The sequence below is a fragment of the Artemia sp. Qi Xiang Cuo genome, chromosome 7 (genome assembly GCF_049724085.1).
Source record: "Artemia sp. Qi Xiang Cuo chromosome 7, ASM4972408v1, whole genome shotgun sequence".
Lineage (NCBI taxonomy): Eukaryota > Metazoa > Arthropoda > Branchiopoda > Anostraca > Artemiidae > Artemia > Artemia sp. Qi Xiang Cuo.
In genome coordinates, this window is record NC_142800.1 from 36,455,171 (window position 1) to 36,507,285 (window position 52,115).

At 34.4% G+C, this 52,115-nt stretch overlaps 1 long non-coding RNA gene across 1 annotated transcript; it reads right to left on the bottom strand.

The window, feature by feature from the left end:
• Nucleotides 1–16,586: 16,586 nt before the first annotated feature.
• On the bottom strand, nucleotides 16,587–46,252 carry LOC148950220 (uncharacterized; the record flags this gene model as incomplete). Its single annotated transcript, XR_016141980.1, has 3 exons — nucleotides 16,587–16,720; nucleotides 22,020–22,100; nucleotides 46,195–46,252. It is a non-coding gene; the product is annotated as an uncharacterized LOC148950220 (long non-coding RNA).
• Between the last annotated feature and the right edge of the window lie 5,863 nt (nucleotides 46,253–52,115).

Sequence of the window (52,115 nt, forward strand, 5' to 3'; positions counted from 1 at the left end):
TAATTTCATATGCATAAAATTTTTCACAAATCCCTCGCACAAATATTAGAAATTGTTCCTTATCCCACACATCCGTACTTTCGTCTATCGCAAGAGAGAAGTGCGTAAAAGACTGCGTTTTGTCCTTAAGTTGTTCACACAAGTTAGCAACCAAGTCTTTGGTGCGGCGGGTGCAAGTTCTAGTAGAGATTAATGTTTTCAGAAATATTTTTCTGTTCTGGGCATACTTCCACCACAATAGCTAAGACACACTCTATGACAAGTTCGCTGTCTTTGTAGCTGGCACGTAGATGCAATTAGATGTCTAACAAAACCCGAAACAAAGAAATCCAACATGTCGTTTTTAAGCTTTACTTCAAGACCTCTAACAGCGACAGTTTTCACTGACGCGTTGTCAAAAGCAACACCTACGATATTCTTTTTTTATATCCTTTCTTTTTACAGGTTATTTTCGGTCATCGCTTTTAATCCGCGGCTCCAAGGCGTCCTCTACTTCTAGTAGGCCAACAAATTCCTCATGAGCTTTTTCAGTAGAGTAGTTCCATCATTTAAAAATCAAAACAAGAAACTTTGCTTTTTTTTATTCTAACACTGCCAAATTTATTTTCTGGAAGTAAAAATATTATTCACAATAATAAAAAATTTTTATTATAAAATTTTTTTTTTTTTAATATTTAAAAAAAAATACTTTGAAATAAACGACAGATGCTACTACTAATTACTGCATCATATTTATACACTTATAGGTTTATACATCAAATATATCAACAAAATTGAAAATATCCGTCCAAAACTGGTATTAGTTGTGCTAAAAGATGTTAATAAAATGATTTTGAACCTTTTTCTTTGCAAAAGAGATTTTATAAAAATTTCTTCATATACGAAGTCTAACAAGTCGTTTGAGATTGAGGCGTATTCTGTTATTCTGATTCAAGCAAAGCCAACGCGCCTGTGCTCTTGCAAAAACTGTGTGGGGGAGTGGGATAAATTTGACTTTTTTGGACGAAATTCTGATAGGATTTTTCCATCTTGCTCCAAATGTTAATATTCAAGATGAACAAACACGATTTTTTGGGGTTTTGTAGCTCTCCGTCAACTAGAAGTTATCCTCAATATAAAAGTACTGTATACACTAATACTAGCCAACGTCCTTCAAAAAAGAAACATTTAAAAATCAAAGATACATTAATCAGCAAAAAGAAAAGACAGTAGTTTACAATCTACAACAAGCAGAAATTAACCCCTTTAGGCTATCAAACTTAAAATGATCGGAAACTACTTTAAATGAAGAAATCGAGGGAAATAACTTGAAATGATCACAACTACGATTCTCCAATAAAGTTCACATATCAGATCCAAGGTTTTTTTCAGGGATAAATTACAGATTTTGAAAAAAATAACTCATCAAAAATTTTTTTATATGCATTTTTTACGTTTTACGAGTCCAACAGTTTTTTTTTTTGGGGGGGGGGGGTCATTGTCTCTTTAATAAAGACAAAATATTTTGATCTGAAAATATCACTTTGACAATTCATTTTTCTGTATGAACAATATTTATATATATATAATATTATATATATATATATATATATATATATATATATAAAATAAATATTTGAAATATTGGATGATTTTATAATTATACTTCTATTATTTAAATAGCACAGACCAATAGCCGCATAGATGCAATACTGCGACAAATCTTAATTCCAGGATTTGGACTCGTCGAACAGGAACATCACCTTTCCAACTGACTCAATCTTTTGAGGGTCTCTCAGTTATTTTTAAGTGAATTTATATAGAAAATTCAGCGAAATTCCCAGCATATACTGAACTAAATGTTAAAATGGCGTAACTTCAATATTTCAGAAATTCTTACATTCGATTGAAACTACCCATAAAATGGTCAGGAGGGGGCCAAACGAAATCAATACACTCGTGCATATGAAGGTCAGAGAAAAGTGCATTTGCGTTATCTCAGGAACGGGTGAGGTTATTAAGTTGATATTTTCAGACAATATGAAGGTGATAATTATACCAAATTGAAATGTACAAGGTCCGTCAAAATTATCCTGACATAACACAGGAAGAGATTAAGACATAACACCAAATTTCAGTGGAAACTTTGAATCTTTTAAAAGTATGATTTTCTTTACTTTGAGGGACAGTTGATGAGAATTTTGAAGGAAGTCGTAAATCAATCTGTGCAAACAGGTTGTCAAAAGGGCAAAAACTCAATAGATAATTCGAAAAACATATACGTCAAACAGAAGTAGTTTCTTGTTCAGTTCCGTTTACCCTTTTTTAAATCTTTCACCAAGGCCGTACCTAGGAATTTTTATCTGAGGGGGTTTTACTCAAAGAATTTTTTCGGGGGGGTTTTACACACAAAAAAAACTCAAAAAACGTATAAAAAATTTGTTTATATCCATGCTTTGTTACGTTTTTACAAGTCAAAACAACATTTCGGGAGGGGTTCACACCCCCTAACCCCCCCGCGGGGTACGGCCTTGTCTTTCACAATTCATTTTAGTAGCATAATTTTAGTACAAATAATACTTTTTTCTGCAGAATTTTCATTAGTTTAAAATAATTCTATATTTGACAGATATAACTTATCTGTTCCCATATGTTTCGCATATAAACCTTGATGTGTGACAATTCCCTACAGCAATAAGGGTTAGCATCTTTTTTTCGGAGGGGGTTTTACTCAAAGAATTTTTTCGGGGGGGTTTTACACACAAAAAAAACTCAAAAAACGTATAAAAAATTTGTTTATATCCATGCTTTGTTACGTTTTTACAAGTCAAAACAACATTTCGGGAGGGGTTCAAACCCCCTAACCCCCCCTCTGGGTACGGCCTTGTCTTTCACAATTCATTTTAGTAGCATAATTTTAGTACAAATAATACTTTTTTCTGCAGAATTTTCATTAGTTTAAAATAATTCTATATTTGACAGATATAACTTATCTGTTCCCATATGTTTCGCATATAAACCTTGATGTGTGACAATTCCCTACAGCAATAAGGGTTAGCATCTGTCAGCTACTTTGAATGTTTTTATAGGTGACAGAAAAATACCGAGCGAAACATTTCTTTGTACATGAAAATCTTTTTTTTTCCGAAATGAAGCGATTGACGATGATATCAGAAAAGATTTTAAACTTTAGAAATGTTATACTTGTATGAGAAGGTAAAATAAGACAGTGAATTGAGGTTCCCAAGAACCTCAGTGAGGTTCCAAAGGTGTCCCCGTTCCCCACCGCCTCTCACCAGTGCATTTAAATCTAAAAAAATTACACATTTATTTTGGCTATAAAGGTGTTGATGGCATGAAGTTCAACTCCAGAGAGGGGGGGATCCAAGATACAATAATGCTAAAATTGAAATAGTTACACCGCCACCTCCTAACACAATTCATCGCTAGTCCGAACTTTCAACTTCGAACATGTGTCATTACTGGCTGATGGCGTAAAACCATGTTACCAATTTCCATAATATTCCCATAAATGATATTTCATATCTTTACTACTATTTGGCAAAGCTAATTATTTATATATTAATTGTTTGTTTGACTTTATTTTTTTATTAAATTGTCTTAGTCCATTGATGCCAAAATTTTAATATTCGAAAAGTTTTTTAAACATATAACTTATTCAACGATTGGTCTATTTTATAATTATTATTCTATTAATTTTACAGTATAGATTAATGAGCGTAAACATACGGTACTTCTTTTTCTAGCAGAAAAAAAATTCTACGATTCCAGAACTATGATTTTGAGCAAGATCACCTTCCCAACTGACTCAACCTTTTTATCAGGGCTCCTTAAGTAATTCCTGACTCTAGCAACAGTAAGTAGTGAGTATATGATAAGCTATAAGAATACGAAATTATAAAGTTTTACTTAAACAAGCTTTTCAATATTTATTTAGATAAAGAGTAAATAAAATTTTGAATTTATTTTCTTGTTTACTTGTTTGTTGACTCAGGATGCGATTTCTTGGCTGAGTAGCAGAAGAGCTTGAATGAGCAGTAAATTCGTTTAGTGAGGGATGAGCAAAAAATAAAATTTATTGAAAAAAGGTAAAGGGTTCTATTTCTTTTAAAGTGTAAAAAAGGGGAGAAAGAACAAGAGACATAAACAACAATTTTACAGAGAATAAAACTAACTTAAGGTTGAGAACCCTTGATTTTTATTTTAACTTTACAATTACAAGAAGGCTGATCTGTTGCAACGACTTTTTATGTAAAAATAAATGCCATTACACAAAAAGACGGCAACAGATACAGGCTTACACAGATGTTTTCGAAATTTACTGCTCTGTTTTTTCTTCAGCTCTTTTTTCGACCTAGAAAAGAAAAAGGGCGTTAATTGATTGTAGATAAAATACATGTAAAGAAGTGATAAAAAAAATAAATAAACAAAGAACAGGGCTAAAACACATAACTGACCGTAAAACAGGAAAGAACCAAATTAATATTCAGTCCTCATTGAAGTTTGAGCATTAAAATGCCCAAATGGTCAACTGCTTCCCTCGAACGTGAAAGATTATTACGAAAAGCAGAAGAACAAGCTTGGAGAAACACAAAGGGACACTTTACTAATAATTATGACAAGGCGTCAGTCTATGAGTTTATAAAGTAAACAATAGGTTAAAAATATTATATTTGTTCGATAATTAGGGTTAGAGGCTTCTAAGGGGTGCTTAGCAGAATCATAAAACAAATGTGCATCCAATAATCGTTAGCGTTGACTATCAATGCTCTTTTCCCCTTCCATTTGTTTAGAAAACTAGAATAGACAGAATTTACTGGAGTCACTATGTATATTTTGATGAATTATGTTTTTTTTACTATTGAAAGCCATGTCTATTGCAACGACTTTTTATGTTAAACTGAACGCCATTACACAAAAAGACGACAACAGTATACAAGCTAACACGAACTTAGTTGCAAAATTTACTGCTCAGCTCATTAATTTCTTAGCCTAGAAAAGAAAAAGGACGTTAATCGATTGAGATAAAAGACATATAAAGAAGTGATTAAAAATAATAATAATAAACAAGAAATATATATTTATGCATATTTCGAAATACCTAGAAATATATATTAAATGTATCAGAAGAAATATGTATTCTCTTGAAATATGTATCAGAAGAAATATGTATTCATTTTTAAGGAGGTATTGGGAAAACAGTATACAGAATAGAGCTAACTGGGGGAAAATTTAAGCCAAACACAGTTGATGATAATTTTTTTCTTGTCTTTCTGCCCTTTGAAGAAGATTTCTCCTCAAAGTTTAAAGTTTTATCTCATTGTATTTATTCAACTAATATGTAATGAATGTGTTGTCTTAGAACTAAAAAATAAAATAAAAAAAAAAATAATATGAAAACAATACTGTTCTAAAGTTACCAATTAAAATACCTGAAAAGTAGTTTTTGACAGTAATAATATTTAGGTGGCGACCCTCACACCAATAGAACTATTCTAGGGTAACTATTATTTCCTGGCTTCCTTTACTACTCTAATCAAAAACAAACATTCTCTCAGAGAGAGAGAGAGAGAGAGAGAGAGAGAGAGAGAGAGAGAGAGAGAGAGAGAGAGAGAGAGAGAGAGAGAGAGAGAGAGAGAGAGAGAGAGAGAGAGAGAGAGAGAGAGAGAGAGAGAGAGAGAGAGAGAGAGAGAGAGAGAGAGAGAGAGAGAGAGAGAGAGAGAGAGAGAGAGAGAGAGAGAGAGAGAGAGAGAGAGAGAGAGAGAGAGAGAGAGAGAGAGAGAGAGAGAGAGAGAGAGAGAGAGAGAGAGAGAGAGAGAGAGAGAGAGAGAGAGAGAGAGAGAGAGAGAGAGAGAGAGAGAGAGAGAGAGAGAGAGAGAGAGAGAGAGAGAGAGAGAGAGAGAGAGAGAGAGAGAGAGAGAGAGAGAGAGAGAGAGAGAGAGAGAGAGAGAGAGAGAGAGAGAGAGAGAGAGAGAGAGAGAGAGAGAGAGAGAGAGAGAGAGAGAGAGAGAGAGAGAGAGAGAGAGAGAGAGAGAGAGAGAGAGAGAGAGATAGATAGAGAGAGATAGAGAGAGAGAGAGAGACAGAGAGAGACAGAGAAATAGAAAGAGAGAGAGAGAGAGAGAAAGAGAGAGAGAGAGAGAGAGAGAGAGAGAGAGAAAAGAGAGAGAGGAGTGGATTGCAAGCTCGAAAGTATAAAAAAAACGTAATACATAATTTAACAAAAAGCTGCAGGACAGACATCAAGTTGAACAACTAGAATTACCTAGCCTGCAAGAGCATGGGTAGCTATTAAGAGTAGAAACTGGCACTAGTATTCGCAAAAATTAAGCCTCAACGCCATTTAGCGTTTGGTAACAACTGACATTTTCTCAAGCATCGTAATCGTTTCTCTGTCAGGAAATGAGATCAGACACCTTTTACTACACTTATCGTACCAATTAGACTGTTAAATTATTTATTTATATTATTACACTGAAAAAAAAAAAAACATAACTATTAAAACTTATATAGTAGATTTAAATAAACGAGAGAAAAATAACGAGAGAGTACTTCCTGATTAGGCAGTACGACTTTATGAAAACTTATTTATCAACAGTATTTTTCTAAATTGGTTAACCTAGTTTTGATTAATTATGGGTTCTTAGAGGGGCACAAGATAGTAATTTTTTTATCCTAGTATCTCAGTAAACTTTTCTATTAAAGAATCACTTTTGCTTAAAATAATGAAATTTCTAATTTTGATATTTTAAATTGAATAAAAAGCCTATATCAAAAAACGAAATAGTTTTTGGAACAAATCACTAGTTTTGAAAAAAAAACAACAAAAACACTACCAGAAAAAAAAAACACTATGCAATAAAAAAAATCACTATAAGAAATTATAAATCAAAAGTGTTTTTCAACCCCTTAATTGAAAAAGGCAAGCGTTTTTTCGTTTTATTGAGGTTTTAATTATATCATTTAGTATGTTGGTTTTATTCTCTTTGGTTTAGTGTCTATGACATTATGAAAAACAATAAAAAAAAATATATAAAAGAATAAAGCAAAAATGAAATTTAGGCTAAGCAGAAGGTTATAAGGTGGAGTAACAATTACCGATTTCTTCTTTTGTAAGAAATGCTTGCATACATACTCACCTCTGGTCGCCTGCTATAATCGATCACTCGGCCCTTTCGTTCTTACACAAGCAGCCTCACTCTTTAAGTGCTCGACAATACAGTTGTATTGGCAAAGTGAAAACTATGTGTTAGTTTTAAGTGTGCATTAAAGACCACCCTTGATTAAAATATTACGTGCCAATTACACACATACAACACTCCCAGACATCCAGAATAATAAGTAAATATATCGTATCACAACCCTAATCATTTGCAGTTCTTGGCACTAATTACTTAGGGCTCTGACTAAGTCTGATTCTTCAATATAGTCACATTTTATTATTTATTCTCAATTTATTTAATTCTTAAAAAAAAAACTAACGTAAAAGGAACAAAATAGTTATCAAGATTTTAACGCAAAAATTATTGCGATTCCGAATTTGATTCAATAATGTGTTAACTGTTTATTTTTTTTTAAACTTTAACTAATATTAATATAATATAAATTATAAAAACATGAAAAAAGATAAATTATGGAGCTCATATAACACACTGTTTAGGATAACTACTAAACAATTGAAGTACAATTTTGTGACTTACCCGTTCATCAGAGAAGTGGTTTCTCTCCCTTCCAATTCAATTTGGACAGAGGATTGGTCAATGACATCATTTCCTTCGGATTTATTCTTATTATTTGACTTGCCGCAAGTACGAGCGTATATCCAAGCAATAGCACCTGAAAAAAAGGTCTTTTACATGCCTATCATTGTTTTTATGCCTGGATACATTTTTAATTTAGGACCATTGAAAACTAAATACATTTCTTTAGGAGCCGGTTGATAAAGTTTCTTTAATAAATATATTTAAAACTTTTCAGGTATGTTTAATTTTCGTTGTTCTGTCTATGTCTAACTGTTTTGATGGTCGATCCCCGGCTTGTTTTAAAATCACTTAATTGATTCCTCGATTGATTATTACACACAGTTCTAATTTTATTTAGATCCCAACCCCAGTAAATGCAATGTTCTAGAATTATGCTCAGTATACAAGACCACAACTCTGGAATAAATTTCGATTTGATTTGGAAGAAATTGAGGATACAAGTGAATTTCTTCAAATATTTAGAACATACCATATGAATCAGCATGGTTTTAGAACCAATGAATAGTTAAACTATAGTAAATCAGTTTATAATTTCTGTAGCAGTGAGACGAGTGAGCGACAGAAATGTCAACTCGGAAGCCTGTGAGTTTTTATGGTTTAAGTCGAGCTGGGGCTTTTGAGCATACATCATCATCCAATGTAAATCAAATTGCCTACAAGAGAAGGAGCAGAGATCAGAAGTTTTACTATTGAATCCACTCAATCGGGGTATGATGATCCCATTAGTGCTATTTCCCAACTGCCTCCTCTGCAACAATACTAGGCATAACATGTTCAAGTCAGTCCTTATGTATGCTGCATGTCGGCAATATTATACAAAAAGACTACAGCTCAATCCATAATTTACCAAGTATGCACAGGATGGGCTCTGCAGAGTGCTTCGCACATTTTCAATGATGAAAAAAAAACATCTCAATCATTATTTGGGACTCTAATTTTACAAATTAAAGTAAATATCCCCGCGCCTTTAATATGTTTTTATTAAATCGTCTGCTAACTGTACTTAGATACCCAACAACAGAAGAAAACTATCAAACTGAAGAGTTACAGTTGTACAAGTGTGAGTGACTATCAATCACATTATTACTGTTCTTCAATGTTATTTCCTTGGCTAGTTTTGCGGTGTGTTTGATCTCCTATTTCAGAAAAGAAATAGCTCCTTATTTTATAGTTAACAAGCTATAATTGATATTATAAATTTGACATATATTTAATACACAAGGTTGCGCACTATTGCAAAAAAAAGTCGTTTCTTCCTTTTTCAGCTTCAGGGATCCAATTTAAGGAAGAGATAAACAGAGCATCAAGCTGTCTTTTCTTTCCTCGTTAACTTGTATTTCGATTAAAACTTTAAAATTGAATGCCCAAAACTTTAACTTAAAAAAAAACATAAAGGTACTCCAGAGCCATTGCTGGTGCATAGGGCGTCAAATTGACGTTTCAATTGCTGAACTATGGTATGCATTAAAAAAAACAGTTGGCCAAATAAGATTTTAAAAAAGAAAAGGTGAACGAATGTTCTCTGGATGGCAGTTGATCGGTAATATCGGCTGCCACACATTGGTGCAACTATTTAAACTAAATAGTGTAAGTTATTTCCATGCCTTGTTGTCGGAGCAATGTAACGTAATAGGCTTGCGTCTATATTCTGTTCTCTGAGGTTTAAATGTCACTTTTGTTCTAGTCTACTTTCCCTATAGGTTAAAATGAGGATAATAGGGTAATATGGAAATTAAGGTAATATAAAAAGGTGGCATAGGACATTTGGGAGGGTAAGGGATGTTTGGCAGCATTGTTTGAAAGTATTAACACGCCTAATTCAGGACTTACAAGGAATCATATAAGGACCCGCAATCAAGTTCCACAGGGTCCCGTCTATAGAGGTTGAAATCGCTTTGCTTGTGACGCTATTAGCGCAGTAAAACTGATTCACGAAAATGTGGAGGAGGGGGGGGGGAGGGTAAACATATTTTAAAGAATAAGGGGCGGAGGGGGGGGGCATTTTTAGATTTTTTTTCAACGGAAATTTTAAAAGTGGTGATTTTTCAATATTATACCCCAAAAAAGGTATTTTTCAGAACACATTTTCATCATGAGAGGGGGAAGGGGGCAAAAAAAAAGGTGAAAGTACATTTTTATGTTATTTTAAATTGCTTGCATTCTAATCGTGCAAAGATTTTACTATATCAATTCACATGGTCTTAAAGAAAGGAAAACGAACTTACAGTTAAAAAAATATGTGATTTTATTTTATGATGGTGAAAGAAGGAATTCTGATGAAACTTTTGTACTAGTTCCTGCTCTTATTTTTTTTATAATTAAGCAGATCACTAGGGCATTCAAAAAAGTCACAGTGTCAGAACATTCGAGATGGGATCCTCAGACCAAAGATTTATTTGTTTAAAAGGTAGATCTACACAGGGACCAGATATTTTCTTCCATTTTTTACCGCCTCCTTGCCTTATGCTTTGACGCCAGACGACATTAATAATAATAGTGCGATAAGGACCATGACTATGACCCTCACCTGCCAATAGAAAACGTACTTCAAACCAAACCAAACCGTACTTCAAATTGTATTGTATTTTAAAGCTTCAAATCAGGACACTCAATATGCATGGTTTTTTGGCCCATCACCAACATGTTTTAAGTGACGCTCAACTTTGATAAGCAAATGGAAATACAGTAGAGACTATTGAGTATTTATGCATTGAACTATTATATTAGAAAAAAAATGATATTAATTCAGTTAGTACCCTAACAAATGTTTTATAATTGGGTGTCGGCAAAGTACTTGTTTCAATAAATTTGATTTAAGGCACAGTAAATTTTACTTCTTTTCTAAGTGATCCTTGACTCTCTGTGGTCCAAAAATTCTTTTTTTGTTGCTCCATAGAATTAATTAGCTATGGAGTTCTTGCTATTGAGGAGAAAAACTAACTAAATCTCCAAAATATATTTTATGAATAAGCTGCAATAAAAATTGGGCTATAAAATGAGTATCTTTAAAGTTTAAAAATTGAAAAATTTAGTAATCATGTGGTTTTTTCTAGTGAAGCTTATGAAAAGACGGGGGAGCTTGAGAACCTAAGATATCACTATGTCCACCTAAAGAAAAAAAAGGAGATCTACAAGTGGATCTGGTGCTAGTATAAGCTTAAAGCCAGAAGACCAAAAGCTTGTACAAAGAATGAACTTACTTTCTTAACATATAATTGAAAGGAACCATGAGACAAAAGGGATGAAAATATTTCAGTGGAAATTTATTCAGAGTGTGCAGGGGGTGTTTCTAGTGAGAATCCCTTGAACTATACAACAAGTATTTTCGCTCCTGATCAAGAGGTTTCACATGTTGCAGTTAGTAGCCAACAATATAACTATGCTGAAGTGAATGATGCTGATTTTATTACCCTTAGTGAAGAAACTCTCATTTAACAGTCAAAGATATATCCAAAGTTCCCAAGCTTCTAGTAGGAAACAAATATATGAATAAAAAATCAAAAATCAAAATCTTAATAGAACAAAGACAGGGTCTAGAGATCAAACAGACCTGAAGGAACATCAAGCAATTGACAAAAAAAAACAGCAATGACCAGCATGATATGGAGTGGTACTTTCTACAATCACTGTTCTCATCTGAATAAGGAACCGGATGACTCAAAATTAGAGTTGCAGATGGAAAAAAATACAGTTAAAAAAAAATACTTTAATCATTCAGTGTATTTTTAGTTTTATAGACGAACTTAATAAAGCTTTTTTTCTCTCTTTAAAGTAAGCATTAAATCATATGAAAAAAATGTCTAGTAGGTCTTAAAAAATATAAATATTCAAGCAATATGAATAATTAACAATAATAACACTATTACCAGAGTAAAAAAATAATATAAGAAAATACTTTTGACATTTCTGTTGCTTTGTTTTGAAATGTATTACGTTAACTTGTTTTAGATTTCTTTGAAAAAAAAACCTAATAGCTATGATTAGATGTCAAAATTCTATTGGATATGGTGAAAAACAAGGTAAAGAGACGCTTTTTGACATAAAGTTATTAAAAATGTGTAAGAAGACATGTCTGCCATGAAACTGAAGCAAAAGAAAAAAATAAACAGATTTAGAGAAATTTGGAAACTGCAATGCAGTGTCCTTTCCCTTTGCCAGTGTTTACTTCCAGAAGTTTAACGTTGGACTGGGATATCCACAGGGATGACTAAAGAGCAAACTACAGCCCATAGTAACCAAAAGTCAAAAAACACACTTAGGAAAAAAAATACCAAGTGAAAAAAATGCCATCTGACACTGATTCAGGAATGCTTCAAATTTGATCTAGAGTTGGCCTTTATCCCACAAGAGCAAGTTGTAAGCTGGTACATGAATACAGTCCAAGGCAGAGGGTTAGGCAGTGCTGGTGGTAACAATGCGCACCTTAGATGGTGGCAAGGCTTTATTTGTAATTTTTCTAATGAAGTGATCTAGTTTAGAAGAGAAGAATCACATAATGTAAAAGATTAAATTTTATTCATCTTTGAAAACAAAATGGTACTGATACAGGGTGCTTGTGAAGCGAATATTAAGCCGGATCTTGATTTAATAATGGAGCATTATAAATCTGTTGGGGTATTGTGAATGAGCCTTATTTGAATCTAAAGTAGTCTCTACTGTTATCCTGTGATTGTGTTTAAACGCCATCTATAACTCAAATAATGTTATAACAGTCAAAGGACAAGAAAGAAAACAGAAAAAATGAAAAAATGGAAGCTTAGAGATAAAAATAAAGAATTTTCAACAGCATAAAATAAAAAGAATAAGTGATGAATAATATCAGAATAACGGATGCCTAAAATTTAAACGATACTGAGGAGAATACACCCTCTACATTTGCAGGTAGGACAGAAATGGAATCATTGAACAAAAGAAGGACAGTGAATTTAATTTCTTGAATGAAAAAGACAATCATCAATAGTGCTTTTTATAAGGAAATTTTCACTATAATTAGAGAGGCGGAATGGGTTGTAGTTTGGTGCTGTCATTTTGTAGAGGGGGATCCTCTACAAAAATGAGTCATTTTGCAAAAGTTTTACGTCCAGTACTAAGTTAAAATTCAAAGTCTATGATTTGTCAATCTCTGGAATGCCGAATAAACCCTGATAATGTCCTATTCCTTATGGTTTGAATTCACGCACTAACACATAAATATTGAACCATCTCAATATACAATATGTACTGACTTCTAATTATTTTCACTTATCTAATTGTGTTAACAAGCTCCAAAAAAAGAGCTGACATCAATATACTAGGAATTATGACTGAAATTAGTCGCAATTCATATAATTCCAGCGCTACTTGTGGGAGATTCAACAAAATAGGAATATTTTTCTGACAATTTAGAAATTTTGTGAGCAAGTATAAGCGGTACCAACCCATTCTACTTTATATTGCTATCAGTTTTACACTATGTGAATACAAAGATGCTGCCGTGAGTTGTTAGTAGTAGTAGAGACTTAACAATTACAAAAATTACGCTGGGAATTTGCGCATTGTCAAACAGGAAAAATTACGAACTGGGATATGCAAAATTGGCTCTGTAGTCTAACGCAACTCTGATTTTTTTCTACTAGTTTGGCTATAATGGTGCCTGGGCATCTGGACATAAATAAACTTGGCGGTAAGGCGTAACTAAGTAGGGAGTAAGGGCGTTAATAGATAAGATTAAAGTAAGCCTCTACCTAATAGAAAAATGAAAATGGGGCATATAGAAGGCTGGTAGTGAGTGTGTATGTAGGGCTTGGTAAAGGGTGATATTTACCCACGCAAGTTTATAAACTTCGGGTTTGCTGTTATTTGTTTATTTCTTTTAACAAAACTCCATTTCTTTTTCTTCTTGAAGCCCAGCCAGTCCAAACATGCACGGTAGTCTAGAAGGAGTAACTATTATTTTGGTTAATTTCGAAAAGAAATCTATGGTGATTAAAAAAAACCTGAAGCCCCTCTAAAATGGCATCAGATCAAAATGAAAAGTATACCGCTGGAGTCAGTATGGTCAAAAACCTAGAATAAGGAAATTACAGCCCCCTTCATTGCACAACAAGAAAAACCACTTTTTTGCATGGGTAGCGCTGAAAATTGATGTATCAAGTGGGACTCAGTCCTGGGGATTTCTGGTGATTCTTCTCTAGCGTACAATCAGTTCATGTATATTTTCCAACCGATTTATGAGAAAACATGCCTTGCGCTTGACCAAACAAAAGAGGGACGATCCCCGCAAGCCGTGGATTACGGAGGCAATAATAGACATGATAAAAAAAAAGGAACTTGCTATATGAGCAATATCATAATAGTCAGGATGACGCAAATTTTGCAGAGTTCAAGCGAATGAGAAATAAGCTGAACAGTATGAGAAGGCAAACAAAGAAGAAATATTTTGAAGAAAAGTTTTCTGATAGTAAGGGAGATACCAAAGCCATCTGTCAGGTTATTAATGAGTTTATGGGAAATCAGAAAAGCAGTCAGCTGCCTTTTATTGATATAAATGGACGTTTTGTGGGTGATAAAAATGTCGTCGGGACTCCGGGTGTCCAGGTTTATTCTCAGGTTGGCTCGTCTGTTCAAGAGAGTGTAATGTGGGACAGGGGAAATTTTATTAGCGAGAAATCAGTGGACTATCGTGGAGACGCTGTTGAGTTCCAGTTTGAAAAGTGTACAAGTGATGAAGTGATTAAAATAGTGAAAAATATAAACCCGAAGTCTGCTGGAAGAGATGGCGTGAATCTGAGAACTTTTAAAGCTGTGTTAATGTATATACGACCATGTGTTCTACTTATTAATAATTTATCTATGGATACGGGTACCTGTCCAGAATCGTTGAAGCAAGCTAGAGTTATCTTACTGTATACAGGGGGTGCAAGGTCAGATGCAGGTAATTGTAGACCCATATCGATGCTGCCATTACTGTCAAAAATTTTGGAAAGTAATTCATCGCCGTTTATATGACCATCTCAAGAAACATAGCCAAGTAAGTGATACCCACGTCGTGTTTCGAAAAGGTTATTCAACTAGTCATGCTGACCTTTTTCTGGTTCATTTTGTAAATAATTTTTTTGTAACAGTTGAAATCCCCCTGAAACAGTATGTTTATATTTTAGGAAAACATTTTACACGGTCGAGTTTAAAATTTTATTGAGAAGATTAGAATGATTATGTGTTAAAGTATTTATTCTTTAGTTTTATTACAGTTAGTTGTGTGTGAGGTTTATTAAATTGATGATTGATGATTCTATTTCTTACACTTATCAAGTGTCGTGCGATGTGCCACAGGGATCGGTCCTTTGTCCACTTCTATATCTAGTTTATGTGGATAGCAGGAAGTTTTATATTCCAGATTGTTGCTTAACGTCATTCGCTGATGACACTGCAGTTACGTTTTCTGTCGTTGTTTGTATGGTCTCGTGTTGAAAGTGAATTGTGTTCTGAGAAATTTCCATGTTTTTACTAGTTTGAGTTTGTTATCAGTTAATGTTACTAAGACTAATTTTATTGTATATTCTAGATTAGGCAAGCCCAGTGATATTGATTGTGGAAGTCTGTTTAATAATATGCTTGTAGTTCAAGTTCAAGAAATCCGGTACTTAGGTATTTTAATTGATCGTAATTTTTCGTGGAAACGCCACAGTGATGTTGTTGCCACAAAGGTTGCACGTGGCCTTGGAGCGATTCGTCGTTTTAAAAATTTCTTACCTCAGAGAGTTTTATTGCTTTGATACCATGCTTTGATCTACCCATATGCTTCGTATGGCTGTATGTTATGGGCAAGTAATTTTTATGTGAATTTTAAACGTGTTCAGACTTTTCAAAATAGCGATGCGTCTTATTGGTCGGTATATTGAAGGTGTAAATAACACTTCAGCTTGCTTCAACAAGTTGCAAGTGTCGAATGTAGGACAGCTACGAGACTACCAAATAGGAATTTTTGCTTATCAATGCTGGAATGATGTTGGTTCAGAGGTTTTTCGTGATTATTTTAATCAAAAGAGGTCTTTGCACCATTATGAAACTCTTCATGCTAGTGATTTCATTGTTCCGAATAGAAGTGGAACCAGGGCCGGCGTCCAAACTAGATTTTCAGGACCTAATGTGTGGAACTCTATTTCGGAGAGCATTCGGGTGGCTGAGCACCTGGGGTTATTTAAAAATAAATTGAAAAAATATTTGTTAGGTCAAGGTTCATAGTTTTTTTTTCTTTATTATTATTATTATTTATCTTTATTATTATTATTATTAATTGAATTGATGAGAGATTGATTTTTTTTTGTTTTTTAGTGTTTTTTTTTTTATTATTATTATTATTATTATTTTTTTTTTTTTTATTTATTTTTTTTTTTTTTATAGTTAATCATTAACTAGTAAATGAGTTGTACGTACCAGCCCAGTCGCAAGTGCTTTTTGGTATCTTTCTTGGGGCAGGTATTGGCATATTTGTTAAATGTATTTTGATGTTAAATAAAATGAACTGAACTAAAATAAACTTGCCCCAAAGGCCTCTTGACACGAACCAGAACAACACTTCTTGAAATACATTTGGTCCGTCAATTTCTTAATCATGATATATCCATCTTACCAAACATCCCTCTTGCACAGTCGTTCTGGTGGCGTCTGACTCCTCGCCACAGCTGAACTTTACTATTATATATATATATATATATATATATATATATATATATATATATATATATATATATATATATATATATATATATATATATATATATATATATATATATATATTTTTTTTACAGCAGCCAACCACCACCACCAAAAAAAGAAGTAATCTTACCGTACTTTCGTGAGACAGCAAATAGCATCAACAATGATATACATGATGAGAAGTACGGCGAAAGCAGAAAGTGCTATAATAATCCATCTTAAATAATCCATCGATTGCTGCTCAGTAGCCTCAACTGAACCTGATGAAATAATTATATTTTAATGATGCTGTAATTGCAGCAAAATCCTACCTTATAAGGCAATGTACATTCAGACAAACAGGGTTCACTCGAAGCTGCAAGTATAAATTATGTAGCTACATGTCTAAATTTAAGTGCCCAGCAGAAAACCTAACTCAACAGGCCCCAGTTACTATTTCAATTCAGATTACTTAAAATCATACGACAACTGCAGTGTCAACCAGTTTCACATGTAAAAACAACATTGCTAAATTTAATCTTCAATCGGTTTTTGAAGTCTGTTTGTAACCTTTCTTTTACTTCTTTGCACTCCTTGAATAGTTTCAAGTACAAAACGATTGAAACTAGATTCTCTTAAAAAATGTAAATATATGTGTAAACATATGTATATATATATAAAGTGAAATAGAGAGAAATATATAGATAGATAGATAGATAGAGATATATATATATATCGAGCGATAGATAGATAGATATATAGAGAAAGAGAGAGAGATGGTGTGAGATAGAGTCTGACTTAAGACCAGTTAAATACAAAAGGATTGAAAATAGATTGTCTAAAAAAATATTAATATAAATGTAATATATATATATATATATATATATATATATATATATATATATATATATATATATATATATATATATATATATATATATATATATATATATATATATATATATATATATATATATATATATATATATATATATATATATATATATATATATATATATACATATGTACATATATATATATATATATATATATATATATATATATATATATATATATATATATATATATATATATATATATATATATATATATATATATATATATATATATATATATATATATATATATATAACAGAGAATTAGCCCTTCTGGCAGAGCCTAACGAAATGCAGGTATCTGTTTCCTTCTGTCGAGACGATGGCTCTTTATGTCGTTTTTGACCTGAAGGTTTTATCAAGATTATTTCGTTACCTTCTTTAAAGTTGTTTTTTAAACTAATGATAGTCCGACATATGGGCGTTTTGCCCTGTTTTATCACTGACCAGAGATTTCTGTAGTATTTTTTCTGTTTAATGCTTTTCATTTAGTTATTTCAGACCAGGATGAATCAAGAGCGTATAAAATACTCCACTGTCAGATGAATGGTAAAATTGCTTAATAGTTTCTAGGATGTTATATAAAAAAAAAAATTCAATAATTATATTACTAAAAACTTTTTTTTTTCGATATCTGGTAACTCGAAGCTTGTGAAAGACAAACAGTTCAATCAGCTATAATTCTGATTTTAAAATAAATATTTAAAAAATTAGACTTAATTAAGAAAATCGAAGTATAATAATCGAAAAAATTATAGTATAACACTAAACACGATTTTTTATGGTTTATTTTAAAATTTATTTATTCTTTTGCAAAAAATAAATATTAAAATTAGACAAAAACTTTTTTTTTGGTAAATATTAAATTTTAATAGATCTTAATAAATTAATAAATATTATCTTGTTATTTCAGAGTTCAATAAGATGAGAGGCTTTTATCTTACAGGAGATACTGAAAGGAGAGAAACAGAAATAAAGATAAAGAGAGCGAGAGAGAGAAGGAGAGAGAGAAAGGGAGACAGAGAGAGAGAGAACAGAGAGAGAGGAGTGTATAGCAAGCTGTAACGTATAAAAAAAACGAAATACATAATTTAACAAAAAGCTGCAGGACAGACGACAAGATGAACAACTAGAAATACCTAGCCCGCAAGAGCATGGGTAGCTATTAAGAGTAGAAACTGGCACTAGTATTCGCAAAAATTAAGCCTCAACGCCATTTAGCGTTTGGTAACAACTGACATTTTCTCAAGCATCGTAATCGTTTCTCTGTCAGGAAATGAGATCAGACACCTTTTACTACCCTTATCTTACCAATTAGACGGTTAAATTATTTATTTCTATTATTACTCGTACACTGAAAAAAAAAACATAACTAGTAAAACTTAGATAGTAGATTTAAATAAACGAGAGAAAAATAAAAGCCAACACCCAATTTCCCAGATATCTTAGAAAAGCAATCTAATTTCTTTTAATTTGGGCCTGATAGATATTCAGTTTTGATGAGACTTACACCATCAGGAAGTGTAAATTTTCTTTTTTCTATTAATCGGAGCAGAATTTTCTAATCTGACTTCAGGAAAAGTCAGTCCCTAAAAATGTTTTTTCCAACCTGCTCGAAAAATACTGAAAATCAGTTCAGAGGAATCATTCTTTGGTTGATCTGGCCACTTTGGGAATTCCTATCCGGTCACCCATCTTGATTGACAGATAAGCCGAGAAAAGGTAACTAGATTTTTATGTCTGTATCCATACTTGTAAGCTTCCCGCTTTTTCAGTTTTCTACTTGAGAATTCAAATATTGGATTCTAAGTAAAATTTTGGACACAATTTGATTATTTAATTAATTAAACCGAACGCCACCAACAATAGGCCTGGTCGAACGCCACCGAAGTGTCGTAACACCGCCGGCGCACCGCTGCCAGTAGAGGCGGTGGTGTTCGGTCGACTTTAAATTAATTTTGCGGCAATTCTTTATTGCACCAACCGCAAAGTCGGAGCTTTTCCTTCTCGTGTGGTTTAGTATTTCGATTTTCCTGATTAGATATCAAGCAGGGCTTTCACTATCCCCAAATTTTCGGGTATTTCCCCAAAAATCTATGCGTCACGCCAAAAAAAATTGGTTCCCCGAAAATCATGCAATCACGGTGTTGCCCCTAGCGATGTATCACCAGTGACTTTCCCTGCCAAATAATACTTAGCATACCATAATTCTTCACTGCTCTCTTGTTCATCAATTTTTGTCTCTTTTGTTACTTTGCATAAAAACCAGACAGATGACATATGCAATTGCAAATATTTCAATATACACAGTTCTTCATATGTTGACATAAAACAGTATAGTCTTTATGAAATGAGTTTAAGTCATTTCGAATGCAGTTTCCCAATCACTATTTCTTACATCATTCGTAGTCAAGAATTTATTTTTAAGTTGAATAGAATTAGAAGGCATTCACTACTATACAGCTTCAGCCTTCAGTTGGATTTTGAAATTGACAGGCTATAGATTGTTTCTACAGCTGAATTGTAAGTTTGCAGATTTTTTTTGGCTGTTTTTAGATAAGATTTTCTTAATGTTTAATACTCAATTGTCGAACGCCTGATAGAAAATACAATCTTCTTTCTGAAACATTTTTACCCCCTCCCCCCCCAAAAAAAACCTTCTATTGAGACTAAATTTAGCTATAGAATAAGATAATGTACAAGGTTGGGTAATTAAAGATTGAGCCGGAATTTACCTCAAAAATTTTATTAATAAATAAATTGTAAATTATTGCCTACAGGGGGGGGGGATAGGGGGCTATTATTTTTAAATGATAATACCTCCTTTTTTATTGAAAGCAGGGATGCCAAAAATATAATTATTTTTTTCATTTAAAGTGAAGACATAAGACCCTGATATCAAATTCCCCGGGAAACCATTGACATCTTTTGATAGACCCCGCCCCCCTCCCTCTTTGGACTTGTTCATTGTCTTGGGTATTTTGCGATTTCTCATAGGCTACTGGCCTAATTTGGCTTTTGTGTGTGCTCCCTTTTAATTAGATTCTTTGGATCTTATTGAATGCCACGGCGAATCTATGACTCAGTTTTCCAATAATTTGAGGTATATCTGAATAATTTTGACATTTTTGTTGCTGTCTTTGTACCCCTTTACCATTACCCTCAACTTTTTTTCAAGGAACACTAAGCTGTTTAACGTTATTTTGCGTGTTTGTTTGAACCATATAGTGACCTAGTTAATTATTAAGTAAATCATTTTTCTAATGAAAGGTGAAACGGTATCCTATCCAGGTGGTATCCCGAGAGGGGGGGAGTAGGGATGTATTACATTTAAATGATAATATCTTGATTTTTTTTTATTAAAAGCAGGGATAACTAAAAGTTAACTTTTTTTTAATTTAAAGCAGAGACGGCATCCTATCAAGGTGGTATCCAGAGGGGGGGGAGGGTAGTGAGGTATCATATTTAAATGATAATACCTCGATTGTTTTTTTAAAGCAGGGGTGCCTGGTCCAATTCCCAAGTTACATTAAAAGGCCAGGTCATAATAAGTTTTCAGTTTGGGAGGTTCAGTTTGCAACTCTCTTACGTAACTACAGTGGCTCAAAAAAGTCAATCAACCCACAAATGACGACCAAAAATATGCAAAAATATAACAAATGTAACATTTGGAATATTATAACACTTTTTTCAAAGCTTTGAAGAAAAGCAAAAAAGGCTAAATACCCCTAACTACACTTCAAAGCTATTTTAAAAAGAAACTCTTGGGAGATTTCCATGGAAATGACCATAACAGAAGCTTTGAGCCTGGGTGGGGATCAAAGAGGAGTCTTTTGAGTATTTTGATCACAGGTGACTTATTGTTGCGACTTTCTTAAATTTGGTAATTTTTGTGAGCATTTTGAAATCAAAGCTTAAATTCATTAACTGATACTAAGTGTCCTAACATTTTGTTTGGATTAAAAGCGACAAACTAGGATGAAAATCTCAACATCTTCCTGGAGCTACTTCAGTCTGCACATTATTTGATTTAATTACATTTAAAACGGATATGCTTTCATTTTTTACCTAAGAAAATAGCTGGCACTTCATTATTCTTCATACCAAATAAACCATTAAGTGTTTTCTGTGTCATTGTAATTGAAGTCTTCTCATGTGAAGTGTTCATCATGTATGTTTCAATTTGATAAATTTACTCCTTTTAGATGCAGTTTATAATTTGACTGATATTAGGTATTTATCAGTTTATAATTTGGAATGAATCCCCCCCCCCCCAAAAAAAAGAAATTTAATAATATCCAAAAGAGCAGTCAAAATTACTAAAAAAGCAGCAGTTCAGCCTTAGCCTACAGGAAAGATAGTCGATAAAGAAGCCAAAAAAGGTTTAAAATGTATTTTTTTTAATTTGTTATTAAAAACTAGTTTTTAATACACTGTTTTTTACAGTAATTTTTCTCTTTTATTATGAAAATTTTAAATGTATTTAAGCCAATGCATAGAATGTATTTAAACATCAGAGAACACTACTGTGGAGGTTGTGATGCCTTCAGCCACATAGAAGACTAAGTCATACAGAACTTCCATCCACATGAACATTAATATCAGTCTCTGTCCACCCAAATTTCTTTAGTAAAATCATCATACAGAAAAGTTGAGGCATTATGCTTAAAGTGGTTGCTCTTACCTGTCACATTTTCGAAGGTAGCTCGAGCAGGTGGTTCAGGTGGAGATGCTGGGTTCCAGGAAATCCAATTTTCCGCCTTCACTGTAAAAAAAAATGTTTGATTTTTAACAAAATGTTTGGCTGGAATTTATACAGCTCCGATAGCATCCTATCAAGATGGTATCCAGAAGGGGGGGGGGGGGTAGTGTTAGATAAAATTTAAATTATAATAACTCGATTTTTTTAATAAGTTAATTTTTTTTTTATTCAAAGCAGAGACGGTATCCTATAAAGATGACTCATTTTTCAAATAGTTTGAGGTAGATCTGAATAATTTCTCCTTTTTTGTTTTTTTATTTGTACCCCCCCCCCTAAAAAAAAACTTAAATTTAGAAGAAATTTAGCTAACGAATCAGATAATTTAAATTGTTGGGTAATTAAATATTTAACCGGAATTTACCCAAAAAATATTATTAATTAATAAATTTTAAATTTTGGCCTACAGGGGGGGGGAATAGAGGGCTATCATTTTTAAATGATAATACCAAATTTTTTTTTTATTGAAAGCAGGGATGCCAAAAAGATAATTATTTTTTTTTTCATTTAAAATGGAGACAGAAGAAAATGATATCAAATTCCCTGGGAAACCATTTAAATTTTTTGATCTACCCCGGCCCCCCCCCATTAGGGCGTGTTCATTGTCGTGGGTAGCTTGCGATTTCTCATAGGCTACTGGCCTAATTTGGCTTTTGTGTGTGCTCCCTTTTAATTAGATTCTTTGGATCTTATTGAATGCCACGGCGAATCTATGACTCAGTTTTCCAATAATTTGAGGTGTATCTGAATAATTTTGACATTTTTGTTGTTGTCTTTGTACCCCTTTACTATTACCCTCAATTTTTTTTTCGAAGGAACACTAAACTGTTTAACGTTATTTTGCGTGTTTGTTTTAACTATATAGTGACCTAGTTAATTATTAAGTAAATTATTTTTCTAATGAAAGGTGAGACGGTATCCTATTTAGGTGGTATCCAGAGGGGGGGGGTAGGGAGGTATTACATTTAAATGATAATATCTCGAAATTTTTTTATTGAAAGCAGGGATCCTAAAAAGTTATTTTTTTTTATGTTAAAGCAGAGACGACATCCTATCAAGGTGGTATCCAGAGGGGGGGGGGGGTAGCGAGCTAACATATTTAAATGATAATACCTCGTTTTTTTGAAAGCAAAGGTGCCTGGTCCAGTGCCCAAGTTATATTAAAAGGCAAGGTCATAATAAAAGCTTCAATAATAAAAGCTTTTTTTGGTTAGAATCATTTCTTATAGTGAAGATTAAGATTAGTCTACCAATTGGGATAAAAACTCCTTTTACTATTATCCCAGTCCAAAAAAGGATCAAGGAGGTATCTCTTTGCCACCTCTTAAAAAAAAACAGCATAGCTGAGCCTCATTATGTGGTTAAACCAAACTTTCTGTATCTTGGTCATAATCTGTCTTTACTCAACTAAGCCAGCAAAATTTTGTATTTGGCAATGACCATTCACAAGTAGAATTTTGTGCTTGGCTAGACAAGGTGCCTGGCTAGACTTTGAGTTCTAGTTTATATTTTTAAACTGAAATTTAACTTTTGTTTTCTCACTAATTGTTTTTTTTCATTTTAGGCAAATTTGCAACACCAGTTATAATAATGAAGCACCCTAAGGCAATTGTTTGGTTTATCTCATCCATTATCTTGTGACAGTAAAAATAGGGATTACAATTTTGAAAGTTTTGCCTGAATAAGCTCTCTTAATTGGCTAGAAATGACAACTGTAATCTATTTGAAACTAGATTTGTAGTTTTAGCTAAGCGCCAAATTTTACTTGTGAACTGTTGTTGCCTAGACATTGAAGTCTGGCTAAACACGTATCTAGGCATGGGATTCTAGCCACGTGCATGTGAATGCTGCTTTAGTATAAATTTACCCATTATGATATTATGAAACTGCTTAGGCCTAGATTTTGATTATAAGGCTGGCATGTTTGTGTGCCAGAGCTCAGTGCCTACCGAGATATAAACAAATTTAAAATAAAAGACAAAAAAAACATATCAGATCTGTTTACTGGACTGATTAGCAAAAAACTCTGGTCTGATAAGAGAGCTCATTTATGAAGATTTTTGTGATACTCTGATCAAACATCTTACATTTCTTATCAAAAGAGAATGAAGTTTGTCCCTAGCCAAAAACTTTGACCTTAACTGTCTAGCCTATTTACCTTGAGCCTAACAATCAGTTTTCTATCATAGCCTAGGCACAGAGGGTGAGAGTTTAATCATGCAAACAATATCGACAAACTAAAGCCCTTTTCCCTCTGCATATAATGCAAACAGATCTTTTAACTCTAGATGAGATTCAAAGACGGTACAATACACCCTACAAGTATATTCTAGTGGTAATCAGTGTCTTTAGTCGCTATGCATATGCCATTCCATTACGATCAAAGAGAGGTGCTGAAGTTGCTCAGGCTTTAGAAAGTATTCTTGAACATGATAACTATAGAAAAATTCAAAGTGATCAAGGAAGCGAATTTATAATCCACATGTGCAAAAGGTTCTATTGAAATATAATACAAAGCTCTATCATAGTCACAATCCAATAAAGGCTGCATTGGGTGAACAATTGATAAGAACGATTCGTCTATTAATTTAGAGATATTGTACACTGAAAAATACTGCTGCTTTTATTCATGATTTAGACAACATCATGCAAATATATAACCAACGACTCCATCGATCACTGTCCAGTACTAGCTCTCAGGAAGTTTATTTCAGTGAAAATACATTTGACGGTTTTCTTAAACAGTAATCTAGTGAAAAAAAAATTGTGAAGCAAAAAAGCGATGTTGGTAATTCTGTTCGAATTAATAGAACCAGCAATATATTTGAAAAGGGGAATTATTTATGGTCCACTGAACTTTTTAAAGTGTCCAAAATCCTAGACACCGAACCCTCGACATATTGTCTGCAAGACACCAACGATGATGAGATCCTCCGCGGTTTTTATAATTATGAACTACAAAAAGTTAGAAATAGTAGTGAAATTTATCAAATTGAAAAGATATTAAAGAGCCGCACTCGCAGGGGCAAGAGACAGTTGCTTGTTTGTTGGCTAGGATACAACTCTGATTTTGATTCTTGGGTTGCAGTTGAAGACATTAACAAACCCAATGATTTCTATGTGGCATTCATGTCCAATGTCTACGACCCTCTCTACAATGATTTGAATAAAACAAGTGATTTTTGGACGTAAATTTGGCACAATTTAAGTTTAAGGGACTTCTTGCTGTATTGGAAGGTAGTTAATTTAGGTAAATGGTGATGGTCAAGTAAGGCTAATTCAGGATTACTTCAGGAAGATTTTGCTAGTAAATGAATCGAGCTTATAATGTTTAACAATGAAACAAAGAACCAACAGAAATTACAATAATTGTATAAAATCTTTGTTTTCCAATTCCACTTCCTTTGGTAGCTTTTTGACAATCAGAGTACTTTTTGCGTATGACATAAAGTGCAATCCAGGAGTCAAGCGATATTCCAGAACGCCAGAAAAGCTGGGTTGCCCTCCATTCACTTTTGAATCTTACAAAGGACACTAAAATTTTTCATTTCCAATTGAATTAGCTCTTTTTGAAGTTTTTACGACAGCCCCTTCTATACAAAATGCATTGGCAAAACAAAAAATATTGTGTCAACATCGTTTTCTACTTCAGCAATGCTAATGCACTTCATATGATTTCTGTGGTGGTCGGTGTTTACGCTCCTTCCCCAGAATTCCTCCAAGTGGAAAATCGCCCCCAAAACCACGTGCAAAAGACCCCCCGAGAAAAATAATCCCTTGTAAAATTGCCCCCTCTCCCCGAGGCTGGTTGGTCTCCAATCACTTTGGATTATAAAAAAGGACTAGAACTCTCAATTTCTGATCTAAGAAGTACCTTCCGAAGTTTCTGCGACCATGAGGTGGAGGTTTGAACGAGCAAGGGGCAGTCCCCTGTCTATACGCAATAAATTCTGCTCATTTTGGGTTTTAGTGTTCCTCTTTACTAACAGAATAACAGCATAGACCAGAAACATTCCCAGAAGTCATAAGGGAGTAGATAGTAATTTCAGATTTTGTTTATGCGTCTTTTAAAGTTTCTTTTGTATTTTCAACAGCGGGGGGTGTATTTTACACGAATTGATATTTTTCTGGGGGATTTTCCCAGGGAGAAAACGCATAGAACTGGTTTCAGGTCATTTTGAATTTTAATTATTATAGGAATTTATATCTGCTGAATTTATTTCAGGATTGTTATATTTTCTTTGGACTATTTTGTGCAAAATGGCTATCTCATAGTTTTGATCAGATGTATTTGGGAAAGAGAGCTGCAGGGCGGAGAGGAGGACTTTTCCTCGAATCATTTTTTGCTCTTAAAATGGAACTATAACTTTCAATTTCCAATCCAATAAGCCTTTTCTAAAGTTTACAAAAACACCCCTCCCATAAAAAAACCTTATAAAGGTCTTGTTATGTGATCTTTGGAATTTGTTTTGAACAAAATGGCTATCTCATAGTTTTGATCAGATGTATTTGGGAAAGAGAGCTGCAGGGCGGAGAGGAGGACTTTTCCTCGAATCATTTTTGGCTCTTAAAATGGAACTATAACTTTCAATTTCCAATCCAATAAGCCTTTTCTAAAGTTTACAAAACCACCCCTCCCATAAAAAAACCTTATAAAGGTCTTGTTATATGATCTTTGGAATTTGTTTTGAACAAAATGGCTATCTCAAAGTTTCTACCAGATTCATTTGGGGAAAAGATGAAGTGGTGGAGGGGGGTGCTAGTTGCACTGATAATTTTTTATCTTTATAAGGGCATTCGAAATTTCTTATATTACTAATTTGCAACTATTAAAACTTTTAACCCTTGCCCTGAGGGCTTTTGAAGGGGGTGTTTTATCCACAAAGACATAATCACTGGACCTTTCAACTCTGTTGAAAAAAATATGGCTATCTCAAATTTTTTATTGGATGTGTTGGGAGAAAAATGGGTGTTGAAGGGGACTGGTTGCCCTCCAATCAGTTTTGAATCTTAAAAAGGGAAGTAGAACTTCCAATTCTCAATTGAATGAACTCCTTTCAAAGTTTATACGACAACTTCTTCTATACAAGGTAGGGCCCGACCAATATGGATTTTTGGGGTCCGATACCAATACCATACCAATGTATTTTGACAATAAATTCCCCTCCGAAAAAAATCATCATCTAAAGTTTTGAAAAACAATTAAACCAAATGAAGTTCTAGTCTGGACCATAGTTCTATTTTAAGACGGTTTAATTACATTAACACAAATAAATGACAATTTTATTGAAAGAGGTGAAAGAAATTTATTGAAACTGGTTGTTCGAAACTCAAATATAAATAGTGGAAATTACATTTTAATCATTAACATATTAGTCAGAACCCTTTACTTTACATTCATTTGATATGGTCTCTTACTAAGAAATCCATGGTAGGCACACTGGATACAGGTGTGCAACATTTTAAGTTTGGAGGAGGAATTTAGAGGTTGTGTCGACAAGATTGTCTAGTATACCAAAAAATGCGGACACATGAACTAAATTTCCAAACTTAACCCCTGACCACATGTCATGGGTTTAACCGATTTAATCCTGGATATTTCACCCATGCAGATGAACATTCATTAAACAAAAATGTATTTTTTATTGTAGTTGTGTTAGTAGAAGTTGTACGTTCTTGAACTCACCACATTTCGAACATTGTTGGACCAGGTCCTAGTGTGTTGTGTATTGACAACAAATATACTTTGACCTCATTTGACTCACTTCCGCTGCTCTCTCCACCATAGTCAGATTTAGCTAGTTGCTCCACCCTCCAAGCATTGAACAAGCAAAAATTACATTAGGAAGTCTGGTAACATCTTCTGAATAAGTTGCGTAAAAACAAAATTAAAAAAATTGGCCAGTATCTTATACTTTTTTTATGATATCCGAAACTGACCCCATATCTACCCAATAATTTCAGACAGCTGATATATTGGTCGGGCCCTTATACGAAGTGCCTTGATCAGAAAAAAAAACACATTGTGACCGTATCACTTATTTTTTAAAGATTTTCAAACTGATGAGCTTTGCTTTAATTCTAGATCATCAAGAATCCAAAGTTAAATTTTCATTTGCAGTTGGTAATAATCGATAAATATATCGATGTTTCGACAATTATCTTGACTGTAGGCTACTGTTGAAAACAAGGAGAAAAAAAATCGTTAATAGATGAAAGAATACACACTGGCAAAGAATTATCTGCAGATTGTTGTCTTCGCGAAAGAGAAAGTAGCTCCGACAAATACAGCATAAAATTTAAAAATTAGTAGAAAGTAAGTAGATAAGTCAATTTAGTACTGGATAAGTAATTTTAGCCCTACTTTGGTGAAGTGACATTTTTTACAAAAATATATACCTAGTGGGGAAATATTTAATTTTATGTCATAAATTTGCCAAATATGTCCCTTTAATGTCCCAAATTTTTAAAATATGTCCCTTATTTGCCCTATTGTATCATTATATCCCGGCTCATAGAAATATGTCTCTTGGACATGAAATATATCCAGTTGACAATCCTGAATTCCAAATTCTGTGAGCCAGGCATTCCTTTTGCACTAGGACTTAGGAGCCATGCCAAGCCCTCAGGGCTTTCTCCAAGACACTGGTCTATTGTTTATGTACGTAAATTCTAATTTATCAAACTAACTGGTCAATGACGTATGTTTTTGCAAATTTAAATGTTGATGACACAGGCTTATGTAGGATAGGATGCCTATATATAGGAAATATAAATAGGATATAGGAACTATATAAAGGATGCCAACATGCACATTGAGTGCATGTATTAAAGATCCATCTGATAGATTAAAGAAAATACAATCTTCTGTCTGAAAATATGTTACCCCAATCCCCCCCCAAAAAAAAACCTTCTATTGAGACAAAATTTAGCTATAAACTAAGCTATGTACAAGGTTGGGAATTAAAGATTTAAAAGGGATTAACCCCCAGAATTGGATTCATACAAAAATTGTAAAGTTTGCACAACAGGGGGGGGGATAGGGGGCTATCCTTTTTAAATGATAAGACCTAAATTTTTTTATTGAAAGCAGGGATGCCAAAAAGATATTTATTTTTTTCATTTAAAGCGGAGATGGAAGAAAATACTATCAAATTCCCTGGGAAACCATATTAATATTTTGATAGACCCAGGGATCTCCTTTGGGACTTGTTCATTGTCTTGGGTATTTTGCGATTTCTCATAGGCTATTGCCTAATTTGGCTTTTGTGTGTGCTCCCTTTTAATTAGATTCTTTGGATCTTATTGAATGCCACGGCGAATCTATGACTCAGTTTTCCAATCGTTTGAGGTATATCGCCTTTTTTGTTGTCGTCTTTGTACTAGACCCCGGCGCCGCGCCGGCGGATCGACCGAACCCCACCGGCGTGCAGAAGCCAGGCATGGCGCCGGCGTTCGGTCGACGTTAAATTAATTTTGCGGCAATTCTTTATTGCGTCAACCGCAAAGTCGGAGCTTTTCCTTCTCGTGTGGTTTAGTATTTCGATTTTCCTGATTAGAAATTAAGCAGGGCTTGCACTATCCCCGAATTTTCGGGTATTTCTCCGAAAATCTATGCGTCACCCCGAAAAAGAATTTGGTTCTCCGAATCCCCGAAAATCACACAATCACGGTGCTACCCCTATAGATTTATCACCAGTGACTTTCCCTGCATAATATTACTTTGTATACCATAATTCTTCACTACTCTCTTGTTCATTAATTTTCGTCTCTTTTCTTACTTTGCATAAAAACCAGACAGATGCAATTGCAAATATTGCAATATACACAGTTCTTCATATTTCGACAAAAAAAAGTATCGCCTTTATGAAATGAGTTTAAATCATTCCGAATGCAGTTTCCCAATCGCTATTTCTTACATTGTTCGTAGTCAAGAATTTTATTTTCATAGTTGAATAGAATAATAGAACGCATTCACTACTATACAAGCTTCGGCCTTCAGTTGGATTTTGAAATTGACAGCCAACAGATTGTTTCTACAGCTGAATTGTAAGTTTGCAGATTTTTTTTTTAAGAAGGGGGGGGGGGGGTAGGGAGGTATTACATTTAAATGATAATATCTCGAAATTTTCTTTATTGAAAGAAGGGATCCCAAAAAGTTAATTTTATTTTAATTTAAAGCAGAGACGGCATCCTATCAAGATGGTATCCAGAAGGGGGGGGGGTAGTGATCTATCATATTTAAATGATAATACCTCGATTTTGTTAATAAGTTATTTTTTTTGTTTAAAGCAGAGACGGTATCCTATCAAGATGACTCAGTTTTCCAATAGTTTGAGGTATATCTGAATAATTTCGCCTTTTTTGTTGTTGTCTTTGTACTAGACCCCGGCACCACGCCGGCGGATCGACCGAACGCCACCGACAAGAGGCTCGGTTGAACGCCACCGAAGTGTCGTAACGTCGCCCGCGCCTCCGCCAGTATTGGCGGCGGTGTTCGGTCGACTTTAAATTAATTTTGCGGCAATTCTTTATTGCGTCAACCGCAAAGTCGGAGCTTTTCCTTCTCGTGTGGTTTAGTATTTCGATTTTCCTGATTAGAAATTAAGCAGGGCTTGTACTATCCCCGGATTTTCGGGTATTTCTCCGGAAATCTATGCGTCAGCCCGAAAAAGAATTTGGTTCCCCGAATCCCCGAAAATCACGCAATCACGGTGCTACCCCTAGCGATTTATCACCAGTGACTTTCCCTGCAAAATACTACTTTGCATACCATAATTCTTCACTACTCTCTTGTTCATTAATTTTCGTCTCTTTTCTTACTTTGCATGAAAACCAGACAGATGCAATATGCAATTGCAAATATTGCAATATACACAGTTCTTTATATGTTGACAAAAAAAGTATCGTCTTTATGAAATGTTTAAATCATTTGGAATGCAGTTTCCCAATCGCTATTTCTTACATTGTTCGTAGTCAAGAATTTTATTTTCATAGTTGAATAGAATAATAGAACGCATTCACTACTATACAAGCTTCGGCCGTCAGTTGGATTTTGAAATTGACAGCCGACAGATTGTTTCTACAGCTGAATTGTAAGTTTGCAGATTTTTTTCCAGAAGGGGAGGGGGGGTAGGGAGGTATTACATTTAAATGATAATATCTCGAAAATATTTTTATTGAAAGCATGGATCCCGAAAAGTTTATTTTATTTTAATTTAAAGCAGAGACGGCATCCTATCAAGGTGGTATCCAGAAGGGGGGGGGGGTAGCGATCTATCATATTTAAATGATAATGCCTCGATTTTGTTAATAAGTTATTTTTTTTATTTAAAGCAGAGACGGTATACTATCAAAATGGTATCCAGAGGGGGGGGCATAGGGAGTTATTATATTTAAGTGATAGTACCTTGATTTTTTTTATTGAAAGCAGGGATGCGAAAAAGTAGAAAAGTTGACAAAAATTAACAAGATTTTCGTGAATTATACTTGATACAGCACTTGCATGGCTTTATCGTCCAAAGGGAAAGGGACATATGCGTCTAACCCTTTTTTTTCGTATTGATGAAACGGGTTTACTTTGAAAACATTCATTCATAAGTACCAGGCAGATTCACACTAAAACGAATTGGTGTGACGAAAGCATTATCGACATCCCGACCTAACGTTGCGCTCTGACAATGGCGCCCTTGGTCCAGTGCCCAAGTTACATTAAAAGGCCAGGTCATAGTAAAAGCTTTCAATTTGGGAAGTTCAAGGAGGAGTCTTTGACAGGTTTATGACCTCAGGGTACTAGATGTTGCAACGTTCTTCCGTAACTACAGTGGTTCAAAAAATTTTATAACCCCACAAATGATTACCGAAAATATGCACAAATAAATACAACTGTAGCATTTGGAATATTATAGCACTTTTTTCAAAGCTTTGAAGAAAAGCAAAAAAGGCTAAATACCCCTAACTACTCTTGAAAGCAATTTTAATAACACACTCTTTGGAGATTTCCATGGAAATGACCATAGCAGAAGCTTTGAGCCTTTATTTTGACCACAGGTGACTTATTGTTGCGACTTTCTTAAATTTGGTAATTTTTGTGAGGATTTGGAAATCAAAGCTTAAACTCAATAACTGATACTAAGTGTCCTAACATTTTGCATGGATTAAAAATGACGAACTAGGATGAAAATCTCAACATCTTCCTGGAGCTACTTCAGTCTGCACATTATTTCATATAATTATATTTAAAACGGATGAGCTTTTCATTTTTTACCTAAGAAAATAGCCGGCACTTCATTTTTCTTCTTACCGAATAAACCATTAGCTGTTTCTTGTTTCATTGTAATTTAAGTGTTCTCATGTGAAGTGTTCGTCATTTATTTTTCAGGTTGATAAATTTACTCCTTTCAGATGCAGTTTATAATTTGACTGATATTAGGTATTTATCAGTTTATAATTTGGAATGAATCCCCAAAAGAAAAATGAATAATATCAAAAAGAGCAGCCAAAAGCAATAAAAAAGCAGCAGTTCAGCCTTAGCCTACATGACATATATTCTATAAAGAAGCCAAAAAAACTTTAAAATATTTTTTTTTAATTTTTATTAAAAACCAGTTTTTAATACAAGAAGGCTTTTTAGGAATTCAAAAGAGCCAAAAAAATAATCAATATCAAAGTCGCCCATTTCAACTGTTTTAAAGGTGACGAAACAGATATAGGCCAAGGGCATTATGAAAAAATTAAGCTTTTGAGTTCAAAGTTATATTCAAAGTTTTTAACCAGATAACTGACGAATTTTGATATACGGTATTTGAGGTTTTGTATGCAGTAATGCTTGATGAAAAAAATATTAATTTTGATAATTATTTATGTTAAGAATACATAGCTAATAGATACTTCAACTACTCGTATTATGCAAGGGTTCTGAAACGCCACAGCCATTTCGTTTCTACCAGATTTCTACTTCTCTTGATGAATAACGAAGAAGATCAGTTTCCATCCAGCGACTTGTGAATTTTTTAACTCATGAATAGGCTCGAATCTGTTGTAAATTTAAGCTGTGATTTGAGAAAGACTGATGAAAACATTAATGTTTGCGGCCAACATTTTTCACAGCGGCGGCACGCCGCCGACATCTTACCGGCGGCGCGGCGTGGCGCACTGTTTTTGGCCCCGCCACCTCCGGTCTTCCCTCATCGGCGCGGTGCCGGGGTCTACTTTGTACCCCTTTACTATTACCCTCAATTTTTTTTTCAAGGAACACTAAGCTGTTTAACGTTATTTCGCGTGTTTGTTTGAACCATACAGTGACCTAGTTAATTATTAAATAAATTATTTTTTTTAATGTAAAGCTGAGACGGTATCCTAGCAAGGTGGTATGCAGAGGGGGGGGGGGGGGTAGGGAGGTATTACATTTAAATGATAATATCTCGAATTTTTTTATAATGAAAGCAGGGATGCAAAAAAATTAATTTTTTTTAATTTAAAGCAAGAGACGGCATCCTATCAAGGTGGCATCCAGAGGGGGGGGGGGGTTGGGAGCTATCATATTTAAATGATAATACCTCGATTTTTTTTTGAAAGCAGGGATGCCAATAAGTTAATTATTATTTTTTTTATTTAAAGCAGAGGCGGTATCCTATCAAGATGATGGTATCCAGGGGGGGGGGACATAGGGAGTTATTATATTTAAGTGATAGTACCTTGATTTTTTTTTATTGAAAGCAGGGATACCAAAAAGTTATTTTTTTTAATTTAATTGGAGACGGTATTCTATTAAGGTGGTATCCAGAGGGGGGGGGGCCGGTAGGGAGATAATATATTTAAACGATAGTATGTCAAATTTATTTGTTTTTTAAAGCAGAGATGCCAAAAAGTTAATCATTTTTTTAAATTTAAAGCAGAGAAGGTACCTTATCAAGGTGCATGGTATCCAGGGGGGGCGGTTAGGGAAGTATTATATTTAAATGATAATATCTTGAATTTTTTATTGAAAGCAGGGATGACAAAAAATTAATTTTTTTTTTAATTTAAAGCAGAGACGGTATCCTAAAGCGGGTATCCAGAGGGGGGGAGGCATAGGGAGTTATTATATAAGTGATAGTACCTTGATTTTTTTTTTGAAAGACTGGATGCCAAAAAGCAATTTTTAATTTAAAGTAGAGACGGTATCCTATCAAGACGGTATCCAGAGGTGGGGGGCATAGGGAGTTATTATATTTAAGTGATAGTACTTTGATTTTTTTTATTGAAAGAAGGGATGCCAAAATTGTATTTTTTTTTTTAATTTGAAGCAGAGACGGTATCCTATCAAGGTGGGGTCCAGGGCGGGGGGGGGTAGGGAATTATTATATTCAAATAATAATATCTTGAATTTTTTTATCGAAAGCAGCCTCAGTCCACACAAAGTGGATAAGTTGATTTTTATTCACGACAATTATAGCCACATCTCGCAGTTAGAATAGACTTCCAAGTTTGACTGAAGGAACTTTTTCGACCATTTGACCCCTAGATTTTTTGTCCCTCCACACTACTTTGAAAAATACCTTTTTTTTACACATACTAATATTTGGACTTTCATTAGTATACCAGCTTACCCATCACGCGTTGCCACGATCTTAAAAGAAAGGAAATTCAATGAGAATACCCTTAAGGAAAATTTCTAAACGTTCACTATCTTAGTTAAAAGTTTTAAAGTCATAATGTTTTCATTTTAGTTTAATTATAATTGAGAAACAAATTCGAATCATACAAGATTATGTTGAATTGCTATGCATGCTCTTCTAGGTTAGAAAAGCTTGAGTGCAGGAGAATTACAATGCCTCTGTTTTTCAAAAAATGTAGCACTAAACCCTCACATAAAAAAAATAATAAAAAAATATAAAAAAAAATACTCCCAATCCAGTGGCAGTTCTACTATCTCTTGCACCTGGGCCAAAATCCTGATTAGTGATCCCCTCCTGTCCAAATTTTAACAAAAAATTCCTTCATTAACAATGATATTTTCAATTTATTATTTAATTAAAATTTCATGTTTTAATTATTTTTAGTTTATTATTAAAAACTGTTTAGATATTATTGATTATTTGATTTATCACATTTTCTTTATTAAATAATAATTTATTAATTCATTTTTAACTGTGCCTACCGTATTTTAATAAAAATAACATTGTCAAATTTTTTATTTGAAATTTTGCGCCACTGAAATTTCTACGCCCAGGGCAAGTGCATCCTCTATCCCTCCCCAAAAATCGTCTCTTATCTTGTCCCAATTCATTGTCACACTTCAAGATACAGAAAAATTTTTGTCCTGAATTTAACAAAAGAAAATGTAGTGAAAACGGGTGTAATATTTTCAACAAGGGAATGGACAAAAAAAGAAGAAAAAAAAGACAACAACTAACTTTAAATAGTAAAGGATTCCGAATATTTCGACTTTATGTTTTGAAGCATTTATCAACGAACAAAAATATTAAGCTAAATTAAACAAAACATACTAAGAAAAGAAAAACAAAACAATATACAAAACTTACATCTTATTAACTTCCAATGTCACCATACAAATAGCCCAAACACGCACAACAGAATGATTAATTAGGTTTCCTCTTATATAGTAGGGAGTTTATATGTTTTAAACCTTTTCTTTATTAAATAAAAAAACAAGTTTTTTTAAGGAAAGTAAGGAGCGACATTAAAACATTAAACGAACAGAAATTATTCCGTATATGAAAGGGGCTGTCCCCTCCTCAATGCCTCGCTCTGTATGCTTAAGTTTTTTATTATTTAAAAAAATTAAGTTGTGAGACAGAGTCGAACTTTAGTGTAAAGAGCGAGGCGTTGAGAAGGGGATGGCCCCTTTCATATACGGAATAATTTCTGTTCGTTTTAAGTTTTAATGTTGCTCCTTACTTTCAGCAAAAAAAAACCTTTTTTTATTTAATTTCTGAACGTTTTTGAATTAATGCAACTTTGATTTTGGCTCACCGTAAATGTATAATGAAAATGAAATTTGCACATTAATTTTACTTTTTTTTTGCTAAATGACTTTTTCGAAATTTTTTCTGATGTAACTTACAAATTACCTTACGTAACGCACATCTATATTCGTATATTTTTATTACGTATATTAGAGGGCTCACCCCCTTGTCAATACTGCACTCTTTACGCTAAAGTTCAAATTTTGTTCCAATTCCTTACAAATGATCCTTAATTACAAAGGCCGTTAATTAGAATAAATAGCTGTGATGAAAGTACAAAAAACTTTAGCGTAAAGATCGAGGTCGTCTTAAATTTTGATGTTGCTCTTTACTTTCAGTTGAAAAAATTGTTTTTTGTATTATTTAATTTCTGGTCGTTTTTTAAATAATGCTGGGAAATCCGCCGCCCCCTTCCTAGCAATGTCTCTTCCCCCCTGAAAACTTCATCCATGGAGAAAGATCCTCCCAAGTAAAGCCCCGACCCCCCCCCCCAAACTACCCGAAAAAATCCCCACAGAAAACATCTGTATAATTCCCAATAACCAATACTTTATGTAAACGTTGGGCAAAGTTCATAACTTACAAGCCTTCCCCTGGAGACTGTGGGGGATTAAGTCATCCTCAAAGACATAGTTATTGTATTTTTCAACCATAGTGAACAAAATGGTTATCTCAACATTTTGATCGGGTGACTTTGGGAAAACCTTAACGTGGAAGGGGGCCTAGTTGCCCTCCTCTTTTTGTAAGTTAAAAAGGCCACTAGAACTTTTTTAATTTATGTTCGAATGAACACTGGGGGGGGGGGGGCAAATCAAGATTTCATTATTTTACACCAAAGGTTATCAGTAATCAACACAACTAGTATTCGTGATAGATAAAAAGATAAAATAAATACATAAATAAATAGATAAAACTCATAGCCATGGACCAAAGTGGATAGGAGGCAGACGTCACTCCCTAGGCAAACTAAAAAGTCCTTGCCGTTAGGGGGGGGGGGGATTTGATTTTTCAAAAAAATAAAAAAAACCATTAAATAAAAATAAGATTTTCAATCTAAGGGTCTGTTTTTCTGTTACAATATTTTCTTTCTAAAAAGATGCTATTCTAGACCTTTGGTGCCTGTTGTCCATATTTAGATAGTTTAGTTTAATCAAAATATTTATCTGAAATAAGGAGCTGTTCAACTAATTTGTGGGTGGTGGAGGGCTACATAATTTTTGCAGCAATGTTTAGTTCTTAGAAAACACAACCTTAGGTAGGATGAAATGGGCTTTCTGGCCTTTCTTGCAGTGGCCAAGCAAGTTGGGCCATTTAGAAACCTGACATTTTTTATTGACTTTGACTGACATGAAAACTTTGACTGAAAAAACTTGACTGACTTGATGAACTTTTAAACTGAAAAATATCATTGGTGGATGCCAAACAATACATAAAAAAATGTCCACTGTTTTTCATGAGCCAATTTAATTGAATTCACATAAAGTGTATTTTCAAACATTTGCTTAGAGCTAAGACAGGGGCCTAGGGTCAAGTTTTCTGCCATATATCCCTATTCCTCAGTTTATACATCCCCTTAATCCCCTAGTTTTACTTCTGTTATCCTATCCTTACCCCATATCTAAATTTTAGTGAAAAACATTTTACCTTAATTTTGGCTTTTCTATCTCTTTTTCATTTGCTCTGAATTTTATACATTTTCTATTATTCCATTTGAATTTTAAGCCTTATCAAGGACTTCTTCTTCAAAACACAAGTTTATGACTTAACCCTTTCCAACGAAGTTGTTCCAACATGAAACCACCTTTTATATTTTTTTATCATGATCTGTGGTGAAAATAATAAACCACTGGTCTAGCATATGCCTAGCAACGCTATCTGACGGGCAAAATTTTATAGGCAGCCTAACTGACACCTAGTGAGGTGACACCTAGTATTTAGATTGGACCACGTGCTGTTTTTTAGAAAGTTTAAAATACTTAGAAATAGTAGTATCTTTAATGTTTTCCTGTCAATTTGTTCTTTGTGTAGTCAATTACAAGTTAGTAGCATCACAGTTTCAGATATGAAGCACAATAAGGAGAAATTGGACATGAGAGGCTGGTCATCCCCAATGACCACCTTGCAGCATATGCTAAAGTTTTTTTTTTTTGGCATGGTTTGAGCTTGAGACCACTTCAGCAGCTCAACAAAAAAATGAAACTCAAGCAATTTCAACAAAACTGAGTATAGCATCTAAAATCTTAAATAAATTTGTTTATTTTTATTTTTTAATTCTAAATTCTTGATCTGATTGACCACATTGTATTTCAAACAAACTTATAAGCTACTCAGAAAGGTGTTTTGTTCACCCCAATTACTTAAGATGAAATGAAAGTTTTTTTTAGCAATAAATATGCTTATGGATGTCAGACAGTACCATCTTATCAAGATTTCTGGTCAAGTCACAATGAACTCAGAAATAATTACATCTCTGGACTGATGAACATATGCCATTTCTGCTGGCTTCTTGCTCATGTTCAACTCAATGACAATTTGATCTTACCCTGGAAAGGAAGTGACAACTATGACAAACTCTACAAGATCAGATCTCTGATTGACAAACTACGCTCAAGCTTTTGTAAGATTTAAAAGCCTACCAAAGATCAGGCCGTCAACAAAAGCATGCTCAAATTCAAAGGACGCATTGCTTTCAAACAGTATATGCCTATGAAGCCCATAAACAAGGCTACAAGATCTGGGTCAGAGCAGACACACATGGTTTTGTTTGTGATTTTCAGGTCTACACCAGGAAGTTATCTTTCACCAGAGAGTTTGGACTTAGAGAATGAGTAGTTATCAATCTTACCACGGGATTGGAAGGCAAAAATTATCCCATTTATTGTGACTATTTCTTCAGTTCAGTAAACCTCATGGAAAAAATGAAGAACAACAAGCTCTACTCCTGTGGTGCAGTTCAGGCAAAACATAAAGGTCTACCCAAACTCAAAGCTGAAAAAGAGCTGAGGCAAGGTGATTTAGACTTCACTTTGAGTTCAGATGGAATCCAATTGTATGCTGGAAGGACAAACAATGTGTACAACTTCTTTTGACTATTCATAAAGGAAGACAAGTGACAAGGAATGGTAGGAAGGAGAAAGATGGATCTATTACCCAAGTTACATGCCCAAACATGGTCATCGAGTACAACCAGTTTATGGGATGCGTCCACAAAGCTGACATGTTGAAGTCTCAATGGGATTGACAGAAAAGTCAGAAAGTGGTGGCACTGCCTACTGTGGCACTTCATCAACATTACAACAATAAATGCCTTTGTCTTGTTCAAGTTGTCCACTATGCCAGATGCTAACAAGATGACGCTGAAAGACTTTAGATGCTGCATTGTCACTGGTTTGGTTGGAAGTTATTTGTGTAAGGGTGAGAGTGGTCGGCCATCCAGAAAATTGGAAGTTTTTCCCAAATTCAAGCCTTACGTTCCTCCATAAAAGAGATTGGATCAATCAAAACACTTACCTGTTCAAGTTACTTCAAGAAGATGTGCTCAATGTGATACAAAGATTGAGTCCCATTGCACAAAATGGCAATGAGCAGTTTGTAAAGTTCTATAGTGCATGAATAACACAAAGAACTGCTTAAGTTCTTTTCACCAGAAGTGAGGTTTTTTCTGCACATGTTTCGAAGTGGTCTCTACCAAACACCACCTTATATTTCATTTCATAGCTGGAATAAATTTTTTTTTTAGTTCAATATTTGTTGGTTTCTAAGCCCAGGGACACAGGAAATGTAAAAAAAGTGAAATTTTCTGACAATTTCATAATTTGTGCTGGAAAGGGTTAATCTATGTGTGACTAAGACTGTTTGTTCCAGCTTTAAGAAGCTTTTGGTGCTGTTTCTATTTTCTCATCAAAGAATGGCTCTCAATATTAAGTAGACTATATCTAGTCTTTATAAATATAGAAGTCAATATGCTGAAAAGATTAAAAAAAAAGAAAATAAGTAGAATGTATAAAAAAAATAAATCAAAAATGAATATACAGGGTAGAAGTATGTAAGAGATGATATCAAAAATCTGGAGTGAAGATATTTTTTTCTTTTTTTGTAAAGTAGGGGACAATAGAAAAAACAACAAGAAAAAGAAAGAAGTTCATAAACCTACATAGGGCTGACTACTTAATTAAGTTCAAAGCTGCAAGGAACAGAGTTTGAGTACTATCCAGAAAATTGATAGATAATTACAAGGAGGCCATTATGGCAACCTCAAAAATTAACCCCAAGAAGTTCTGGAAATATGCCTTGTAGGCACATGGTTACTGAGCTAATTTGTAATGGAATCCAGTCAAATGATCTTCAAAAATTGCTGATGCCTTTAATGACCTGTTTACATCAGTTTACACACCTGCAGACTCTGCCCCCCCCTACCAAATCTACCAAACTTTGTAATTAACACTCAAGTGTAACCAATAATAATAGACAAGGCTAAGCTTGAATCTGAGATGAAAAAGCTTAATCCAAACAAGTCTCTTGGGCCAGATGGCATTCATCCACAACTCTTAAAGGAAGCTCACACCCAATTAGCCTGCCACTCTCAAGTCTCTTCCAAAAGTCTATTGATGGCAAAGTCATACCATTGGAGTGGAAAGTTGCCCATATCTTGCCAATATACAAAGGAGGTGACAAGACCACAGCTCCCAATTATCAGCCACTAAGTATCACCTTTGCTATTGGGAAAATCCTCAAAGGCATTGTAAATATGGCTGTTCTCAAACATTTGGCCACAAATAACCTTCTATAAAAACACCAACACGGTAGATCAGTTGAAACAAATCTGATTGGTAATAACATTACTCAGCTCCTTGACCAGATGACTCTCTAATCTGTTCAGACAGGCAACTAAATGTGTAAAGGTTCTCAAGGATAAAACGTATGGACATTGATGCAGAGCCTGAAACTACCAACTCTGACATACCATAAATTCAGGGGCAATATGATAATTACCTAAAAGTTGCTCCAGTCTGATGACAAAGATATATTTGAACCTGCCTAGTCAACTAGTACCAGAGGTCATTCAGCAAAATATGAGGGCCTGCACAGCATGCACACTTCACAACCAAACTTGCACAATCAGCTACTCTATGGTCTGGCAAACGGCATTATAAACAGCATCAAGGTGCCAACAGATATTCCTTCACAGATAAATATTCATATCCAAGTTTAACACCATTTTGCATAGCCTAGGCTATGCAAAATGCCTATTTGCATAGCCTAGGATATTTGCACATTAGGGGTGGGGGCAAAGTGTAAACTTCCCTCTCATTTACATCAGAAATAAAATTTACCCCCACCCCTCCTAATGTGCAAATATAAACCTTGAATTGGTATATTTAGGGGTGGGGGTAAAATTCAATTCTAACAAAAATGATTATTATATTTATAAAGAACAAAAAAAGGCATTGAGTGGTATGTTTACTTTATTTGTAAGTCAATAATATGAACTGCAAAAAATTTACCTATACTTAATTTCTGTAAGCCCATCCCTCAAAGTTTCATTTTCCTAACCTACCCCTTTCCAAGATAGCAAAAAGTAGATTAAGTAAAATTTTACCATAAACATTTTAAAATTTCAGGAAATTCATTTAAAAAAATAATATTAGAGCACTACAAGAACTAAGCAGATGGTTTGATCATCAACAAAGAAAGGATAACAAAAATTGATATTTATGCATTATACAGTAGCCATGAAAGATGTCAAGTTTGGTTAATGCTAATGAAATAAAATAGGATAAATATATCATAGTCTAGAAACAAATTTGGGCTACATATTTGCACATTAGGGGGTGGGGGTAAAGCAAAATATGTAACCTAACCTAGGTACCTTTTCCCCCTCTAAGACCCAAAAAACAATAGTTTAAATATTGTTAACTCAATGAGAATATATAATAGTTTAGAAACAAATTTGGCCTATATATTTGCATATTAGGGGGGTAGGGGGTAAAGCATAGCATATATTAAATACATAGCTTAACCTAGGTATCTTTTTTCCCTAAATCCCAAAAAACAATAGCTTAAATATTGTAAACTCAATGATAAACCATGCTTTGCAATCTTTTTCTCTATTGACAGATACCTATTTGACTAGGTTTCCTTTAGCATTTCCCTGTAATGCTACCATATAATGCATAAGTACCCAAAAATTTACTTATGTTTTGTCAACATTCTTGATCTACATTACATACCATATTACCTTTCAGTTTCAGGGGATATATGCTTGCATGTGCTTTTACTGTTTACTCTGGATAAATATCAAAGTATGTTTCCAAAAGCAGCACCTGTCATAATCTCTGGAAAAACTTTCTTTTTGTTATTCATCCCCCCCCCCCCTCCCCTTAACCTGCCTTTGTTGTTCTGCTTCTATTCCTAACTCTATCATTTCCTCTTGTTTTGCCATTTAGCCTATTGCACAAAGCTTATTTTAATAATTCCCTACACTAATTGTAAAGTCTATTTTCCTTGAAAACTTACCTTAAATTGCACTTGCTAGCAATATAGACAATCCAGTGTATGCTAGTTAGTGATTATTGGGCAGTGGGATATCTGCTGTGTCCCATTGAAAGAGCCATGGTTTTGTTGCCCTGTCCTTGTTCAGATTTGATTTGAAGCAATCAATTGTTGTAGATCCCACCATCAACTTGTTTAGGCCATTCCACAGATTTATGATTTAATTGTAGAAAAAATTGTTTCTTTTTCTTGTCTTGGCAAACTTGCAGAACAGCTTTGCTGAATTACCCCTGGTAATAGTTGACTAGGCAGGTTCAAATATATCTTTGTCATCAGACTGGAGCAACTCTTAGGTAATTATCATATTGCCCCTGAATTTATGGTATGTCAGAGTTGGTAGTTTCAGGCTCTGCATCAATGTCCATACTTTTTATCCTTGAGAACCTTTACACATTTAGTTGCCTGTCTCTGAACAGATTAGAGTCATCTGGTCAAGGAGCTGAGCAATGTTATTATCAATCAGATTTGTTTTAACTGATCTATCGTGTTTGTGTTTTTATAGAAGGTTATTTGTGGCCAAATATTTGAGAACAGCCGAATTTACAATGCCTTTGAGGATTTTCCCAATAGCAAAGGTGATACTTACTGGCTGATAATTGGGAGCTGTGGTCCTGTCACCTCCTTTGTGTATTGGCAAGATATGGGCAACTTTCCAGGCCAATGGTATGACTTTGGCATCAATAGACTTTTGGAAGAGCCTTGAGAGTGGCAGTGCTAATTGGGTATGAGCTTCCTTTAAGAGTTGTGGATGAATGCCATCTGGCCCAACAGACTTATTTGGATTAAGCTTTTTAAGCTCAGGTACAAGCTTAGCCTTATCCATTATTATTGGATACACTTGACACTACAAAGTGTGGTAGATTTGGTCAGGGGCAGAGTCTGCAGGTGTGAAAACTGATGTAAACAGGTGATTAAAGGCATCAGAAATTTTTGAAGATCATTTTACTGGATTCCATTACAAATTAGCTCAGTAACCATGTGCCTACAAGGCATATTTCCAGAAGATCTTGGGGTTAATTTTTGAGGTTGCCATAATGCCCTCCTTGTAATTATCTATCAATTTTCTGGACAGTACTCAAACTCTGTTCCTTGCAGCTTTAAACTTAATTAAGTAGTCAGCCCTATGTAGGTTTATGAACTTCTTTCTTTTTCTTGTTGTTTTTTCTATTGTCCCCTACTTTACAAAAAAAAAAAAAAAAAAATATCTTCACTCCAGATTTTTGATATCATCTCTTACATACTTCTACCCTGTATATTCATTTTTGATTTATTTTATTTATACATTCTACTCATTTTCTTTTTTTTAATCTTTTCAGCATATTGACTTCTAGATTTATAAAGACTAGATATAGTCTATTTGATATTGAGAGCCATTCTTTGATGAGAAAATAGAAACAGCGCCAAAAGCTTCTTAAAGCTGGAACAAACAGTCTTAGTCACACATAGATTAACCCTTTCCAGCACAAATTATGAAATTGTCAGAAAATTTTGCTTTTTTTACGTTTCCTTTGTCCCTGGGCTTAGAAACCAACAAATATTGAACTAAAAAAAATTTATTCCAGCTATGAAATGAAATATAAGGTGGTGTTTGGTAGAGACCACTTTGAAACATGTGCAGAAAAAACCTCACTTCTGGTGAAAAGAACTTAAGCAGTTCTTTGTGTAATTCATGCACTATAGAACTTTACAAACTGCACATTACCATTTTGTGCAATGGGACTCAATCTTTGTATCACATTGAGCACATCTTCTTGGAATAACTTGAACAGGTAAGTGTTTTGATTGATCCTATCTCTTTTATGGAAGAATGTAAGGCTTGAATTTGGGAAAAACTTCCAATTTTCTGGATGGCCAACCTCTCTCACCCTTGCACAAATAACTTCCAACCAAACCAGTGACAATGCAGCATCTAAAGTCTTTCAACGTCATCTTGTTAGCATCTGGCATAGTGGACAACTTGAACAAGACAAAGGCATTGATTGTTGTAATGTTGATGAAGTGCCACAGTGGGCGGTGCCACCACTTTCTGCCCTTTCTGTCAATCCCATTGAGACTTCAACATGTCAGCTTTGTGGATGCATCCCATAAACTTGTTGTACTCAATGACCATGTTTGGGCATGTAACTTCGGTAATAGATCCATCTTTCTCCTTCCTACCAATCCGTGTCACTTCTCTTCCTTTATGAATTGTTAAAAGATGTTGACACATTGTTTGTCCTCCCAGCCTACACAGTGGATTTCATCTGAACTCACAGTGTAGTCAAAATCACCTTGCCTCAGCTTTTTTCAGCTTTGAGTTTGGGTAGACCTTTATGTTTTCCAATGCATGTCTTTCTCAGTTTGTGTTTCTGAATCTAAGTATTTGTATGTGTTTTTTTTGTCTCTCACTATTTTTTGCCTTTCTGTCTGGGTGGGTGTATGCTTATTCAAATGCATGTCTTTCTCGGTTTGTGTGTCTGAATCTACGTATTTGCATGTGTTTTTGTCTCTCTGGTGTTTGCTTATTCCAGTGCATGTCTGTCTCAGTTTTTGTGTCTGAATCTACGTTTTTGTATGTGTTTTTGTCTCTCTCACTATTTTTTGACTTTCTTTCTGAGTGGGTGTTTGCTTATTCCAATGCATATCTTTCTTGGTTTGTCTGTCTGAATCTACGTATTTGTATTGGTGTGTCTATGTCTCTTTGGGTGGTGGTGTTGCTTGTTTGTCAGAAGTCTCCTAGAATAAAGGTGCGAAAATAAAGTTAAATTAAAGATGATATATATATCTTACAATCTGACAACTCAGTAACCAAAAGCCCACCGCATTTGTTATGACTTCTAGGGGAAGGCTTCCACTGTATTTGCTATAGTCCTAAGCAGGGGCCTACAGGCCTAGAGAGAAAATAATATTTTATAATAATAGTCAAGGATATATATTCAGTTATTATTGAAAACCATATTTTGATAATCTTATTTTAACTCTGTCAAAAGCCACAGGCATAGAGAGAAAATAATATTTAACAATATTTCCTAATTTTAACTTTCTGTCAAAGGCCAAGTAAGTCATTTGATGCCTTTTTTTATGCTGATTATGAATATAATAAGCATTTCTATTGGAAATGAATTTCAGCCCCCCCCCCCTATATCTGTCAATTCCGGGGTAGGTTCGGTATAGCCTAGATAGGGGGGGGGGCTGAAATTAATTTCCGATCGAAATGCTTATTATATTCGTAATCAGCCTAAAAAAGGCATTGAATGGTGTATTAATTTTATTCCTAACTCAATAATATGATTTGGTAGATATTGACCAAAGTGAATATACCACTCAATGCCTTTTTTAAGCTTTTTACAAATATAATGATCATTTTTTTCAATAAATGAATTTTACCCCCATCCCTATACATACCAATTTGGGTTTATGTTTGCACATTAGGGGGGGGGGGGGTAAATTTTAAACTTACCTATTATTTAAATCATAAATAAAATATAGGCCTACCTTCACCCCCTAATGTGACAATATATATCCTGAATTGACAAATACTTTGCTCAATCAGAGAGAATTACCTAATTAGCCTATATATAATATTCAAAAAAGTTTACCAGACCGGATATTTTCAGGTCCCTGTTGAGGGACCTGAAAATACCTTGCACCAACTCCTTAACACTACTTAAAATGTCCAGCAGGAATAGCAGGATATGAATATGGGAGAGTGATGAATATGACCAAAATTAACTCAAGTTTTTCACTAGGACCGTTTTTTAGCACTAAAGGACTGGGCACACGTAGCTGATTTCGGGAACTGATTTCCAAATCAGCGCCGATTTTAAAAGCGTCGATTTGAGGTTGAAAAATTTTCTAGTTTTCGGCGCCGATTTTCATCATGATGATCACCAAAAAAATACGGATACAAATAAACAGTCAGCCAGAGATATCTGTGGTGAAAGACTCCGCTACTGAGCTAAGAACTAAACTGAAAATTAAGCTGAGATCAATTATGCAACTATTAATAAACTCCAGTTGACTATTTGTGTCCATGATTTTTTATTTTGAAAATCTCGCCCAAAAAAATTTTCTTTCAACCAATTTTTCTTACCGCTATCGTTTGTCCACTGATGCTGAAATTGGTTCCCGAAATCAGCTACGTGTGCCCAGCCCTTAAGATCCTTACATCTTTCTGCAAAGATTATGGTTTTTTAACTCATCTTTGTTCCAAGATCTTACAGCTCACCGATGTTTGGAAAAAGAGTGAAGACCGCCACTGTTTTGCCATATAGAACGATGATGAGAGAACTTTAATGATATGCTCATCATAGGCCCGTTTTTTAGCACCAAAATCTTACATATAAGATCTTTCATCTTTCTGCAAAGATTATCGTTTTTCAACTCATCTTTGTTCAAAGATCTTACAGCTCATTGATGTTCGCAAAATACGTGAAAGACGCCATCTTTCTGCCATATAGAACAATGATGAGAGAACTTTGATGATCTACTCATCATTGTTCTCAGACCGCTGATCAAAGCAGAATGATGAAAGACGTTTGCACAAAAACGACCAAAGATGTAAAATCTTTGTTCAAAGATTTCACTTTTAAGCGTTTTCTGACAAAAGATTAAGATCTTAGCACATTGATGAGTGAAAAAACAGGCCTAGTGTTCTCAGACCGCTGATCAGAGCAGAATGATGAAAGACGTTTGCACAAAAACGACAAAAGATTTAAAATATTTGTTAAAAGATTTCAATTTTAACCTTTTTCTTAAAAAATATAAAAGATATTCGGAATTGGTTGCGTGAAAAAACGCCCCTACTGTGTTTCCAATTATCTTTTCAAACAATCTGTAAAATCTTGACAATTTTCGGGAGAAAATCGGGAGATGGCTCTCAGGATTTGGGAGAATATCAGAGACGGATCTCACGATTCGGTTGAATTTTCAGTAATATTTTTTTTTATTTTGTGCTAAGTTTTTGGAGGTGTTCGAGTGATTTGCGAATTAAGTACAACATTCTAAAAGTTCAGAGTATAGGTTTACTGGAGCCAGCTGCAATCCGGAAAGAAAATTCGTCGATTATTTTTGTTAAACATAACAAAAGGAAGCAGCTAGAAGCTTTAAATGTATTTAATTTTGAAACTAAGTGCAGTCATATTTATTCAGACTCTAAAGCTGTTTAATTAAGACATTTTTCTTCATCTACACCCAATTTTTCTCGCACTTAGAGGCTCAGCACGTCAGCCCGCTAAGTTCAGGACGGGGACAGTAAATTTGGAAGAATTACGGACACCAGGCCTGTGACCATTGAGTCTAAGCTAAGCAGATAAAGTTTTTTTACCACTATCCCCAGAATATTCACAAAGGATAAAGAAAACATGCAAAGTCGCAGTTCATTAGTATTCATATAACTGTTAAAAACTATAAAAAATAGCAAAACATTTAGAGACCGCATTACAATCATAATCTGTGTCTGTCATATGGCTTTTTAGATGAGCAGCACACTCTGATCATGTAGTAACTCAGCCGTGCTGGCAGACGTTACTACTCCTTTTAGCCTCTTTCTGAGGGGCAGGTCAAGTGTCAGTGTGTCTGCTGTAACTCCGGCTCGTTTCAGTCCAATTTTCGTCTGAATAGTGGAAGCGAAAGTTACTATTATAAAACGAGTCCTTCTGTCAGTCTTTACTTTCCTGAGTAAGCTGAACAGTCTTTCTGAAGTTACGTTCGAAAATGGTAGTGAAAACAAGTATTTTACAAACTTTGCTAAGTTTGGTTTCAACGGTGGTCACTCGCACTCAAAGCCGATTGCCAGTAATCCATGGCTGTAAGAGTTACTGTATCATCATCTTTGGCACTACTCTTTGTCAATGGTGCTTCTCGACCAGCCTGACAATGAGTAGCATCTTAAGTATGGGCCACGGGTGGGTGGCTTTAGTGACTTAGTTTTTTCGGGTTTAAGCTTTTTCGTTTTCTTTTACTGGTTGTTAATGATCCTCGTTTTCATCCTTTCTTCGCGATTTTATGTTTTATAATACAGTGACAGGCCATGGCGTACTATATTCATCAATTTCTATTTGCCCAATCTTACTTTATCAGTAACATTCTTATGCGCCATATTTTTCAGGAATGGGATTAATTTGTCAACCAGCTAAAATGGTAAATTGTTTTAAAATGCTGCAATTTTCGTCTCTGTATCTTGTACTGGATCATTTGATGCAAACCCCGTCAGATTTACTGAGCAACTGCAGACAAAGTCTAATTTTTGTCATATTTCTTTAAATTTGTAGTAACTTTGGATCATTTTGAACCTACTGAATCAGCTGGACCGAGGTAGTGCTAGTTCTCATCTTCTTGGTGCAAGCCGACACCTGTGGTTAGTTTATTAATTGAAAATAATTAGTTAATTACAAACCTTGAATGTGTTCAAATAATAAAAACAGAATAATCAATGCAACCACTCTGAAATGGATAAAGGGGAATGTTCATACATATACCAATAAATTCAAATCGCGCTGCCTCAATTGCCTGGGGCGCTGGGGAAAATCCTTAAGAGACCAAAGACAACAACCAGAAAAAAAAGAATGACCACAAAGCAAAATTTTCCAGGGATCAAGTTTTCTTAAGATTTTCGGGAGATTCGGTAACTTCCTTTTTTTGTCGGGAGATGGATTAGAAATTCAGTAGATCTGCTGAAAAATCTGGAAAAGTGGAAACACTGGCTCATTCAATTGGATATTGGAACGGCTAGTGCCCTTTTTAATAGTCGGAAGTCATTGGAGGGCAACTAGCCCTCCCCCCCCCCCCGGACGCCCCCAAACACATCCAATCAAAATTTGAGACAGCCATTTTGTTCAGCATAGTTAATTTCCAGATGGAAAATATATTTTTGAGGAGGACACTCCCCCACAATCCTCAGGTCAAGGGTTTTATGTTATGCCCAGGGGGTATATAAGAACGATTTTGGCACAATGTATTATTTTATATTTTTTTCCTTTAGACCAGGGAACTTCGTATCGAAGAAGTTGTGGTAGAAACTTCCAAAAGCGCTCATTCAATTGAAAATTTGAGTTGCTTGTGCCCTTTTTAATAGTCGAAAGTGATTGGAAGGCAACTAACACCCCTTCCACGCCCACCATTTCCCGAAACACATCAAACCAAAATTTAGAGATGACCATTTTGTTCAACGTAGTTGATTTTCAGACAGAAATTATGCTTTTGAGAAGGACATTCCCCTACAGCCCTCAGGGCAAGGGTTGTAAGTTATGCCCTGGGGAATATAAGGTTTTTATAAAAAGTGCTGTCGTAGAAACTTCAAAAAGGGCTCATTCGATTGGAAATTCAAAAGGGCTAGTGCCCTTTTTAATTATAAAAAGTGTTAGGACGGATACAAATCCCCTCTCACGCCCACCTTTTCCCCAAACACATCCAATCAAAATTTTAAGATAGCCATTTTGTTCAACGTAGTTGAAAGTTCTGGAAATTAGGTGTGGGGAGACAACCCCCACAGCCCTCAGGGCAATTGTTTTAAGTTATGCCCTGGGGTTAAATAAGGTTTTTATAGAACGTGTTGTCGTAGAAAAAAAAATGGTAGAAAAACCAAAAAGGGCTCTTGCGCCTGGAAATTGAAATGACTAGTGCCCTTTTTAATAGTCGAAAGTGATTGGAAGGCAACTAACACCCCTTCCACGTCCACCCTTTCCCAAAACACATCCAATCAAAATTTTGAAATAGCCATTTTGTTCCACGCAGTTTAAAGTTCAAAATTGTACCTTTGAGCAGGACACTCCCCCCACAGTCTTCAGGGCAAGGGTTATAAGTTATGGCCTGGGGGCATATAAGTTTTTATTAAAATCTTCGTCGTAGAAACTTGAAAAAAGGCTCATTCCATTGGAAATTCAAAGGTCTAGTGCCCTTTTTAACAGTCGAAGGTCCCCAAAAACATCCAATCAAAATTTTGAGACAGCCATTGTGTTCAACTTAGTTGAAAGCTCTAGAAACTAGGTCTTTGAGAGTTACAACCCAACCACAGCCCTCAGGGCAAGGGTTATAAGGTATGCCCTTGGGGCAAATAAGGTTTTTATAGAAAGTGTTGTCGCAGAAACTTCAAAAAGGGCTCATTCGATTGGGAATTGAAATGGCTAGTGCTCGTTTTAATAGTCGAAATTGATTGAAGGGCAACTAACCTCCCTCTCACGCCCACTATTTATCCAAACACATATACAATCAAAATCTTGAGATAGCCATTTTGTTCAACCTAGTTGAAACTTCTGGAAACTAGGTCTTTGAGGATGACAACCAAACCACAGCCCTCAGGGCAAGGCCTATAAGTTATGCCCTGGGGGCAAATAATGTTTTCATAGAAAGCGTTGTCGTAGAAACTTCAAAAAGGGCTCATTCGATTGGAAATTCATCTTTCCAATCGAATTTCATTTTTCCAATTCGATTGGAAATTAAAAGGTCTAGTGCCCTTTTAATAGTCGAAAGTGATTGGAAGGCTTGACATTTTTATAGTAAAGATCGATGTGGGTACAATGTACTATTATTTTTTTTTCTTTTGTTTAGACCAGAGCACTTCGTCTCAAAGGAGTTGGCGTAGGAACTTCGAAAAGGACTCATACGATTGAAAGTAGAAAGGGCTAATGCCTTTTTTAATAGTCAAAAGTGATTGGAGGTCAACTAGTCCCCCTCTACGTCCACCCTCCCATTTGCCCATTATGTTTAAAAACCAAATGTTGCCTTAAGATTAAATCAAAATGGTCTGTGTTAATGATAATTCCCAATAAGGTATCTAAGCAGTATCCCAAGAACGACAGAGGGTATTATGTTCAAACTTTCGGGGCTACTTCTGCTCGTAAAATTTAACCAAATCAAAATAGCGTAAGTGTATCCACGCTATCAAATAAAGTAAACAGATTTTTTGCGAATGGTATCAAGTTTTCTATTTCAGGTCAACTAGAGGAGGTATGAAACTAAATTAAACCCTACTATTTGTGTCCGGTTTTTTAAAAGGGTGTATGTTGTTCAAAAATTGCTGAAAATTTTTCTCCAGCATACAAATAGCAGGCTAAACTATAAAGTCTTAAAAAAATTGAAAAGATTTAAAGTATTATTTTCTTTTTCCCTGAAAAGACTATGTCAATATAAAACGAACAGAAATTAATTAAAAAAAAAATTCCATAAAATATGTTTTTCAAAGAAAAGTAAAGAACTCTATTAAACCAAAAATGAGCAAAAATATAATAAAATAATCTACCAAGCGTGGAACTACCACAAATCAGTATCGATAAATAAATGAAACCCAAAACGAACAGAAATTACAATAAATAACCGAGTGAAACTCAAAACGAGCAGAAATTAACATGATTAGGGTTCAAAACCCCTATGCCTTCCAAAGGCCAGAACATAATTTGCACTTTACTGAAAAAAGATACAAACGAATGTGCATTGTCTGTTTAATATACCTATACTGATATTTTGTAATAAAAATGTTGATATTATTTGATTTATTAAAGTTATAAAAGTAAAAACATTTATA